Source organism: Phyllobates terribilis, unplaced genomic scaffold (genome assembly GCF_046119375.1).
Source record: "Phyllobates terribilis strain yellow unplaced genomic scaffold, ASM4611937v1 Scaffold_5__5_contigs__length_657084704, whole genome shotgun sequence".
Classification (NCBI taxonomy): Eukaryota; Metazoa; Chordata; class Amphibia; order Anura; family Dendrobatidae; genus Phyllobates; species Phyllobates terribilis.
This window is the reverse complement of record NW_027362765.1, coordinates 153,816,540-153,888,628: the sequence shown is the minus strand read 5'-3', so window position 1 is coordinate 153,888,628 and position 72,089 is coordinate 153,816,540. Positions and strand designations below refer to the sequence as shown.

Here is a 72,089-nt window from a genome sequence, read left to right as displayed (position 1 = left end):
TTAAACGGGCAAACCCTGGGGCCGAGGGCCGACACCAAGGGGTAAATCAACCCGGCCTATCAAGCTGGTACCACCGGTTCATAGGAGGAAGGCCTTTCCTGTCCATCGTGCTGGACGGCATAGCAACACCTGCGTTACTGGACACCGGCTCACAGGTAACCATAGATCCATAGGTGAACTCCACCCGCCAGCCCCGAAACTCTCTGTGTATGCCTCTAACGGCCTTCCTCTTAACCTGGTAGGGGTTAAGGACATGACAGTGAAGGTGGGGAGAGCGGAACTAAAGGACCAAGGACTGATTGTAGTGGAATCTAACCCTGGTGATACAGACTTGTATATGATACTTGGTACAAATATTGTTGGTAACTGGGAGAAGTGTTGTTTTTACTCCAACAGATTGCTGACACTGCCAAACCAGGACAGAGGAAGGTGCTCCAGAGAGAGATTCGAGCCCTCCTGTACCAGCAACAGGTAAAGCTAACAGGTGGTGAGATTGGTAATGTACGGATGACAGACCCGATACCCATTGTGATTCCCCCAATGAGTGAGATGCTGATTTGGTGTAGGGCAGCAATAGGTCTTAAGGGACAGAACTAACAGGCGGTAGTGGAGGCCATAACCTCAGAGCACAGACCTACACTCTTAACTGCTAGAGGGGTAGTTGACGTACGCAATGGGAGGGTGCCCGTACGACTCCTAAATTGTGGGGAGGAGGAAGTTAAATTGCCAAGATACGCCACTGTTGCCAGATTGTATACTGAGAATAATGATGCCATACACACAGTGGAATCCTTGACCCCACCAGACACAGTGGAGGAAAATGACTCCGAAGCTCAGCTGGGGGATTGGTGTCAACAGCTCGATGTTGGAACTGACGCCACTCCTGTCCATCAGAAACACGGTGTTTACAGAGTGGTTCAGGAATATGAACAAGTGTTTAGTAAACACCCACTTGACTTTGTAAGGGTTAAAGGGGTACAACACCACATACCTGTTATGATCTGCAACATAAACTAAGGAAAGAATGGGAAAAGCTGTCACTACAGTAAGACTAAGCTGAATCCCTACGATGTAGCGGGCAGCCTGTTCCTTGTGAACAGACCGCCTTCATCCTCGGCTAGTCTGAACAGAGACCTATAGAATAAAGGGAGGGGTCCCTAAAAGAACTAAGGACTGGGACAAAAATGGGACACCTCCTAACAGAAGATGTTGCAGAGCAAAAAGACAAACTGACAAAAAGTACTAGAGGTCCCAGAGGACCAAGCAAACTAGACAGAGATAGGCACTGAAGCACCTGGCTAGAGAGACAGGTAAAAAACACTGAAGTCCAGCAAAGCCAGAAGGGCGGAGCTGGAATATATAGGCAGCTGGTCACGTGACTGCAAAACACAAGATAGCAAAAACTAACAGGAGGGTTCTAACAGTACCCCCTCTTCTATGAGGATCCTCCGGATCCTCCAGGCCCAGGCCTATCAGGAAACCTCCTGTGGAAAGCTTTAACAAGCCTAGGAGCAGAGACATCATCCGTACTTACCCAGGAGTTGTCTTCGGGACCGAAACCCTTCCAGGAGACAAGATACTGTAATTTCCCTCTATGCCATCTTGAATTCAAAATACGAGAAATTTCATATTCACCGTCTTCCACCACAGGAGGAACTGTGACAGTGGCGTCCCTATTAGAAACGTCAGCCTTTTTCAACAAGGAAACATGAAACACAGGATTAATCTTCCAGGAAGTAGTGACATCCAACCTGACAGCAGATGGGTTAACAACCTGAAGAACTTTAAATGGACCCACAAACTTAGGACCCAGTTTTTTAGAGGGAATCCTCAACCGCAGGTTCTTCGAGGACAACCAAACCATGTCACCCACAGTAAACAAAACCTCTTTACGTTTCCTGTCAAAATACTTCTTGGACTTCTTGTTAGCCTCTTGCAGGTTACAACGTACATTAGTCCAAACTCTCTCCAAATCACCGGAAAAATTCTCCTCCTCCAGCACCGCCAACCCCAATTTGGAGAACGAACCAAAAGACGGATGTCTCCCAGTACAACAAAAAAAAGGAGAAAACCCAGCAGAGGAGGATGTATGATTGTTAAGAGCAAATTCTGCGAGAGGCAGAAACTCCGACCACACCTCTTGATTGTCCGCCACAAAACAACGCAAAAACTGCTCAACATCCTGGTTCTTTCTTTCAGTCTGTCCATTAGACTCAGGATGATAACCAGACGAAAATGACAAATGGACTCCCAACCTGTCACAAAAAGCACGCCAAAAGCGAGCCACAAACTGAGGTCCTCTATCAGAAACAATATCCGTGGGGACACCATGGAGCTTGCAACCTTCTTAACAAACGCCTTAGCGAGTGTCTTGGCGCAGGGCAACTTAATGAATGGAACCAAATGACACATCTTACTAAAACGGTCCACGACCACCCAGATGACAGTAAAACCCTCAGACACAGGAAGATCAGTAATAAAATCCATAGTGAGAGGCGTCCAAGGCGCACTAGGAACCTCCAGAGGGCAAAGCAACCCCGCAGCAGGAGTATGTGAAGCCTTTGACCTAGCATACACAGTACACTGATGCACCCACTTGATGACTTCCTTCTGCCATCCAGGCCACCAAAAACTGCGACTGATAAGTCTCTTAGTTTCCGAAACTCCTGGATGACCTGCCAACAGAGACTCATGACACTCCACAAACAAATCTCTCCTAAAGGCTCTAGGCACGAACAACCTCCCATGGGGAGTGTTAGATGGAGCATCATCTTGAGCATTCAGAATCCTATTCTCCAAATCAGAGTCCAATGCTGCCACCACAACTCCTTTCTGCAAAATGCTCTCCTCCTCCTCAGCACCGACCATAGGAGAGAAGCTGCGAGATAAAGCATAGGCTTTAACATTCTTAGTACCAGGGATATAGGTAACAGAAAAATGAAACCGAGAAAAAAAAAAGTGCCCACCTAGCTTGACGGGCATTCAAGCGCTTGGCAGCATCCAGATAGATCAAATTCTTATGATCTGTGAAAACCTGAATAGGAAATCTAGCGCCTTCCAAAAAATGACGCCAGTGTTCAAACGCAAGTTTAATAGCCAGCAACTCCCGATTTCCAACATCATCTGACCCCTGATTCAAACGTCTAAGTTCTGATTCAGCAGATGAGATTCGATCAGGATCGTCATATAATAGCCCCATAGCAGAAAAAAATTCTTCAACAGAACTTAAACACGGATCATTAGGTTGGAGAGAAAAGGCCCACCCCTGTGGTTCATTGCGCAAAAGTGACATAAAACCAATGCGCTGTGATTCATTCCCAGAGGACCTTGGTCTCAAACGAAAATATAACAAACAAGCGTTTTTAAAGGAAAAAAAATCTTGCTGTTTACCATAAAAAACATCAGGCAGTCCTACCTTCGACAAAATGCGCTCCAGGACAGCTACTCACGTGTTACTGAAGCTTGGCCACCTCCAGAGACAATCCCTGCATGCATTGAGCCAAATCCTGGACGGAAACCATACTGATCCCCGAATTTCTTTCCTTTTAGTTCTCTTGGGCTGGACTTACTGTTACGATCTGCAACATAAACTAAGGAAAGAATGGGAAAAGCTGTCCCTACAGTAAGACTAAGCTGAATCCCTACGATGTAGCGGGCAGCCTGTTCCTTGTGAACAGACCTGCCTTCATCCTCGGCTAGTCTGAACGGAGACCTATAGAATAAAGGGAGGGGTCCCTAAAAGAACTAAGGACTGGGACAAAAATGGGACACCTCCTAACAGAAGATGTTGCAGAGCAAAAAGACAAACTGACAAAAAGTACTAGAGGTCCCAGAGGACCAATCAAACTAGACAGAGATAGGCACCGAAGCACCTGGCTAGAGAGACAGGTAAAAAACACTGAAGTCCAGCAAAGCCAGAAAGGCGGAGCTGGAATATATAGGCAGCTGGTCACGTGACCGCAAAACACAAGATAGAAACAAAAACTAACAGGAGGGTTCTAACAATACCCACCGGTAACCATCCACCCATTTAGGAGCGTTACCGACCCATACCACCAGCACATTATCAGAAAGCCAAGGAAATATTGCGTGACATGAAAAAGGCAGGGGTAGTAAGGGATAGCTGTAGCCCTTGGGCAGCTCCCCTGGTCCTGGTCAGGAAAAAAGACGGTAGCATGAGGATGTGTGTAGATTATAGACAGATTAATCGCATAACACATAAAGATGCATACCCTTTGCCCCGTATAGAGGAATCCCTGGCTGCACTAAAATCTGCCAATTACTTCTCTACACTGGATCTCACTAGCGGGTACTGGCAAGTCTCTGTTGCTGAGGAAGACCGGGAGAAGACGGCCTTCACCACCCCGATGGGACTGTGCGAGTTCAACAGTATGCCGTTTGGACTCTGCAATGCACCCGGAACGTTCCAGAGGCTGATGGAGTGTTGGTTGGGACATCGGAACTTCGAGACAGTGCTGCTGTACCTGGATGACGTTATCGTGTACTCGAGGACGTATGAGGACTATCTGAAGCACCTTGCGGAGGTATTTGAAGCATTGTCCCTTTATGGGATGAAACTAAAGCCTTCTAAATTCCACTTGCTTAAGCAGAAGGTTCAGTACCTGGGGCACGTAGTCAGCTCGGAGGGAGTAGCACCAGACCCGGAGAAGGTCACTGCCATCCAGAAGTGGCCTGAGCCGAGAAGCATCAAAGAAGTACGGCAATTCCTGGGACTGGTCGGGTACTACAGGAGGTTCATAAAGGACTATACCAAAAAGGTAGCTCCTCTACAAGACCTCCTGGTAGGACAGTCCAAAAGAGGAAAGAGTCCCCCATTCCAGTGGGGCAAAGAACAGGCTGAATCCTTTGCAGTAATGAAGGAAATCCTGACTGGTGAAGAAATCCTGCCTTACCCTGACTACAGCCAGCCTTTCCTGCTGTACACCGACGCCAGCAACGAGGGCCTGGGAGCTGTGTTGTCCCAGAAGCAAAATGGAAGAGAGAAGGTAATTGCGTATGCCAGCAAGAAGCTACGCCCTACCGAGAGGAACCCAGAGAACTACAGTTCCTTCAAGCTGGAGTTCCTGGCCTTGGTCTGGGCTATCACTGAAAAGTTCAAGCATTACCTAGCCTCAACTAAGTTTACAGTTTTTACTGACAACAATCCCTTGACACACCTGGAGACAGCCAGGTTGGGAGCCATGGAACAGCGTTGGGTGGCCAGACTGTCAAATTATCAGTTCACCATCAAGTACCGGGCAGGTCACAAGAACACCAATGCTGATGCCCTGTCAAGGATGCATCACCAGTCAGACACCGAGGATGAAGTGGATGATTTAGAGGAAGTTGAATTACCTGCTTTCCACTGAAGCGGAGTGGTCCATGAGCAACAAGTCACCAGAAGACGTCAGGGAAGGACGCTGAATCCTCTACTCCACCACAGTTGGAAGGAGACCCAGGACAATGACCCGGTTGTCAGCCTTATCAAAAGACTGATCACCCAGGAAGGTTCTCACCTGGAGAAGATGCTCCTCCACAAGCCAAGCAACTGTGGAATGAAAGAAGCCGGCTGTTCATCTACAGAGAGAAGCTGTGCAGAAGATATGTGAACCCCAAGATCCATGAAATGGTGTGGCAGATTGTTGTACCCAGGACAGATATCCAGATGGTATTGGAAGCCTACCACGATCAAGCAGGTCACTTTGGCTGGAAGAAGCTGGAAACCCTGCTGAAGGACCGGATCTACTGGGTTGGAATGCGGAGCTCCATAGAGAGGTGGTGCCGGAATTGTGGGCCCTGTAGCCTCAGAAGAAAAGACTACAGCAGCCAGAAAGCACCCTTGCAGTCCATCAAGACAACCCAGCCCCTGGAGATCGTCGCTCTGGATTACGTCAAGCTGTCACCCAGCAGGTCAGGCTACTCCTATGCCCTGACCATGGTGGATCACTATTCCTGGTGGTAGCTTCTGTCAAGGACCTGACAGCAGAGACTGCAGCAAGAACATTCCAAGCATACTTCTGCAGGCCCCATGGATACCCGGACAAAGTGCTGACGGATCAAGGCCCTGCCTTTGAAGCCGAGCTGTTTAAAGAATTCTGCCACATGTACGGATGCAAAAAGATCCGGACTACGCCGTACCACCCTCAGACCAATGGTTTGTGTGAGAAAATGAACAACATCGTCATAAACCTGCTGAAAACCTTACCCTTGGAAGAAAGAAATCAGTGGCCAGACAAACTACCTGACCTGGTAGATCTGTACAATCACATACCTGTGAGTTCTACAAATTGTACCCCAGCGTACCTCAAGAGAGCAAGACTCGGAAAGTTGCCCATGGACCTGGAACTCGGACTGGTAGAACCAGAAGCAGATATGTCCACTGAAGACTGGGATACAAATCGGCATGAGCAGTACAGGAGAGTACAGGCCTGTGTCGAAGACAGTCTGAACAGAGTAAGGGAAAGACAGGAAGAACAGTACAATAAAAATGCACCAGCAGAACCCTTGGCACCTGGAGAAATAGTGCTAAAGCGGAAGAGAAGAAGTCACAAGCTCGATGACCAGTGGGAAAGAGAGCCTTATACAGTGTTGAATTCTAGATTTGACAACAGTAAAACCTGCCGGATTAGCAAAGATGGAGGTAAAACAACTGCAACAGTCTCAAGAGACCATCTGAAAGTGTGCCCAAGTCTACTGAAGACAACGGAAGAAGAAGTACCTCCTATAGCACCGGAAGAACCCAAGGAAGATGTGCTTCACACAGTTCTAGGAGATTTCCCTGCAGACTGGCCTCAACGTGATGGAGCAGTGATTATACCCGTAATACACTTCTATCAGCCACAAGAAGAATCTGTGAGCGCTCTGGAAGAACCTGCTCAGGAACAGGAAGAGTCCCCAGTAAGAGGAGGATTACCCGTTGAGACGGAGCCTGAAGGCCCAGTGGACAGTGTACTTGCCAGTCCCATAGAGAGATTAAGGCATTTCTATAATCTACCAGCACGTACACCTGCTAGATTAACAGAAAGGGTACGCACAGACACTAGTGACACCCCAGTGCTACGAAGGTCCACACGCAGCACACAAGGACAAATCCCTGCCCGGTTTAGGGAATAAGCATGAAGTGCATAAATTGTAAATAGTTACCCAGTTGGGTATTGCCTATTATTTATCGTATAAACTGTCAATAATATGTGTGCATTTAGTTACCCGTCAGGGTACAAAGACTTGTAGGCTGAGGACTGTGAGCAGCCAAAAACTGTTCTTGTATATAATAGGCACCTATCAAAGTGCCCTATAAATGACCACAGAACAAAAACCCGTTTGGCGTGGCCGAAGACGTGGTCCAGCACCTGGATCACTTATGCCCTGTAGCCACGCCCAGGGCCTACGTTGAGGGTTTTCAGGCGGGTCCCTCATGTTACTCTGTTACACTTTCTTCGGTGAAATGGACACCTGGTTACGGGACATACTGTAACTTTATTGTTATTATAATTATTGTTATTGTTGTTAACCTGTTTTTCAAAATGCTTCAGTCCAGGAGTACTGAATTGTACTAGGGGGGAATGTGGCACCCTGATGTTCACAGGTACCACAGGACCCAGGGTGCATGGATGGACTTCTCCACAAGAGGCCCTCATTACATACAAACACCTCCACCCTTCCACCTCATACCACCAGAGGGAGCCCGTTAGGGATATATATATATGGAGGGCGGAGCCAGGCAGTTCAGATCAGTCAGACAGAGTCAGAGAGTCTGAGAGCGTGCTGACGCTGAGAGCAGCGAAGACGCAGCACGTCTGCTGCTGAGTTCTGAGGGCCCAGAGTGTGGCCGACGGCAAGGAGGAGAGGAGAGAGGAGTTGAGGGGGCAGAGGAGCGTCATAGGCTCACCCCAAGCTACAAACCGGACACCGGGTCCGCGCCTACAGGGTCCTTTATACCCAGTAGGGACCACCGGCATTCCAGGAGGACTACAAGTCCCTGGCAGACCTGAAGCTAGACCCATTGCAGGACCAGGAACCACGAAGGCCCCGGCGACCAGGGATAGTGGTTGCCAGCAGAAGGTCCCACTACCGAGCGACAGGTGAAGGAATAGCACCACACATAAGCTAGGCCCAGCTGCAGGCTGGCCAGGAGCATACAGAGAGGCAGACACGGACCAGGAGGCCTTATACCCGCTCACTGGGGAGAAGTCCTGAAGTGCACCCATCCTACTAAGTACCGTGGACTGTACCTGACATCCGCACCAGTAAAGGTATTGAAGCGAATCCCCTGTCTCTGTCAGTTACTCATGCTGTGCCATACCGCCTGCACTACAAGCCCCAGCATCACCACCCACCATCAAACTCCACACTGCCCCAGGGGCCCACTACGCCTGTGGGGAGCAGAATCATCCCAGCTGCCATCCCATCACCCCCCGGAGGTCTGCAGCAGCGCTGGTAATCCTTACCAGGTACCACAGGTGGCGTCACAAACTATTTACTTTATTTTTATTTCTATCCAAGTTCCAATCCCCTTTTTCAAGAGTGACCCCAGGGTACGAGCCCGGGAGCCGACCACCGCGACATCCCCAAACCAGGCAAAGGCCCGGGTACCGAGTCGTCCCCATCCCCTGGGCGTGTCACACACACAAACATATACAAATATATACAAAGCACAACAAGAACAAAAATAACGATCACAGGCCACAATACATATTAATGAAATTAATCTTTATTTATTTAAAAAAAAATAACGGGCAATGAAAGAAAAAGTGCACAGTGCAAATGGCTATGTGAATAAAGGACGCGCAGCCGTGGGGAGATAATTCATGGTAATATCAATATAACAATATATACATATATGTGTTTGTCCCCTCCATCTCATGAAATCATAACCATGCTAATACACAATAATGCAGCACAGGTATACATATCTGCATGTCACCCCTATCAAAAATATAATGGCATTCCCTGCCAGATTAGGGGTAATCCAGAACTGTAGGAGTGAAGGAAGGCAACAGGGTCCAACCTGTATGGCCCATAGTAGAGGTTTGATTGCAGAGAAATCTGTTTTTATAAACTCCGTTCTGCACAGGCTTGACGTCCTGCAGACGCCAAGCAATCCCCGCCTATCTGTTTATTATTCCCTAAATCCAAGCCTATATGCTTAGTTACCATATTCCCCCCTCCCCTGCACGTTACAGGGCCTTGTGACGTGCACTGTGCTCTCTGACTTCTCAGGCATGCGCAAAGCGGCACTCACATAGAGCTCACATAGAGCGTACTTTGCTTCCTCCCGGCCCCAAGTCTCTGTGCACTGCGCCACAGGGTTCTATTGCGCAGGCGCCGGGGGGGGGGGGAGTCACTGTCCTGTCACTTCCCGGTGCCTGCGCAATAGAACCCTCAGGCGCAGTGCACAGAGAGACGAGACAGGGATGAAGCAAAGTACGCTCTATGTGAGTGCCGCTTTGCGCATGCCTTGGAAGTCAGGGAGCACAGTGCACATCACAGGGCCCTGTAACGTGCAGGGGAGGGGGGAATATGGTAACTAAGCATATAGGCGGGGATTTGGGGGAATAATAAACAGGCGGGGATTTCTTGGTGTTCCCCGGACGCCAAGCCTGTGCAAAAGGGAGTTTAAAAAACACTTTTCTCTGCAATCAAACCTCTACTATGGGCCATACAGGTATGTATAGACTTACTTTTCTATAACCTGTATGCCCATAGTAGAGGTCTGATATCGCCCAGGGGGTGACAGATTCCCTTTAATCAAAGAGTTTGTTTAAATACAACTGTTCATTCTAGTTTAGTATATAGTCATACACGGTGGGGTCACTTCACTTTGATATTACTAAGGCAGTCTTTGCGTTAAAGGGCTTTAAAAGGGTTGGATGCATTCCTAGGAGACCTCAGAGTGTTACATTCATCTTTTCAGGAAAATTGGAAGCTTTGGCGCAGTGTCAATTAATAAAAACTTGATTTGGTCCGAATCAAAGTTTCCAGCCAGATCAGCTTAATCAAACATGAAGCAAATTTCAGTAAATTCGCTCATCTGTATTTTGTGACTGGAAAACCTGAATGCCAACCTTTGTAGGAGCTGTAATGATAACTATATGTATATCGATGGGTTGCGTTTATAATAACAATTTAGGAGAAAGATTTTTATTTGGTTTTGAATTTTGGGAGGAAGGAGAATATCATATTAAGAAATATGGATGTCATGGGAGGGAGGTCCCCTGCTTAGAACTTCCTAAGGGGGCAGTCAGATGGACTTCTAACACAGATGATGATCACATCCAATGCTCAGACTGGCCAATAGGGGGACGCTTGTGCCCCTCTGCCACATAAGAAGACACCAGAATTATAAACCACACATGGGATGAGTGGGTCCTGTCACAGACTCGCATTGGGGCTCTGGAGCTTCAAGTTATGTCTCTGATCCATTGTGTTCTGAATTGGGTGGTCTGTAGTCCAGGACCCCACAGAAATCACAGAATAGACATAATGATGGACCCAGTGACTACTCTGTGTATCTTGAGTTTTTTATGCCTTAATCATGCGAGACATAGTGTGAAGTAACACAATCACAGGCTTTGTTTCTACTAAATAAACAGAAATCACGCTTCAGAAAGCTGCGGCCCCCGTGGAACAGCCCACTGTAGACTGGCGTACAGCCATGTGTGGTACTGTGCTATGCTAGTCAGCAATCATTCAGTACATTGCTTCCCTGCAGGAATGTGTTCAGATGTAGTAGAGCTGAGCTTGTTGTATGATCTCAATTTATTGCGATATTGGAATGTGTTATCGGTACTTTTATATGGGACTGCAGGTAAACTTACTATATTGTGATGAAAAAAACTAAGTCCCTGCCTGCTCATTTCTCAGAGCCTCTTTATGGCATTAACATGGCCTCTAAATCTATCGGACCAGATTGTGGACCTGACTTGATCTGTGTGCAGCTCCATGTGTTCATCTGCAACTCAGACAAGCGCAGGAGCCACCTGCTAGTCTCATTGCGACCTGCTACGTACTACAACCACGGCAAGCAAGGGACAAATAACAGGTTCTGACAAGGGATTAGTGAATCCGTGGATGTTCGGGTCCGTCGGGTTCGACCAAACATTTGTCCAAAGTTTGGTTCCAGTACCAGAACTCTACACGAACTTGAACCCGATCACTATAGCGCGCTCTCTCTCTTCCTCTCTCTTTGGCCACGGGCCCCATTATCAGTGTCTGGTCAGTATTTAATCAGTATTTTTTCTCAGGAGTGGGAGCCAAAACCAGGAGTGGGTGATCAATGCAGAATTGGTGGGTTGTTTCTATTATACCTTTTATCTGATTGTTCCTCACCTGGTTTTAGCTCCCACTCCTGAGAAAAAAATACTGACCAAATACTGATAGTGGGGCCGTGGCCTTACCCATACATTTTTTGGAGACACTATTCCAATTTTTACGCAAATTCCTCTGTCTGTCTTCAATTCTTGGGACTTCATTAAAAGCTACCATTCTATGAGGCTTAAAGGGAACCTGTCATGTCAAAAACGCTATAAACCTACAGATATGGGGATTATCTGCAAGTTAATAGTGTTCTGGAGCTGCACGGCCGCTGCACTGAAAGTCAGGCTACTGGGAGGAAATTAAATTTATTCTTCCGGGCAGCCTCTGGCTTTCAGTCACCGTTCAGTACATAGGGAGCAGGGCCTGTAACCACTCCCCAGCACTGACTAATAGCTGGCTCTGTACAGATGCATTGCTCAGCCGGCTGTCAGTCAGTGCCGGGGTATGGTTACAGTCGCTGCTCACTATGTACTGAGTGGTGACTGAAGCCACGACGGCTGCGCCTCTGTGACTGAAAGCCAGATGCTGCCGGGAGGAATAAAGTTCATATCCTCCCGGTATCGAGGCCTTCAATTTAGTAACCGCACAGCTTCAGAACGCTATTAACCTACAGATTAACAACAAATCAGCAAATTAAAGCTTTTTTTGACACGGCAGTTTCCCTTTAAGACATCTATGAATAGCATAGATATCTATCCATTTGAATTGGCGAACTGTAAAGTTCCTCATACACAATATAAAGCTGTTGGACGAATGATGGTTCGGCCGATCGTACGGCCAGCAGCTATTTCTCCAGACTCCTCCATACACAGGAGCACTAGCTCTGCCGAGCCTTTCATTGCTAACAATGACCCTTTTTCTCATTCCGGGGCAGGCAATGTGATGCTATGAGGTCCTGAGAAGATGGATGCAGTTGAAAGTGATCCGGGGCACTTATGGGAACATAGGCACTTGCCGAGTTTGGCTTCCCTTGACGCTGACCCTGAGTATGCGGCCAACTCTCCTTGTCTCTTCCCACTTTGACTACCACACTAACACTAGTCCCTGTAGGTATGCCATAGCTGTCATTGGTTGTAATTATTTCAAATAAATGAGTCAAAGAACAAATTCAGCATTGCTACATCTATGATACAACAATAAAGGGAATGATGTAGAGAGTAATGTAGACCAAGAAGGATATCCTCGAATCCCTTCCTACCATGTGCTCGCATCCTGTCCCGCTGTTACAGCAGGCTCCGGCGGGCGGCCCAGGCTATAATTCTTTGCTCTCTATGTGGAATAGTTCATTTATCTGTCCGCCTCTTTGCTACTCATCCTACGTTTCAAGTGGTGCTTGCACAGTCTTGTGGTTTTATGGTGGTTGAGTTTAGGGTTATTTGCAGTTTTACTGTCACCCCAAGGCACGGCTCCCACTATGTAGGATAAAAGCTTTTCCTCTACAGAAGATTCTTCCTTCCACCCAGCTTTTCCTTTAACCAAAACCATCTGTGCTCAATATGTTTCTCCTACTGGAGTTTACAGTATGAGGACGGGCGGCCCTGCTATCTTCTGCACAGACAGGAAGGAGTCCTCATAAATACTCCTGCTCGGTTGGTCTGCTGGGTTCATAAAGATGATTCCACTAGATGAAGACGTTTTATGAGATGGGAGATGGGAAGGGGGGACTGGAGATGTCAGAGAGCTTTGCCTGAAGGCATAGAGGGCCGCCATGCTGGGACCTGGCCTGGATGGTATGTGAGGCTCTAACTAGACACAGGCATATGTAAAAAAAAAAAAATACAATTATATCCTTGTAATAAACCTGGCAACGGAAATGTATGAGAAATCTGCTTGACAATGCATGTGATATGGCCTACCATGCCATTACCGCTACTGCTGAGATATTAGTACTGCCACAGTGACATGACAGACTGGATAATATGGCTACCATACCGCCCAACCTTCAAATATAAGAAAGAGGGACTCGTAATACTGTGCGAATAGCAACAGGCGGAATTTTAATTTTATACTAAGCCAGCCCCCTAACATGAATGTTGATCCTAAAGAAGTCTCTAGGTGTTCCCACAAGGTATGGTAGCCCTTTCATTGCCCCATCAGTGACCCCTCCACACCTAGCATGATGCCATCAAAACCAAGTATAATGGACCCCACAGCTAACCAAACGCAGTATAATGGCCCACAAAACCCCCACACAAAATGATGCTCCCATAGTCCACCACACAGAATGATGCCACCACAGTGTCCTGTCCCTTATCTCCACTACCTAGTTACGTGACCTATAGGCCATTGCAGAATGGTTCCCTGCTCCATTGCTATATACAACTGCATCTTTGTCCTGAGGACACAGACTCTGCTAGAGTATATACCCCCAACCTCCAGGGACAGCGGGATAACTCCCCAAATTCATGACAGTCCCGCTGGATCCGGGAATGTTGGAAGGTATGTACCCGGCCTAGCAACTGCATCTTTTTATAGACGGTTATCAGACAACAATTCCATAGCAACAAGTAATTCCAAGGCTTAATTGGCTCATTTAAATAACCCATTTCCATATGAACTATTAGGCAATATGGGAAAAGGAAAACATCCTTTTCCCTTTGCCATCACTAGTGGAGGGCCCCACTGTGATGTTTGCTAGGGGCCCACTCTGCTCTTTGTGGTAGAATAATCATGCTTTTGAACAGATTTTTGTAAAAAGTAAATGTACCTATATGTTCTGTATCTGATAGATGTATGATACCGTCCAGAGTCATGAAGGCATACATTGTACAATGATCACACTTTCTCTGTCATTGCCATAGTACTCAGATTTTGTTAAAGTATATATACCCATGTTCTACCATCTATCTATTCCTGGTAGATTTATGACACCACACTGAAAGTCATGAACTCATACATCATATATTTGCTCACATCCCGTCTTTCCCCACATACACGCTCTTATCCCAGGAGCCAGCTCTGCGTTCTGCAGCTTCCTCTCACCCACTCACATCCACTGCTCAGCCTCAAACCCAGGCCAAGCTTCAGATGCCTAAAAATAAGAAATAATTAAAGGGTTTGGTTTTTTTCCTTAAAGTTTAAAGCAGATACACAATCTAAATGTATTTACTATATTACATTAACTCACACAGTGCTGGATCATTCAGAATAGTGCAGAATCCTAGTGAAATCATGGGTTATTATATATGAAGGCTATGCTTTATCTCGTTAATTCCTGAGAGGTAATATATTAGCCAATTCTGCCACATATTGTTTGGTTGGTCAAAGCAGGTTTAGTTATATGCTCCTCAGGTAGGTTGGCAGGGACGAATCCTCAAAATACAGAGGCGATACCATAACCAACTACTCTACTTTATCATCCTGGGGTAAGAGGTCCTGAGGTTTGATGGATCTCCAACTTCTCATATGTTGGAGATTATTATAGTGCATCTGACGCGCCCCCTGGGCCATGTTCAAGGGATACCCGGAGCCGGATCTGTATGGGGGTAGTAGTCCTTGTGGCGGTGACCCGGTCCGTGCCCAGGGTGTCAAACTAAGTGGCAGTCTATGGCAGTAGATGTTAATTTGATCGACTACGCCACCCGTTGAGTGCGGCTTTGAAGCCGCCGCTGCAGAGCAGTCCGCTGAGGCCGGTGGTATATGTGCAGCAGTGATGGTATAACCCCCAACGGGAGAGGTATGGCCTCAGGGCAGCAGGTGTGGATGATGGGTGTAGTTATGTTGTAGAAAGGAGAGTCAGAGACTTGAGGTGCAGTTTCAGGATTTTTACTCACAGGTGTTCTCTCAGTCACTCTGGCCTTGAGTGACCACCCGAGCCGTGCTGCGTCCACCAGGTCCTGGACTCGGCTAACCCCCAGGCAGTTCCGGAGCGTGGTCCTGAGCTTCCCTCTCACTCTCTTTCTCCTGGCCGTCCCCACCAGGGATCCACCTTTGGCCGGCTCCCTCGGGTCTCTTGGTGGTCAAACCTCCTCTGGGTTCCCTGACCCTATACTTGGTGTGCCTTTCTGGTGGATTTGGTGAGGGTCGTGGCAAATCTTGACCACGACCTCCGGTTCCTGGCTGAGGATAAGTGGCCTCCACCAGTTCGGGTTCCGGTACCCGTGTTCGCCAACCCTTCACCCTTTCTGGTCTGTTTCTGGGTTCTTGGGGTTCCCTCTGTCTTTCTCTCTGGGTCCTTCTTACTCCTCTCTCTCTCTCTCTCTGCAGGCCTTGCTCTGGAGCTGGGCCCAGCCGGAGCCACAGCTCCCTGTCAGCCCTCCAGGCTGAGCTCCTCTGCTCTGCTTCTCCTCAGACTGACTGACCCTGTCCTAAGATGGTGCCCACCATATATACTCCCTCTATGTGTGAGCCCAGGTGACTAGCACCCAATGAGCTCCTAGCTTTACCCAGACTACTCCCCCTATCTGCCCCTACACTACTGGGATGTTCAACCCCCCTCCCACTCCAGCCAGGGACAGACGCTGTCGTACCTGCACATATACTGGTGGGAGTACCGTTGTTCTGTCCCCCGGAAATGGGATGTATGTAGTGCATGCAGCCTACTAAGCTCAGTTCCACACTCCATCCTTACCCGGGAGTGGAATACCACACCTCTGGCTTGAGGTGTAATACCCCTGTAGCAGCCGAATCCTCAGGGTGCTACATTCCCCCCTGGTAAATCACAGCACGTCCTCGGGCTGTAAAAGAATAAAATATCCAAAAACATACAATTCTTTTTCAAAACATCATAAACATATAAAACACTATATATATTATCAGCAGCAATAAACTCTTCATATAAAACTTTTCATTATAAACATTCTTGTTCCTCCGGCCACGGTGCAACTTGTGACCGGGTAAAGTGCAACAGTCTCTTCTGGAAAAAACACAGTTCCTTATAAAACCAGTAGGGGGCGCTTTAGAAAGCGCAACTATATACAAGGGGAGGTGGCCGCTCTCAGTCCTCGGCCAGTGGGATGAGGAAAGAATGACCGCTCTCAGTCCTCGGCCAGTGGGATAAAGGGACATACGGGTAACAGTTTAATTTGCTGGTCCCAACGGGGACTATAATGGTAACAGTTCCTGTACCCTGACGGGTAACTATTTTACAGTTCCATTTATCGTACTTTAGTAGCGGCGTCCTCCTAATACTTCCTCCTTGTACCCTTCAGACCCGTCCGGGTCCTCTTGCTCCTCCTGACACCTCAGCTCTTCCTCTGTCAGCCGGTGTACATGAAGGGCATAGGGTCCTTTGGCACATTGGTGCCGGGTAAAGGTGACCTCATCACCCAGGTAAAGGTCACGACCTCTGTGTCCCTCCGGTAGGTGGGACTCGACATCTCTTCTGGTCACGAAGACGTCGCCGGGGGTGTGATGATCTCTGATGAAGCCCCAACCGTGCTGCAGTTGGAATTTAATTACAGTCCCGGTGGCACGGGGACCGTGGGCTGCACGGGGGTTTCTTCGGGTCCGGCTCTTTTGTTCTGCACTCTTTACTTGCAGCCGCTCCTCGCGGACCCGCCTCTCTCGTCGTTCCCGGTCGAAAACCTCTAATTGCTGCCGGCAGCACTCTGCTCGCTGGGCTGCGGCCGCCCGGGTCTCTTGAGTGAACCCGATGAGGTCTCCTCCAGTGGGGTCCCACGCAAACTGAGCTTCCTCCAACGAGAGTGGGGTGATCTTGGCGGGCGCCGGAGCCGGAATCAGGGGCTCATCCAGGGGTCTTTCTTTCCGGAGTCGGGGATGGTAGTACTCCGGTGACCACTCAAAGGGCTGCCCATCCGGGCAAATATGCTGGGCTAACAAGTCTTCACCCAGGTGCAGCACTGTGGAGGTTGAGGGCGCGGTGGTGGTAGCGGCGCCCGGGTTCACCAGGCCTTGCGACCAGGCCTGGGGCACCCTGAAGGTGAAGGGCACCGTGAAGACGGCGGCGCCCGGGTGTACTTGACTTTGCGACCAGGCCGGTGGCTCGGTAGAGGGCGCTGTTGTTACTGCGGCGCCCGGGGGTACTCGGCCCTGCGACCAGGCCGGTGGCGTCTCCTGCTTGGCCGCGCTCAGGGTTGAGGCGCGTGACATCACAGGGGGTGTGGCCGCGGCTTCTGTTTGAGGCCTAGTCTGGAGCGGTGACGGTGCAACGACGGGCACGGCAGGGGAAATTTCGGGCTCTGCGACGGGGAGCTGGGGCAGGCTCACGGCTTCTCGGCTCGGGGTAGTGACGTCCCCTTTACCTGCCTCCGTTTCTTTAGCTCCTTCCTCGGCATCGTCTCCGGCCTTGATTCCTCCTGCGCCATCCTCAGAGGCGGTCTGACTCCTCGTCTCGGGTGGCGTGCTCCGTTGGCGGGTTCCTGCCTGCAGGGCCATCTCTCTGCTCCATGTGGCCAGTACGTCTCGCTGCACTCGGGCCATCCTCTGAGCCAAGCCCTCCAGTGCGGTCCGTGCATGCTCCCGATCTCTGGGGAGCTGCGCCAGGATCTCCACCAGGCCTTCTGGGGTTGTCGCTTGCAACAGGCTCCTGACCGCTGGGTCGGTGCTGCCTGCCTCCCCCTCCATCTCCGGGTACGACTCCTCCAGACTCCTCCAAGCTGCTCCCATCTTCTCTCGTTTGTTCTCTCTCCGCCCCCATTGAGGGCGGTCCTGGGGCAACTTGGTGATTGTCAGTTCCAGGGGCAGACCCCCCACGCTGATGGACATCTCAATCATTGCAGTCTCTGCTGGTGGGGGCGGTCTTCGTTTTTGGCGCCATTCTTGGTCCTGGCCCACGATGGGAGGTGGCCTCTTGCCACCCTCTGGCACGCCCATAATGGCGTCCGCTCTGCCAGGGCGGGAAATCTCAGATGGCGGGAACCGCTTCCCAATGGCGGGAAACTCTGTGGATGGCGGGAAAAGACTGCAGATGGCGGGCAAACGGCGGGAAACGATCCGAGATGGCGTCCGATGGCGGGGACCCTCCGGAATTGGCGGGAGACTTCTTTTTGAGGTAAATGTGAACTTTTCTTCAGGCACGCAGTACCCGGTGGTTGCGGGCACGTTATCCTGCCGACTACGCCAAAGTTGACGCGCCCCCTGGGCCATGTTCAAGGGATACCCGGAGCCGGATCTGTATGGGGGTAGTAGTCCTTGTGGCGGTGACCCGGTCCGTGCCCAGGGTGTCAAACTAAGTGGCAGTCTATGGCAGTAGATGTTAATTTGATCGACTACGCCACCCGTTGAGTGCGGCTTTGAAGCCGCCGCTGCAGAGCAGTCCGCTGAGGCCGGTGGTATATGTGCAGCAGTGATGGTATAACCCCCAACGGGAGAGGTATGGCCTCAGGGCAGCAGGTGTGGATGATGGGTGTAGTTATGTTGTAGAAAGGAGAGTCAGAGACTTGAGGTGCAGTTTCAGGATTTTTACTCACAGGTGTTCTCTCAGTCACTCTGGCCTTGAGTGACCACCCGAGCCGTGCTGCGTCCACCAGGTCCTGGACTCGGCTAACCCCCAGGCAGTTCCGGAGCGTGGTCCTGAGCTTCCCTCTCACTCTCTTTCTCCTGGCCGTCCCCACCAGGGATCCACCTTTGGCCGGCTCCCTCGGGTCTCTTGGTGGTCAAACCTCCTCTGGGTTCCCTGACCCTATACTTGGTGTGCCTTTCTGGTGGATTTGGTGAGGGTCGTGGCAAATCTTGACCACGACCTCCGGTTCCTGGCTGAGGATAAGTGGCCTCCACCAGTTCGGGTTCCGGTACCCGTGTTCGCCAACCCTTCACCCTTTCTGGTCTGTTTCTGGGTTCTTGGGGTTCCCTCTGTCTTTCTCTCTGGGTCCTTCTTACTCCTCTCTCTCTCTCTCTGCAGGCCTTGCTCTGGAGCTGGGCCCAGCCGGAGCCACAGCTCCCTGTCAGCCCTCCAGGCTGAGCTCCTCTGCTCTGCTTCTCCTCAGACTGACTGACCCTGTCCTAAGATGGTGCCCACCATATATACTCCCTCTATGTGTGAGCCCAGGTGACTAGCACCCAATGAGCTCCTAGCTTTACCCAGACTACTCCCCCTATCTGCCCCTACACTACTGGGATGTTCCACCCCCCTCCCACTCCAGCCAGGGACAGACGCTGTCGTACCTGCACATATACTGGTGGGAGTACCGTTGTTCTGTCCCCCGGAAATGGGATGTATGTAGTGCATGCAGCCTACTAAGCTCAGTTCCACACTCCATCCTTACCCGGGAGTGGAATACCACACCTCTGGCTTGAGGTGTAATACCCCTGTAGCAGCCGAATCCTCAGGGTGCTACACATCCATATTAGTATAGTAATCCACCTTACTAGAAGTCATATGCTGAGTCAATTCACCCAAAGAAAAGGTTTATGAGGCCAACATTGGGCCCCTCCACAGATGCAATAGGGACTACCTCTGACTTTAGAAGTTCATGGACCTGCTGGACAATCTACAAATTATTAGAAAAACAGGTCTGCTTTCTTTTAAAACAGCCCCAATAATTTCAACAAAGCTAGCTACAATACCAGACACAACCTGTGTGCAGATGGAGCGCTGTTTTTGGAACAATGAGTTGTCCTAATGTGTCCTAATCTCATTATGGTTCATCATTAAAGGTTCCACAAGACTGGTCAAATTCTTCTGTAACTTGGAATACCCAAAACAATATCTAATTTTAAGAAACTATTTTGATCATGGATCTCCAGAGTTTACAAAACTGATAACCTGTAGGGCCTGCTGGGAGTTGTAGTTTTACAACCACTGAAAAGTCAAAAAGGTTGGAGACCACTGGACAGTGGTACACGGCACACAGTTGGACTCTACAGAAGTATATGACAATCGGTAGATGTTTCCAATGTCAGGTAATTGACAGTGACAATTGCGTCACTTACAGTGGGTACGGAAGGTATTCAGACTCCTTTAAATTTTTTACTCTTTGTTTCATTGCAGCCATTTGGTAAATTCAAAAAAGTTCATTTTTTTCTCATTAAAGTCCACTCTGCACCCCATCTTGACTGAAAAAAAAACAGAAATGTAGAAATGTTTGCAAATTTATTAAAAAAGAAAACTGAAATATCACATGGTCATAAATATTCAGACCCTTTGCTCAGTATTGAGTAGAAGCACCCTTTTGAGCTAGGACAGCCATGAGTCTTCTTGGGAATGATGCAACAAGTTTTTCACACCTGGATTTGGGGATCCTCTGCTATTCTTCCTTGTAGATCCTCTCCAGTTCCGTCGGGTTGGATGGTGAACATTGGTAGACAGCCATTTTCAGGTCTCTCCAGAGATGCTCAATTGGGCTTAGGTCAGGGCTTTGGCATAGCCAGTCAAGAATGGTCACAGAGTTGTTCTGAAGCCACTCCTTTGTTATTTTAGCTGTGTGCTTAGGGTCATTGTCTTGTTGGAAGGTGAACCTTTGGCCAAGTCTGAGGTCCAGAGCACTCTGGAAGAGGTTTTCATCCAGGATATCTCTGTACTTGGCCGCATTCATGTTTCCTTCAACTGCAACCAATCGTCCTGTCTCTGCAGCTGAAAAACACCCCCATAGCATGATGCTGCCACCACCATGTTTCACTGTTGGGATTGTATTGGGCAGGTGATGAGCAGTGCCTGGTTTTCTCCACGCATACTGCTTAGAATTATCACCAAAAAGTTCTATCTTCGTCTCATCAGACCAGAGAATCTTATTTCTCATAGTCTGGGAGTCCTTCATGTGTTTTTGAGCAAACTCTATGCGGGCTTTCATATGTCTTGCACTGAGGAGCAGCTTCTGTCGGGCCACTCTGCCATAAAGGCCCAACTGGTGGAGGGCTGCAGTGATAGTTGACTTTGTGGAACTTTCTCCCATCTCCCTAGTGCATCTCTGGAGCTCAGCCACAGTAATCTTGGGGTTCTTCTTTACCTCTCTCACCAAGGCTCTTCTCCCACAATTGCTCTGTTTGGCTGGACGGCCAGGTCAAGGAAGACTTCTGGTGGTCCCAAACTTCTTCCATTTAAGGATTATGGAGGCCACTGTGCTCTTAGGAACCTTGAGTAATGCAGAAATTCTTTTGTAACCTTGGCCAGATCTGTACCTTGCCACAATTCTCTCTCTGAGCTCCGTGGGCAGTTCATTTGAGCTCATGATTCTCATTTGGTCTGACATGCACTGTGAGCTGTGAGGTCTTATACAGACAGGTGTGTGCCTTTCCAAATCAAGTCCTATCAGTTTAATTAAACACAGCTGGACTCCAATGAAGAAGTAGAACCATCTCAAGGAGGATCACAAGGAAATGGACACCATGTGACTTAAATATGAGTGTCTGAGCAAAGGGTCTGAATACTTATGAACATGTGATATTTTACATTACTGTTTTTTTTCAGTCAAGATGGGGTGAAGAGCGTACATTAATGCGAAAAAAAAATGAACTTTTTAGAATTTACCAAATGGCTGCAATGAAACAAAGAGTGAAAAATTTAAAGGGGTCTGAATACTTTCTGTACCCACTGTATCTCTTCAGTTTTGTATTGCTGAACACAAAAAAGTCCTGTCCTGAGCCATCCAGAAAAAATGGAGATAGGAAAGAATGGAAAATATCTTACAAATGTCTATAAGTATTTAACAGTTTCTACACTTAATTCCTTCAAGATCCCCCTCCAACTCCTGCAAACCACATTGTCAGCCATAAAACAAAGTTGCTACAGACGCTTTTTACATTTTATGGAGAAATGTTTGATGTGTCACCGGAGAGCAAGGAGACATCTTCTCCAGCTCCTGGAACCAGTATAATTAGAAGCAGGGCTGATTTCAGGGTGAATGGTGCCCTGTGCGGTCTCTTCTGTTGTCACATGTCCCCCAATTATAGTTTACCATATAATGCCCATATAATACATTCAGGCCTTTTGCATGCCAGTCTTGATAAACTGAGCGCTTGAGTAAGATGACTCTTAATGAATTTGGCACATCTTTGAGCAACCATGCGCCACTCCAAGAAATTTACTCCAGTCATGGACTAGAGTACATCTTTGTTGTAATTTACGCTACTTTTGTGGTATAGATTAGGTTGAATTTGTTGGCCATGCTTCACCCACTTTTCAAAAAGTTGGTGGACATAGCGTAAAAATGAGTTGCAACACATATTTAGTGACAACTTAGCCAGTTTTATGCCATAATGCTGGAGAAAAGTGCTCGATAAATCAGAACCACAGTGTCCAAATAACATAGTTACATAGTACAGGTGAAAAAAGAAAAATGTTCATCAAGTTCAACCAAGGGATAGGAAATAATAAAGGGAATGGAGAATAGTTACAACCGTAATATATGTTCCAGTCCACCCCAAAAAGCAATTTTTTCTAGAGTGTCGATCGAATGGATCAACATTCAGTACAACATTTTTACACATTTACATAAGCATTTATGTTATGTTCGTCTAACAGAGCATCTAAGCCTTTTTGGAACCATCAAAAGTCCCCCCTACGACCAGCTCCTGAGCTAGACAATAATACATATTGATAGTTCTTGTGGTAAAGAAATCTTGTCTCCTCTGGAGCTTCAATCTTTGTTTCTCCAGAAAGAAGGAGCGCCCACTTGTCTTTTGGGTGGGGTTTTAAATAAAACTGTTTTTGACTATTCTTTTTGTATGGATCATTTATATACTTGTACAAGTTAATCATTTCTCCCTTAGACATTTCTTCACAAGACTAAATAAATGTAATGCTTTTATCTTTTCCTCATAAGTAGGATCCTCCATGTCTCTTATCAGGTTTGTGGCTCTTCGTTGTACCTTTTCTACCTCCTTTCTATGGACTGTTGCCCAGAACTGAACTCCATATTCCAAGTGAGGTCACACTAACGCTTTGTAAAGTGGTAGTATTACATCACTGTCCCCCAGGTCCATGCCTACATTTTCGTGACAGGTCACTGAGTGCTGTATTGAGTGGGCTCAGGAACTGTGCTCTCTCTACACCCTCCCCACTAGATGCTGGATGTGTAACACAGTCGGTATCTTCCTGTAACAGGAGAGCCGTAGGTGCAGGGCCCGCCCACTGCACTTGCAACTCATTAGTATATCATTTCAGCCACGGATTTCTCTAAAGCAACACAATGGATTTCTACAAGAAAGGTAAGGATTTACTCAGCATTAAAGCACATTTTTATACACGTCATTAGTTTGGGGTATAAAATCCTGATGATAGATTCTCTTTAATTCACCACCTATTTCCCAATTCAAAAAAAAAATTAAATAAAAATAAGTGAACATATTTGCCATGGTCGGTCCATAAAAGTCCGATCCTTCAAAGCTAAAATTATTTAAACCATAAGTTAAATGTCAAAATGAAAAAAAAAAGTCCAAATTTCTGTTTTTTGGTTGCCGCACTTCCCGACAAAAGTACAATAAAAAGCGTTCGAAATGTCATATTGACTCCCATAATGGTATCAATAAAAAAGTACAGCTCAGCCCCCCAAAAAAAACAAGCCTCACACAGCTCCATGGATGGAAATATAAAATGGAAATATATATATATATATATATATATATACAGTGCCTACAAGTAGTATTCAACCCCCTGCAGATTTAGCTGGCTTGATAAGATGCAAATAAGTTAGAGCCTTCAAACTGCAAACGAGAGTAGGTTTTATGAACAGAAGCATAAATCTTACAAACCAAAAAGTTATGTTGCTCAGTTGAATTTTATTAAATTTTAAACATAAAAGTGTGGGTCAATTATTATACAACCCCTATGTTTAATATTTTGTGGAATAACCCTTGTTTGCAATTACAGCTAATAATCGTCTTTTATAAGACCTGATCAGGCCGGCACAGGTCTGTGGAGTTATCTTGGCCCACTCCTCCATGCAGATCTTCTCCAAGTTATCTAGGTTCTTTGGGTGTCTCATGTGGACTTTATTCTTGAGCTCCTTCCACAAGTTTTCAATTGGGTTAAGGTCAGGAGACTGACTAGGCCACTCCAACACCTTGACTTTTTCCCTCTTGAACCAGGCCTTGGTTTTCTTGGCTGTGTGCTTTGGGTCGTTGTCTTGTTGGAAGATGAAATTACGACCCATCTTAAGATCCTTGATGGAGGAGCGGAGGATCTTGGCCAAAATCTCCAGGTAGGCCGTGCTATCCATCTTCCCATGGATGCGGACCAGATGGCCAGGCCCCTTGGCTGAGAAACAGCCCCACAGCATGATGCTGCCACCACCATGCTTGACTGTAGGGATGGTATTCTTGGGGTCGTATGCAGTGCCATCCAGTCTCCAAACGTCACGTGTGTGGTTGGCACCAAAGATCTCGATCTTGGTCTCATCAAACCATAGAACCTTGAACCAGTCTGTCTCAGAGTCCTCCAAGTGATCATGAGCAAACTGTAGACGAGCCTTGACATGACGCTTTGAAAGTAAAGGTACCATACAGGCTCGTCTGGAACGGAGACCATTGCGGTGGAGTACGTTACTTATGGTATTGACTGAAACCAATGTCCCCACTGCCATGAGATCTTCCCGGAGCTCCTTCCTTGTTGTCCTTGGGTTAGCCTTGACTCTTCGGACAAGCCTGGCCTCGGCACGGGAGGACACTTGCAAAGGCTGTCCAGGCCGTTGAAGGCTAACAGTAGTTCCATAAGCCTTCCACTTACGGATGATGCTCCCAACAGTGGAGACAGGTAGGCCCAACTCCTTGGAAAGGGTTTTGTACCCCTTGCCAGCCTTGTGACCCTCCACGATCTTGTCTCTGATGGCCTTGGAATGCTCCTCTGTCTTTCCCATGTTGACCATGTCTGAGTGCTGTTCACAAGTTTGGGGAGGGTCTTAAATTGTCAGAAAAGGCTGGCAAAAGAGATCTTTAATCCACACATTATTCTTGGTGCCTGAACTACTTCTTAATACTTTAGGGGGACCAAACAGAATTCTTGTGGTTTGAGGGGTTGAATAATAAATGACACTCTGAATTAACTTTTAACGTTTTAAAAAAAAAAAAAAAAAAATTTGCTGCAGTGCATTTCCCACTTCCAGGCTGATCTACAGTACAAATGTCACAATGCCAAGTTAATTCCGCATGTGTCAACCAGCTAAATCTGCAGGGGGTTGAATACTACTTGTAGGCACTGTGTATATATATATATATATATATATATATATATATATATATATATATATATATATATATATATATATATATATATATATATATATATCGGTCTCAGAACATAGAGACATACATACATCTATATTTTTGTTTTTTTTTCAAGGTTCAGAATTTTTTTGATAAAACACGAATATATATATATATATACTGTGTATATATATATATATATATATATATATATACAGTACAGACCAAACGTTTGGACACACCTTCTCATTTAAAGATTTTTCTGTATTTTCATGACTATGAAAATTGTACATTCACACTGAAGGCATCAAAACTATGAATTAACACATGTGGAATTATATACTTAACAAAAAAGTGCGAAACAACTGAAAATATGTCTTATATTCTAGGTTCTTCAAAGTAGCCACCTTTTGCTGTGATGACTGCTTTGCACACTCATGGCATTCTCTTGTTGAGCTTCAAGAGGTAGTCACCGGAAATGGTCTTCCAACAATCTTGAAGGAGTTCCCAGAGATGCTTAGCACTTGTTGGCCCTTTTGCCTTCACTCTGCGGTCCAGCTCACGCCAAACCATCTTGATTGGATTCAGGTCTGGTGACTGTGGAGGCCAGGTCATCTGGCGTAGCACCCCATTATTCTCCCTCTTGGTCAAATAGCCCTTACACAGCCTGGAGGTGAGTTTGGGGTCATTGTCCTGTTGAAAAATAAATGATGGTCCAACTAAAAGCAAACCGGAAGGAATAGCATGCCGCTGCAAGATGCTGTGGTAGCCATGCTGGTTTAGTATGCCTTCAATTTTGAATAAATCCCCAACAATGTCACCAGCAAAGCACCCCCACACCATCACACCTCCTCTTCCATGCTTCACGGTGGGAACCAGGCATGTAGAGTCCATCTGTTCACCTTTTCTGCGTCGCACAAAGACATGGTGGTTGGAACCAAAGATCTCAAATTTAGACTCATCAGACCAAAGCACAGATTTCCACTGGTCTAATGTCCATTCCTTGTGTTCTTTAGCCAAAACAAGTCTCTTCTGCTTGTTGCCTGTCCTTAGCAGTGGTTTCCTAGCAGCTATTTTACCATGAAGGCCTGCTGCACAAAGTCTCCTCTTAACAGCTGTTGTAGAGATGTGTCTGCTGCTAGAACTCTGTGTGGCATTGGCCTGGTCTCTAATCTGAGCTGCTGTTAACCTGCGATTTCAGAGGCTGGTGACTCGGATAAACTTATCCTCAGAAGCAGAGGTGACTCTTGGTCTTCCTTTCCTGGGGCGGTCCTCATGTGAGCCAGTTTCTTTGTAGCGCTTGATGGTATTTGCAACTGTACTTGGGGACACTTTCAAAGTTTTACCAATTTTTCGGACTGACTGACCTTCATTTCTTAAAGTAGTGATGGCCACTCGTTTTTCTTTACTTAGCTGCTTTTTTCTTGCCATAATACAAATTCTAACAGTCTATTCAGTAGGACTATCAGCTGTGTATCCACCTGACTTCTGCACAACACAACTGATGGTCCCAACCCCATTTATATGGTCCCAACCCCATTTATACGGCAAGAAATCCCACTTATTAAACCTGACAGGGCACACCTGTGAAGTGAAAACCATTTCCGGTGACTACCTCTTGAAACTCATCAAGAGAATGCCAAGAGTGTGCAAAGCAGTCATCAAAGCAAAAGGTGGCTACTTTGAAGAACCTAGAATATAAGACATATTTTCAGTTGTTTCACACTTTTTTGTTAAGTATATAATTCCACATGTGTTAATTCATAGTTTTGATGCCTTCAGTGTGAATGTACAATTTTCATAGTCATGAAAATACAGAAAAATCTTTAAATGAGAAGGTGTGTCCAAACTTTTGGTCTGTACTGTATATATATATATATATATATATATATATATATATATATATATATATATATAGCGTATATATATACATATACAGGTGCATCTCACTAAATTAGAATATCGTCAAAAAGTTAATTTATTTCAGTTCTTCAATGCAAAAAGTGAAACTCATATATTACATAGAGTCATTACAATCAGAGTGATCTATTTCAAGTGTTTATTTCTGTTAATGTTGATGATTATGGCTTACAGCCAATGAAAACACAAAAGTCATTATCTCAGTAAATTAGAATACTTTATAACAACAGCTTGAAAAATGTTTTTAAAATCCGAAATGTTGGCCTACCGAAATGTATGTTCAGTAAATGCACTCAATACTTGGTCGGGGCTCCTTTTGCATCAATTACTGCATCAGTGTGGCGTGGCATGGAGGTGATCAGCCTGTGGCACTGCTGAGGTGTTATGGAAGCCCAGGTTGCTTTGATAGCAGCCTTCAGCTCGTCTGCATTGTTGGGTCTGGTGTCTCTCATCTTCCTCTTGACAATACCCCATAGATTCTCTATGGGGTTAAGGTCAGATGAGTTTACTGGCCAATCAAGCACAATGATACTGTTGTTTTTAAACCAGGTATTGGTACTTTTGGCAGTGTGGACAGGTGCCAAGTCCTGCTGGAGAATGACATCTCCAACTCCTAAAAGCTTGTCGGCAGAGGGAAGCATGAAGTGCTCTAAAATTTCCTGGTAGGCGGCTTCGCTGACTTTGGTCTTGATAAAACACAGTGGACCTACACCATCAGATGACATGGCTCCCCAAACCATCACTGATTGTGGAAACTTCACACCAGACCTCAAGCAGCTTGGATTGTGGCCTCTCCACTCTTCCTCCAGACTCTGGGACCTTGATTTCCAAATGAAAATTGGAACTCTAGGACCTTGTGGAGTGTGTCAATGATTGCCTTCTGGACATCTGTCAAGTCAGCAGTCTTCCCTATGATTGTGGAGCCTATTGAAACAGACTAAGGGACCTTTTTAAACGCTTAGGAAGCCTTTGCAGGTGTTTTTTGATAATTATTCTAATTTATTGACATAATGACTTTTGTTTTCTCATTGGCTGTAAGCCATAATCATCAACATTAACAGAAATAAACACGTGAAATAGATCACTCTGTTTGTAATGACTCTATATAATATAGGAGTTTCACTTTTTGTATTGAAGAACTGAAATAAACTAACTTTTTGATGATATTCTAATTTAGTGAAACGCACCTGTACCTTATAAAGAATGGTATGGCCATAATCGTACTGACCTAGAGGAATATAAGGTCAGGTCATTTTTACCGCACAGTGAAGAACGTAAAAACAAATCACAAAAGACAATAGTAGAATTGTTGTTTTTCTTCACTATTTCACCCACTTGGATTTTTCCTGGCTTTTTAGTACATTATATGGTAAACTGAAAGGTATCATTCAAATCTACAACTTGTTTCACAAAAATCAAGCACTCATATTGCTCTTGGAAGAAGGGGAGGAAAATCGAAAGGGCAAAAACGAAAAATGTCCAGGTTAATAAAGGGTTGAAGACCCGTGATAGTTGGGGGTGCTGTTTGAGATTTTACATTGGGGCCCGCATGCTACAAGTTACGCCAATGCTCTATTGTATGAAAATTATATTACATGGAGCAATCTGCAGACATTGTCCCATACTTGGTAAGCCACTGTCAGTGTTTTCTAGTATTTTGTGCAAAAATTCTGTAGCAAAATTGTTTAGGTATTTTTTATTTGCCATGAAAATGGGCATGACTAAGAAAATTCACAATTTGCAACAAATGTATTTCTGGCACTATCAGGTTTTTTTCCACTACTAAGCTAATTAAGACCTGGAGTCATTATGAGAAGCTGTGTGATTTGTAGCTAGGTACGCCGTACCTATCAAAGATAGTGCACCTTTCGGAGAAATTTGGTGCATCTATGGGCTGCTTATGTTTAAGAAAACTATTGGACAGTGTTATAACGTATGTCATCATCTCTGTCATATATGGTGGAAAATTAATGATCTTCGTGGCCCAGAAGCTTCACGTCTCATCTTCAGATATGAATAATCACTACATAGAGGACGATGCTAAAACACAGAATGTGTGTGGCTGAGTAGTCGCAGAGCTTTTATGGCAGGGAGACTTCAATCATACAAGTATGGAGGGAACACTCGCCCTCACCCAAAAGGCATGTAGAGGTTTACTGCCATCTAGTGGCAATGCACCATATTGACTCCTTTCGATCTCCAATACATTGTCACCCCTCTTAGTGTTACTGTCCAAATCACCCATATCGTCTACTTCATATGTATTCAATATGCGAGTGGTGCCATATTTCCCCTGTAGCTCACAAATGGTGCCCACTGAACCAAAAGACTGTACAATAACTGGTTGGGCTGAATTCTCCATGATGAGAGGGACTCTTTCCTGTGGTTCTTCACTCAAAATAATGTAGGACACCCCCCCCCCCACCCCGTGACATCCAAACACATAGAGCATATTGGCAAGTGATGGCAGGAGTTTAGGCCATTGTCTAGCTACAATGGCAGCGTTTTGCAGGAGACTTCACAGGTTCTCCATTAAAGGGCTGGTATTGATCTAATGTCTGCAACTACAGCGGGATGTGAGGGGACCAAACAAAGGAAAGGAGAAAAGAGTGCTTTTTTTCCTCCTGGCCCCATTTTTACCTGCAGTGCTGTAGTGCGCAGGATGACAGATTCCCTTTATAAAAAAAAAAAAAAGGCACCATTTTCCGAGACCCATAGCATCTCCATTTTTCGGGATCTGGGGCCAGGTGAGGGCTTATATTTTGTGCACCGAGGTGACATTTTTAATGATACCATTTTGGGGTAGATACCATGTTTTGATCGCCTCTTATTACATTTTATTGCAATGTGGCGGCGACCCAAAAAACGTAAATCTGTTGTTTTTAACTTTTTTTTTTTCATTGCACCGTTTACCGATCAGATAATTTTTTTTTATATTGATAGATCGGGTGATTCTGAACGTGGCGATACAAAATATGTGTATGTGATTCTTTTTTTATTGTTTTATTTTGAATGGGGCGAAAGGGGGGTGATTTAAACTTTTATCTTTCATATATATACAGTACAGACCAAAAGTTTGGACACACCTTCTCATTAAAAGATTTTTCTGTATTTTCATGACTTTGAAAATTGTACATTCACACTGAAGGAATCAAAACTATGAATTAACACATGTGGAATTATATACTTAACAAAAAGTGTGAAACAACTGAAAATATGTCTTATATTCTAGGTTCTTCAAAGTAGCCACCTTTTGCTTTGATGACTGCTTTGCACACTCTTGGCATTCTCTTGATGAGCTTCAAGAGGTAGTCACCGGAAATGGTTTTCACTTCACAGGTGTGCCCTGTCAGGTTTAATAAGTGGGATTTCTTGCCTTATAAATGGGGTTGGGACCATCACTTGTGTTGTGCAGAAGTCAGGTGGATACACAGCTGATAGTCCTACTGAATAGACTGTTAGAATTTGTATTATGGCAAGAAAAAAGCAGCTAAGTAAAGAAAAATGAGTGGCCATCATTACTTTAAGAAATGAAGGTCAGTCAGTCCGAAAAATTGGGCATATTTTGAAAGTGTCCCCAAGTGCAGTTGCAAAAACCATCAAGCGCTATAAAGAAACTGGCTCACATGAGGACCGCCCTAGGAAAGGAAGACCAAGAGTCACCTCTGCTTCTGAGGATAAGTTTATCCGAGTCACCAGCCTCAGAAATCGCAGGTTAACAGCAGCTCAGATTAGAGACCAGGTCAATGCGACACAGAGTTGTAGCAGCAGACACATCTCTTCAACAACTGTTAAGAGGAGACTTTGTGCAGCAGGCCTTCATGGTAAAATAGCTGCTAGGAAACCACTGCTAAGGACAGGCAACAAGCAGAAGAGACTTGTTTGGGCTAAAGAACACAAGGAATGGACATTAGACCAGTGGAAATCTGTGCTTTGGTCTGAGGAGTCCAAATTTGAGATCTTTGGTTCCAACCACCGTGTCTTTGTGCAACGCAGAAAAGGTGAACGGATGGACTCTACATGCCTGGTTCCCACCGTGAAGCATGGAGGAGGAGGTGTGATGGTGTGGGGGTGCTTTGCTGGTGACACTGTTGGGGATTTATTCAAAATTGAAGGCATATTGAACCAGCATGGCTACCACAGCATCTTGCAGCTGCATACTTTTCCAGCGGGTTTGCGTTTAGTTGGACCATCATTTATTTTTCAACAGGACAATGACCCCAAACACACCTCCAGGCTGTGTAAGGGCTATTTGACCAAGAGGGAGAGTGATGGGGTGCTATGCCAGATGACCTGGCCTCCACAGTCACCAGACCTCAACCCAATCGAGATGGTTTGGGGTGAGCTGGACCGCAGAGTGAAGGCAAAAGGGCCAACAAGTGCTAAGCATCTCTGGGAACTCCAGCAAGATTGTTGGAAGACCATTTCTGGTGACTACCTCTTGAAGCTCATCAAGAGAATGCCAAGAGTGTGCAAAGCAGTCATCAAAGCAAAAGGTGGCTACTTTGAAGAACCTAGAATATGAGACATATTTTCAGTTGTTTCATAGTCATGAAAATACAGAAAAATCTTTAAATGAGAAGGTGTGTCCAAACTTTTGGTCTGTACTGTATATTTAAATTTATATATCTCAGCACCGGAGCCCGCACCAAACAGGGGGATCTGACGTGTGTCATACTATTACAGCACACGTAGGAAAGGGGTTAAAAGGAGGCAGCTACATATAAAAGGAGTTGTAATTCCTAAACTCTTACTCCAATTAGGATATGAATACCCTCAAATTCAATCTGAGAGTCTGCTATAAAGCTGAGAGTCTGCACTTTAAGACCATATTGATTATATAACTGTATCTTGAATATGTTTTGATAAACAGCTAAAATATCAAAACTTGTGTCACTGTCCAATTATGTCTGGACTTAACTGTAAATAGAAACAACCATTAAATGTTTAGTTACTCTGTTAAGGTGTCTTGTGGACTCCAGGAAAATTTCTGCAGTCACTCTATGCGAGTGCAGATTGCCAAATCATGATAGTGCGCAATGCACAGACTGTTATAATTCCCCTGTATGCCAAGCGGTGAGCGGTCACCTGACCATAAGTTTGCGATTTGCATAGTTGTGTTCACATGGGGAATAGATTCTCACCTGCTTCTTTAAATTATCTATTGAGAGCAGGGACTACAGGAGAATCGTGACTGTGCGCCCATTACACACTGTTACCCATCCACAATCAGAAATGTCTAGAGACTGGAAAACATCTGTGAACCAACTTGCGCCCACATTTTTATTATCTAGCACCTAATTTTTGACTCTTCACTATTTTATGTTTGATGTTTTTATGATTGATGAATTTTATTGGTGTAATTAACACAGTTACTACACGAGTTCCATATTTTTTTCCCGCTGGGTGCCTGGAGAGCCCGGTCACTTTACTATGACAGTTCTTTAGAGTGCGTTTTGTCATTGATTATGGTAAAAATGCAGTGGTTTTTTGTTTTTGTTTTTTTTTTACAAAGCAAATACTCTGCTCTTTAGTTGTAATTTCAGTAATATTGTAGGAAAAACTATGCAGGCTTTCACTGCAATTTCAAATATTACAGCATAAATATTGCATTTTTTGCCGCAACTTTAGAAAATACCAAGAACAAAATGCTAGAATTGGAAGGAAATTGTGAGGCAATGGCAATACGTACAGTACATCACCTATGCAATACTAAGGAAATCCTGAAACATGGCCTGTTGGGGGTACATGAAGACCGTAGGTGTGAGACACTACTTTAGGCCACTGTTACTTATACAAGCCCGGGCCAGACTGCAGGTCTAAGGTCAAAAACAGATCGCTTCATAGACATGGTTGGCCATGTTTTTTTGCTCAAACAGCAACAATGACCCATAGAGTGTCATAGATCCATAGACAAATCTGCTTTAAAAGTGGATCCGTGTTTTTATAGTTCATGAACTCTAGAATGTTCTATTCTTACCCATTTTGCAGATCAGCAATTAAAGTCTATCCTTTGCAAACATTGCATTGAGTGACAGACTGTATTGTCCCCAAGGACAACAAAGTAGTGTCTGAAAAAGTGAGTGAGCGAGCTTGTGAGTGTTTTGTTTAGCGTGTGGTTTGTCTTAAAATGGAACTGTATTTCCAACAAACTTTTCATGAATCAATAGTGCGAACAATAAGAAACATTACAAAATTTTGCTATAGATCAGAGAAATTAAGCTTCATTCCCCTCTTTCCCGACACTTCTTACCCCACCCTCCTGAACTGATCATCCACAGTGAAAAAGCAGCTCAAGTCTGTCTTGGTCAGAGGAGATGGACTGTGGGTGTCATGTGACAATGCCCATTATCCTCTATGGAGAGCAGGGTAGTGAGTAGCAGGAAAGGGAACAGACAGAAAGACATTGTGCACAGCTCTATAACAAGTGTTTTACATCACATCAGAGGTTGATTCAGATTAACACAGCTCAACTCCGCTATATAATGTAGAGCTGGTCTCTGTAAGCGAATGAAGAGCAGGGATAGCAAAGATCACAGCAGATTGTATCCTCCCCCAAAAAAACAGTCGACTGCAAGTTACAGATGCAGAGGGGAAGAGTGGTGAGAATACATGATCGAAGTCACGCATTGGCCAGAAATAGTGTTATTCATGTGACGCGCCCCCTGGGCCATATTCAGGGGATACCCGGAGCCGGACCTGGATAGGGGTAGTAGTCCTTGTGGCGGTGACCCGGTCCGTGCCCAGGGTGTCAAACTAAGTGGCAGTCTATGGCAGTAGATGTTAACTTGGATGTCGACTACGCCACCCGTTGAGTGCGGCTTTGCAGCCGCCGCTGCAGAACAGTCCGCTGAGGCCGGTGGTATGGGTGCAGCGATGATGTTATAACCCCCAACGGGAGGGGTATGGCCTCAGGGCAGCAGGGATAGATGATGGGGGTGATGGTGGTACACGAGCGCAACAAAGACAACTCGGAGTCTTGGTGGTGCAGTTCAGGGTCTTTACTCACGGTTACTCGGTTACTGCTCCAGGCCACCGCTGCAGAGGTGGCCGCCTGCGTCGCGCTGTGCTCACCAGGTGAGGGGCTCGGTTAACTCCCAGGTCTTTCTGGAGTGCTTTGCAGGACCCCCTTTATGTCCCCTGTCTCTGGTCTTCAACCCCACTAGTGACCACGCTTATGTCCAGCTGCCTCTGACCTTCTTGGTGGGCAAACGTTGGCCTGCGTTTCCCAGGTCCTATGTGGAGCCTTTCTAGCGGGTGTGGTGAGGGTCTGCTCCACATGTAATGTCGCAGCCTCCGGTTCTTAGTTGAGGGTAGTTTCTCTCCTCCACTAATTTGGGATCCGGTTCCCATCTTCTTGACCTGACCCCCCCTACTCAGGTAGCGGCGGGCGTGTGGTGGCTACCAGCCAGTCCACACCCCTGGGGTCCCCTCTGTCCTTCCTGGAGCCCAGTCTGCTCCTCTTCCTCCTTCTTCCCTCCTCCAGGCTCAGGCCTCCTGACAGGGCCTGCCTGTGGAGCAGAGCCCATAAAGCAGCTCTGCTCCCTGTCTTCTCCTCTCTCAACTCACTCCCTTTCCAAGATGGTGCCTCCCTTTATACTCCTGTACAGAGTGCACCCAGGATCTACTTCCCCCACGCACATGACGCGCCCCCTGGGCCATATTCTTTAGGGGAATACCCGGAGCCGGATCAGATGGGGGTTGTAGTCTCCGAGTGGCTGTGACCCGGTCCGTGCCCAGGGTGTCAAGCTCAGAGTATGTGGCAGTCCTACAGATGTTACAAAGTTCGTTATGTCGACTACGCCACCCGTTGGATTGCGGTCACTACGGCCGCCGCTGCAGCAGGGTCCGCTGAGGCTGATGGTGTTGGTGCAGCTTTAGATAGTATAACCCCCAACGGGAGGGGTATGGCCTCAGGGGGTCAGGTGCAGAGGATGGGGGTTGTGGTGGTGCAGCGTAGATGATAATTAAAGACAGAGTCGGGTTGTGCAGTTCAGGGTGTTTACTTACTGCAGATATTCCGGTCACTCCGGCCTTGAGTGACCACCCGAGCCGTGCTGCGTCCACCAGGTCCTGGATTCAGCCAACCCCCAAGCAAGTCCGGAGCGTGTCCCTGAGCCCTCCTTCTTGTCCTTTCTTCTGGCCGTCCCCACCAGGGATCCACCTAGGTCCAGCTCCCTCGGGCCTTCTGTTGGGAGACCCTTGGCCTTGGGTTCCCTGACCCTACACGTGGTTTGCCTTCAGGGTGGATGTGGTGGGTGGCCGTGGCAGATCCTGCCCACGGCCTCCGGTCTCTGGCTGAGGTATGCTTTAGCCCCCACCAGTTTGGGATCCGGTACCCTGTTGCCAACTCTTCACCCTAGGGTTGTACTTGGGTTCTCAGAGTTCCTTCTGTCTCCCCCTCTGGGTCTTTCTTTCTCTCCTCTCTCACTCTTGCTCTGGGGCTGCTCTGCTCTTCTGCTTTCTTCCTCTGACTCTGCAAAAGACTGACTGACTTCTCACAGACTGACCCTGTTCTTAGATGGTGCCCACCTTAAATACTCCCTCTATGTGTGAGCTCAGGTGACCAGCACCCAATGAGCTCCTAACTTTACCCAGACTGCTCCCCCTATCTGCCCCTACACTACTGGGATGGTCCACCCCCCTCCCACTCCAGCCAGGAACAGACTCTGTCGTACCTGCACATTTCTAAGTGGGAGTACCGTTGGTCTGTTCCTCGGAAATGGGATGTGTGTAGTGCATGCAGCTTTCTGAGCTCAGTTCCACACTCCATCCTTACCCGGGAGTGGAATATCACACCTCTGGGTTGAGGTGCAATACCCCTGTAGCAGCCGAATCCTCAGGGTGCTACATTCCCCCCTGGTAAATCACAGCACGTCCTCGGGCTGTAAGATATAAAAACACCAAAACATACAATTTTTGCATAAACAACATAATAAAAACATATAAAACATATATATCAGCAATAAAACTTTTTTTTCATAAATAACATTCTCGTAGACTTCTCTTGCTTCTAGCTCCTCCTCCGGACACTGTGCAACGTGTGCCCGGGAAAAGTGCAACAGTTTCTCTAGAAAAATGGTCTTCCTATAAAACCGGTAGGGGGCGCTTTAGGAAGCGCAACTATATACAAGGGGATATGGCCGCTCTCAGTCCTCGGCCAGGTATTTAGGAAAGGGATGACCGCTCTCAGTCCTCGGTCAGAGGGGTTAAGGGAAATACGGGTAACAGTTCAATTCTCTGGTCCCAACGGGGACTATAATAGCAGCAACGGTTCACTGTGCCCCGACGGGCAACTATATACAGCTTCTACTCTGCTGTACTCAACGACGACGTCCTCCTGCTCTTTCTTTGTGATTAACTTTAGCTTCAGACCCGTCCGGGTCCTCTTGCTCCTCCTCACACCGCAGCTCCTCCTCCGTCAGGCGATGCACATGGAGGGCGTAGGGTCCTTTGGCACACTTGTGCCGGGTGAAGGTGACCTCGTCCCCTATATACAGGTCACGACCTCTGATCAGGGGTTCGTCTAGGGGTCTCTCTTTCCGGAGTCGGGGATGGTGAAACTCCGGTGGCCATATAAAGGGCTGCCCATCCGGGCACGTATGTTGGGCGAACAGATCTTCTCCCAGATGCGGCACTCTTGGTTTTACGGGCGCTGTGATGGTAGCGGCGCCCGGGTTGCCCAAGCCTTGCGACCAGGCTTGGGGCACTTTGAAAGTAAAGGGCACCGTAAGGACGGCGGCGCCCTGTGTTACTTGGCCCTGCGACCAGGCCGGTGGCTCCGCGGAGGTAGGGGGCGCTGTTGGTATTGCGGCGCCCGGGGGTACTAGGCCTTGCGACCAGGCCGATGGTACTTCCTGCTTGGTCACGCTCGGGGTCGAGGCGTATGACGTCACAGGGGTCGCGGCTGCGGCTTCCGGTTGAGGCCTAGTCTGTGGCGGTGACGTTGCAGCGACGGGCACGGCAGGGGATACTTCGGGCTCTGCGACGGGGAGCTGGGGCAGGTACGCGGTTTCCCGGCTTGGGGTAGAGACGTCCCCTTTACCTGCCTCCTTTCGTTCGGCTCCCTTCTCGGCGCCGTCTCCGGCCTTCAGTCCTCCTGCGCCATCCTCAGAGGCGGTCTGTCTCCTCGTCTCGGGTGGCGTGCTCCGCTGACTGGTTCTTGTCTGCTGGGCCATCTCACGGCTCCACTCCGCCAACGTCTCTCGTTGCACCCGGGCCATCCTCCGTGCGAGGCCCTCCAGCGCAGTCTGTGCACACTCCCGATCTCGGGGGAGCTGTGCCAGGACCTCCACTAAGCCTAGTGGGGTCGTTGCTTCTAGCAGGCTCCTGACCAACGGGTCGGTGCTGCTCTGCTCTCCTCTCGTTGTCTCCAGCAGGCCTTCTGGAGTGGCGACCGGCAACAGGCTCCTGACCACTGGGTCGGTGCTGCCTGGAGTGGCGGCCCGCATCAGGCTCCTGACCACTGGGTCGGTGCTGCCTGGCTCTCCCTCCATCTCCGGGTAGGCTCTTTCTGGACTCTGCTCCAGGCTTCTTGTCTCCGGGTGCGCTCTCTCCAGACTGCTCCAGGCGACACCCATCTTTGTTCTCTTCTTCTCAGTCCTCCCACTTCGAGGGCGGTCCCGGGGCCACTTGGTGATTGTCAGCTCCAGGGGCAGTTCTTTCACGCTGACAGACACCTCTAGCATCACAGTCTCTGTTGGTGGGGGCGGTTTCCACTTTTGGCGCCATTTTCGGTCCTGGCCCACGATGGGAGGCGGCCTCTTGCCATCCTCTGGCACGCCCATAATGGCGTCCGCTCTGACAAGGCGGGAAACCTTTGGAAATGGCGGGAATCGTCTCCCAGTGGCGGGAAACTCTGCAGATGGCGGGAAAAAGCTGTTAATGGCGGACAACCGGCGGGAATCGACCTGTGATGGAGTCCGATGGCGGGGACCCTCCGGAACCGGCAGGAGACTTCTTTTTGAGGTAAACTTGTTCTTTTCTTCAGGCACGCAGTACCCGGGTGTTGCGGGCACGTAATCCTGCCGACTACGCCAAAGTTGACGCGCCCCCTGGGCCATATTCTTTAGGGGAATACCCGGAGCCGGATCAGATGGGGGTTGTAGTCTCCGAGTGGCTGTGACCCGGTCCGTGCCCAGGGTGTCAAGCTCAGAGTATGTGGCAGTCCTACAGATGTTACAAAGTTCGTTATGTCGACTACGCCACCCGTTGGATTGCGGTCACTACGGCCGCCGCTGCAGCAGGGTCCGCTGAGGCTGATGGTGTTGGTGCAGCTTTAGATAGTATAACCCCCAACGGGAGGGGTATGGCCTCAGGGGGTCAGGTGCAGAGGATGGGGGTTGTGGTGGTGCAGCGTAGATGATAATTAAAGACAGAGTCGGGTTGTGCAGTTCAGGGTGTTTACTTACTGCAGATATTCCGGTCACTCCGGCCTTGAGTGACCACCCGAGCCGTGCTGCGTCCACCAGGTCCTGGATTCAGCCAACCCCCAAGCAAGTCCAGAGCGTGTCCCTGAGCCCTCCTTCTTGTCCTTTCTTCTGGCCGTCCCCACCAGGGATCCACCTAGGTCCAGCTCCCTCGGGCCTTCTGTTGGGAGACCTTTGGCCTTGGGTTCCCTGACCCTACACGTGGTTTGCCTTCAGGGTGGATGTGGTGGGTGGCCGTGGCAGATCCTGCCCACGGCCTCCGGTCTCTGGCTGAGGTATGCTTTAGCCCCCACCAGTTTGGGATCCGGTACCCTGTTGCCAACTCTTCACCCTAGGGTTGTACTTGGGTTCTCAGAGTTCCTTCTGTCTCCCCCTCTGGGTCTTTCTTTCTCTCCTCTCTCACTCTTGCTCTGGGGCTGCTCTGCTCTTCTGCTTTCTTCCTCTGACTCTGCAAAAGACTGACTGACTTCTCACAGACTGACCCTGTTCTTAGATGGTGCCCACCTTAAATACTCCCTCTATGTGTGAGCTCAGGTGACCAGCACCCAATGAGCTCCTAACTTTACCCAGACTGCTCCCCCTATCTGCCCCTACACTACTGGGATGGTCCACCCCCCTCCCACTCCAGCCAGGAACAGACTCTGTCGTACCTGCACATTTCTAGGTGGGAGTACCGTTGGTCTGTTCCTCGGAAATGGGATGTGTGTAGTGCATGCAGCTTTCTGAGCTCAGTTCCACACTCCATCCTTACCCGGGAGTGGAATATCACACCTCTGGGTTGAGGTGCAATACCCCTGTAGCAGCCGAATCCTCAGGGTGCTACACACACACTACCGGGTTCCCTTCTCTAGGTGTTCCCTCCCCCCACTCCAGCCAGGGACATGCTCACTCGTGCCTGCATAACTAATGGGAGCACCGTCGAGCTGTCCCCCGGAAATGTGGTGTAGTGCATGTGGGTGTTAGGGTCCTGAGCCACACTCCATCCTTACCTGGAAGTGAGATATCGCACATCTGGGTGAGATGCAATACCTCTGTAGCAACCGAACCCTCGGGGTGCTACACATGTACACACCGGACAGCTTAGTCTGAATAGTTACTGAAAGCCCAGTTACCCTTTAACTGTGTGACTTGAGATTCAGTGAGCTTAGAAGAAAGAAGCTATTAATTCATTTTTTGTATTTTTTTTTATACTCTTTAGTAAAATAAGCTCCACTACTGTCCTCCTGTTTTTGATGATGCATATTTGTCTGCTCCAAAAAAAAAGAAAAAAAAAAGTCTTACAGTTCAAGGAAAGTGGATGGGATTTACAGGAATCACATGTCCACTGTGCTAGTTTTTTTTATTTATTTAAAAAGGTTGTCCAGTACTTTTAAAAATATGTCAATATGTTTTAATGATAAATAGAAGTTTCTTTCTAATTACCTTCTGGTGCTGTTTCTGCCTGTGAGCGGCGCTATCGGTGGCTGATCCCCCCGCTGACGTCAAGTCAAGTGAGGCGTGACTCAGCGCTGAGGTCCCCGCGGTGGCAGCTGGGTTGTGGGCGGGGTTATTCCCAGCATCACACCCAGCATCCACCGCGCGTTTTCCCAATGAATGGGGACAGGGAGAGTGCGCGGTGGATGCCGGGTGTGACCCGCCCACAGCCCCGCAGCCACCGGTGGAACGCGGAAGAGGGATCCTCGGCTGCAGCCTGGACTTGTCGTGACTAGTGTTGAGCGAGTATGTTCTATTAACCCTTTCGCTGAGTATGCTCGGGCCGAGCTCCGAGTATTTATAGCTGCTCGGTGATAAGGATAAATCGCTCCCGTGTGCATGATTTGCGACTGTTTGACAGCTTTAATACATGTGAGGAATGTCTATTTCTTACACATTCCTCACATGTAATAAAGCTGTCAAACAGTTGCAAATCATGCACACAGGAGCGATTTAACCTTATCACCGAGCAGCTGTAAATACTCGGAGCTCGGCCCGAGCATACTCGGACAGAACATACTCGCTCAACCCTAGTCGTGACGTCAGCGGATGTCAGAGACGGCTGCAGCCGGGGGTCACGTGCTGCCTGTGAGCGGCCACCGATAGCGCCGTTCACAGGCAGAAACAGCACCAGGAGGTAATTAGAAAGAAGCTTCTATTTATCATTAAAACACATTAGCATATTTTAAAAAGTACTGGACAACCCCTTTAATACTGCATAAACGGACCTTTTTGAAATCCACATGTTAATCTCTCTTGTGAGTACATTAAGTTTTATATGCAGATTTTCCCATTGGAATTGCATCAGATGCAGTAAATCCGGAGGTAAAAAACACGCATGTAATCCACACATAACTATCAATAAAATTTTGTCAAAGCCAAATACCAGGAAGTATCAAAAACAAAGCAGATTTAAAACATGACGTAAAAAGGCAAAAACTAGTTTTATGGTTGAAAGAAGACCCAAGTCTATGATCTGTGAAACATGACTGAAAAATAGTTGTCATCCATTTTCCACTGACCCATTGTTAAGAGTCAATGGATAAATGAGTCCAGATGGTGAATCTTCTTCAGTTTTTAGAAACTGATGAGGGGGGGGGGATACAACCCAACACTGATGAAGCACTGATGCAAAACAGGGGCAATACAGATGACATGGGAGGGAAAAAAGTCAGTTTTAGATGGATATAAAAATAGACACGACTGGGAGAATGTAGGCTTAGGGTGAAGAGCTTCGGGGAAAAACAAAACAAAAACAATGGGGAACTTATTTCTATAGAAAATTGTACCCCAAATTTAATCCAAACAAAAAAAATACAACTCCTGCAAAGAACTCATACAACTACACTGCTCAAATAAAGGGAACACTTAAACAACAGAATATAACTCCAAGTACATCAAACTTCTGTGAAATCAAACTGTCCACTTAGGAAGCAACACTGATTGACAATCAATTTCACATGCTGTTGTGCAAATGGAATAGACGATAGATAGAAATTATTGGCAATTATCAAGACACCCTCAATAAAGGAGTGGTTCAGCAGGTGGTGACCACAGACCACATCTCAGTACCAATGCTTTCTGGCTGATGTTTTGGTCACTTTTGAATGTTGGTTGTGCTTTCACACTCGTGGTAGCATGAGACGGACTCTGCAACCCACAGAAGTTACTCAGGTAGTGCAGATCATCCAGGATGGCACATCAATGCGAGCTGTGGCAAGAAGGTTTGCTGTGTCTGTCAGCGTAGTGTCCAGAGGTTGGAGGTGCTTCCAGGAGACAGGAGAGTACACCAGGAGACATGGAGGGGGCCATAGGAGGGCAACAACCCAGCAGCAAGACCGCTACCTCCGCCTTTGTGCAAGGTGGAACAAGAGCACTGCCAGAGCCCTGCAAAATGACCTCCAGCAGGCCACAAATGTGCATGTGACTGTACAAACGGTTATAAACCGACTCCATGAGGGTGGTATGAGGGCCTGACGTCCACAGATGGGGGTTGTGCTCACAGCCCAACACCGTGCAGGATGCTTGCCATTTGCCACAGAACACCAGGATTGGCAAAGTTGACACTGGTGCCCTGTGCTCTTCACAGATGACAGCAGGTTCACACTGAGCACATGTGACAGGCGTGACAGAGTCTGGAGACGCCATGGAGAGCGATCTGCTGCCTGCAACATCGTTCAGCATGACCGGTTTGGCAGTGGGTCAGTAATGGTGTGGGGTGGCATTTCTTTGGAGGGCCGCACAGCCCTCCATGTGCTCGCCAGAGGTAGCCTGACTGCTATTAGGTACCGAGATGAGATCCTCAGACCCCATGTGAGCCCATATGCTGGTGTGGTTGGCCCTGGGTTCCTCCTAATGCAGGACAATGCCAGACCTCATGTGGCTGGAGTGTGTCAGCAGTTCCTGCAAGATGAAGGCATTGAAGCTATGGACTGGCCCGGCCATTACCCAGACCTGAATCCGATTGAGCACATCTGGGACATCATGTCTTGCTCCATCCACCAACGTCACGTTGCACCACAGACTGTCCAGGAGTTGGCGGATGCTTTAGTCTAGGTCTGGGAGGAGATCCCACAGGAGACCATTCGCAACCTCATCAGGAGCATGCCCAGGCATTGTAGGGAGGTCATACAGGCACGTGGAGGCCACACACAATACTGAGCCTCATTTTGACTTGTTTTAAGGACATTACATCAAAGTTGGATCAGCCTGTAGTGTGTTTTCCACTTTCATTTTGGGGGTGACTCCAAATCCAGGCCTCCATTGGTTAATAAATTTGATTTCCATTGATGATTTTTGTGTGATTTTGTTGTCAGCACATTCAACTTTGTACAGAACAAAGTATTCAATGAGAATATTTCATTCATTCAGATCTAGGATGTGTTGAGTGTTCCCTTTATTTTTTTGAACAATGTACTTTAATGGCAAAAAGTTGTCTATCGTAACATGTAATTTAAAATAAATAAATGCTTGTGTGGACTGGATCCTCAGAGGTTAAATAAAGACTGGCAACAGGAGACTGTCAGCAAGAAGAGTGCATGCTTTATTGAGTAGGCGATATACCGCTATCATATTAACAGAGAAGATTTCACGTAACGGCCTACAGCAGAGAACATAAATAAAGTCTATTATCCAGTGCAAGTAATCGGCAAAGCTGCACATAGAGGGTCTTTGCTAGAGAAGTAACAGGATCTCTACCTGTTCTGGCAGACAGAGGGGCAGGACTGCAGTCTCCTGGTCATATATCACTAGAAGGACAGTATAGTACATAGCATCGTATGCGGTATGGAGGCACCAGTGTAATAAGCAACAGTGGGCACTGAGCATTAGTGTGAATATGTCCCGATGAGTATTTGGGAGGACTGAATAGCCTATAACAGAATAAGGCTGGTGAAATGCTCTAGAACCCATAGAGCAAAGGACAGAAAGTCTATGAGCAGCATCAAGGTGCTAAAGAGGTTAACAAATATCAAAGTGCTGACATATTCCCACTTCTTACAAGATTGGAAATAAACAGCGCCACTCTTGTTCATGGACTAGTATCGCAGCTACAATGCCAGACAGCCCATACACAAGAATGGCACCAAGCACGAGACATGTAGAGAAAGCAGCACACAAATGGCAACAAGTATGTGAACCCAGTCTGTAGGCAGCATGTTATAAAGCATAGACCTACTCGGAGATTGACAGTCTTTCCTTTACACACAGATGTCATCATTAGAGTGGACTCCTAAGCATCGAAAGAGAGCAGTGTAAATAAATAAAATACAAGTTATACTTAATCCTATCAATGGTCTCAGCGCCTCCGGCTCTAGAACATGCCGCGTGCAGATTAGCATTCCTATTACAAGTGAGGTGTTTCCCTTTAAGCCCTCTTACCGCCAGAGATTGGATCGGAGGATATGGTGAGGGGATAGGATGGCACCATAAAAGTTCTAAATAAATGTTCTGGCCGCTAGACTGGGAGCGCTGCTGCTTAGGTGTCATTTCTTAGAGGTAAATGGGAACTTGTCAGGGTAGTAATGTAATCTAATCATATTTGTGGGGAAAAAATGAATAGAAAAGTAGTAATTCATTAAACCCTCTGCTTATTCTGGGTTCAATAATCCAGTAGTCAGTCCTAATCCAGGTCTAACAAATATATCTGTATGCATTTATAAAAAGAAAAGGTTATCATTCACGCCATAGACCCGCCTACTGGACTCAAACCCAAAATAAGCAGAGATTTAAATACTAGTTTATCTTGAATCTTCAGCTTAAAGGGAATCTGTCAGCAGGTTTTTGAAATGTAATCTGAAGACAGCAGGAGATAGAGGCTGAAACACCGAATTCAGTAATGTGTCACTTCTCAAAGTGCACGCTGTTCATTGCTAATTGTGAAGGGTTCATCACTAACAGATTAACATTGCCGGACTAGTCCTACTCCACCCCCTCCTGTGATAAGCAGCTCACTGTCTATAGACATTGTACACAGAGAGCATGGTGGGGGCGGGGTTAGCTTTCTCAGCTCTGCTTCATTCTAAATCTAAAAGCTCCGATTGTGGCAGAACTGCTGCACCCAGTAAACTAAGTGATACATCGTTGGTTTCAGCTTTTCTTTGCCTACATCAGGCTGCTCTGAGAGTAGGTAGCAAAAACCTGCTGACAGATTCCTTTTAATGAGCTCTTTCACATGCTGCCCTGGATTTTCCACATGACGAATTCTCTTTAAAAGTGGTAATGCCGCTAAAGAGTTAATTCTATCAAACTGTACTGTCAGGATATATTAAGGTCTCTCAAAACAAGGCACACACAAAATAGTAAAATCTGATACTCGAGATTTCCATCTTTCGGAATCTTATATACAGCCCATGACAAAGAAAATCCAATACTTCACTAATCGGCTCCTATTCAGTGGGCATCCTGGTAACAACATGGTGGCTCAGTCCAGCCATATCCATGTTAGCTGTACTCTACCAGGACAGGAACACTAACATTGCGTAAGTGTTCAGACACACACACGCACACACACACACAGCTCATCACACTGGCAAACAAAAACTAAATTCCAACAAGTTGAATTCTTGCTTTTCACAACAGGAAATATCAGCTGTCAAGGAGGACATGTCATGCCGATATCTGCTGGTGGCACAATGGAGCATTCATCTGTAAAACCACTCAGTTTATCTCAGAGCGTACCAGGCTGATGCCCGAGTAGGAAAAATAGTACAACGCTCCTACAAGGAGGACACCATGGGGAAAAAAAATAGGGGAAAAGCAAACAATTTCCCCTGGTTTCATACATGTGGCTGCGTTATGTTTCACATTGACATTTCAATTAAGCGGTCAAAGATTAGAGCATAAAAAAATTCCTTCCAAGAAACAGTGCCACTCTAGTCTGCGCCATTTAGGATTTCACACCTTGCCTCAGATCAAGCAAAATGTGGTGAGACAGTACCAGAAACAGCCTGAAAAAGCAAGAGTGGCACACTTTCTCGGGAAAAAAAAATAAATAGAAAGCATACAGCAAGCACGTCACAACCATGGTTGTCCTGGACCTTACCGATCACTTGCAAAATAATTTGTATAAATTAATAATATACACTGCCCCTGCTGTATGCTTGCTCCTGAAATTGTCCCTACAGTATGTTTCTGTGCCTCCTATATGGGTGACCATTGGCTATGTATAGCTAAAGTCCTTCTCAAGTGGCTCTTTTGGCAAAAAAAATTACCAACTGCAACCTATGGGAATGATTTAATGGTTCAGACAATCCCCATTTAAAATAAAAAAAAAAAAAAAAAAACAGGATGGACAAATGTGATTCGGTCGCCGCAGACTTTGTGCAATTTAAGGTTAAAATTTCAAAAATATTTTTCCATCAATATATTCTAAAAAAATAAATGACTTTTTGGCACGTAAAACCCTGTTACAGAAGTGTAAATCACCTGCAACAAGTTTCACACGTCACAATTTATCGTCAAGTCTTTCTGCACTTACAGCCTCAGTCACGGTGCGGTAAAGTGAATTTTGGTTCTCCTCACCCAAGTAGTCTGATTTCTCCTCCTCTTGTCACTGTACTATGAGGAACTAGAAGACCTATTCCTGCTAACTCTCCTTCAATAATTGTCTTTGGCAGCATTCACACATCCACTGTACATTGGGTGCGGTTTTTTTTTTTTCTTCAGATAGCACACTGGATCAATTAACTTATGTGGTTAAAACACACATCAGTTTAAAAAAAAAATGCAACATGGAGGCAAACCGTGAGACTAGAGAAAAACCGTTTTAGGCCAGGTGCACACCACCGTATTTCCATCCAAGTGCGATCTGACAAAACATTAGATCACACTCGAACCAACGTTAGTCTATGGGGCTGTGCATGTCTGATTTTTTGCTTGAACCGAGCTGGTCCAAGGAAAAAAATAAAATATCACAGCAGGTCAGAGTTTGATCCAATTATCTGATTACACTCGGACATGTAAGTCAACGAGTGCATGGAAACCTCCGGAGTATAGTACGATTTCTGTGCATTGACACAATGAAGAAATTTTTTTCTCCTCTCCTTATCCGAGAGAATCAGATCTCACTATGCTGACATTCACGTGTCATTGCATAATTGGCCCAATTCACTCCGATGAGAGACTCTACGGCTGTAAAAAAAAAATAGACCCGGATTCAACAGGTCCATGCAGAGAAGTGCAAGGCAGGCTTGTGTCTTGTAGTTCAAGTCTGGGGGGGAGGGGAGGTGGTGTCAATCAGATTTGTGGAGAACCCCTTAATACACGTGATATATACAGGACTGTGAAAAAGCTTAAGGCAGGTGTGAAAACAAATGCTGCAAAGTAAAAGTGTTTCCAAAAATAGAGGTGTTAATAGTTTATTTTTATCAATTAAAAAAGTGAACAAACAAAACAAATGTAATTTAAATCAATATTTGGTGTGATCAGCCTTTGCCTTCATCAATACTCCTAGGTACACATTCAGTGTTTTGAAGAAACTCAGCAGGAGGTTGTTCCAAACATCTTAGAGAACTAACCACAGATCTCCTGTGGATGTAGGCATGCAGATGCTTATCAATCATGCAAGGCCATCAAGGAGGTGTCCGATTGGCTCCAAGTTTATTCTGCAGCTGGAAAACAACCTCAAACATACAGCCAATGAGATTAAGAACCATCTTCAGTGTAAAGAACAAAGAGTCCTGGAAGTGATGACATGGCCCCCACACAGCCCGGATCTCAGCATCATCGAGTCTGTCTGGGATTACATGAAGAAACAGAAGGATATCCACAAGCCTAAATCCACAGAAGATCTGTGGTTAGTTCTCCAAGATGTTTGGAACAACTTCCCTTCTGAGTTCCGCCAACAACTGCATGCAAGTGTACCTAAAAGGTTTGATGCGGATTTGACAGTGGTCACAACAAAATTGATTCAATTTATATTTCTCTTTTGTTCATTCACTTTACATTTTGTTTATTTTTTATCAATTAACAAACACTTTGAAAGCATCCTTAAAGCTTTTTTCACACCTACCTAAAACTTATTTAGTGTGGTTTATGTGAGAGATATATGTATTTGAGATGAGACAGTCTGTACGATGCTCCCACCATAAGCTGCTCAGAAGATAGCCCCTGTTGTCAGCTGCAAATGTGAGGGAATCCAGTCAACTGTTTAGAACATGGACAGGCCATTGATTTGAGTGAGAACTGTGGGGTAATAAAAGACAAAAAAAAAAAAAGTGTGTGTGTGGTGGGTGGGTGGGTGGACCTACTGGGTCCTCCAAATAGAAAGATGCATTTTGTTTCAGATACCTGCTGTTGGCAATAGATGTGGATCCGTTACATCTATACGTATGCAGTGGATTTGGAGCTCTGTCCAATAGTTAAAAACAGAGTTACTGCAAGTACAGCTTCTGATTTGAAGGATTTGACCCTGTTGTGTATTCTGTGGTCATTGATTGCCCAGATGGGACTTTGATGTGAATTATAATAAAATGTGATGCCAATTAATGCGGACAGAATTTCAGGAACCAAAAATATGGGGCATGTGCTTGGCACAAACACCTGTCAGCCATCCCTGCACTAGGGCTCTTTAGTTATGAATAGCAACGTTTATGGAGCTTCTACTGTGCTGGTATACGGCGTATACACTAACCAGCTCGGAATTCCTTACACAGACATCGCTAACATCTCAGCCTCTTCTTTTCCCTTACTCTCATTAAATTTATGCAGACGTTAAAATGAAACCTGGCGGCTCCAAGTTGGCATTAGGAGGACACTTATCGTAAGTGGAAATGAACACAAATCTTGGATGATCTTGCTAATCCCATCATACAACCACAAGCAGAATGCAGACACTGGTCTGCCAAGGGGACCTCAGGGGTGGAGTGTGGTTTACCATAAGAACAAGAGTTTGGTGGAAGAAACCAGTTGTTTGTCATTTTATATTAAAAAAATACAGAAAGATGACAGAGGAGACTGCAGACTGTGGGGCTGGAATATTAAAAAAGTGTTCATGTTCCTTTGGGGGGCGTCCATTTCAGGCACGTCGGGTCCATTGCCTTATTGCTGTTGCTTCTCTTGGATTCTTTTGCTGCCCATTCATCAATCAAATCCTTTGTAGAAAAAGAATGAATTGAGAGTTACATTCAAGAACCGAAAGGAGTATTCCCATCAACCTCTGGGGCCCTCACAATTCCCAAGAATGCAGGGGCCACAGCACTGGTCTAGTGTTGCATCCCCTTATTTCTGCACATTTGCCCTCATGGCCACTCAGTTACTCTTATGGGGCCATGCTATAATAGTCAACACAGGTCTGCTGGCCATTCATTTTTAGGAATTAGTAATCTATCACTAAAATAGGGGAGAAAAAAGTGTAGTAAACACATGTCAAGACACCCTCTGCTCTGTTGTCAGGGATTGGTCATATTAGCGTGTCTGGGTGACAACCAACATGGCGACTTTTACAGCACCCACAGTGGTCACACTGCTTTCCTATACCATTGGAAGTGGCCTGCTTGATAGGTCAGTAAATGTGGCAGAGGGATACTGTACGCCTGGGAAATTTTCTCATTAAAGGTGCTTGCAATGTTATAAAGTAGTAATGGTGGCCATATGGGACACTGGTCGGCTTTTCATGTATCCTAATACTGGCAAATTCATTTATATTATCCCCCCCCCCCACATGCTATTATTTCCAGAACTTCCATAACCTGTTCTGTAACCAAGGAGCCCAAATAACAATAGACAAGACATTATCAGGAGGCTAGTGTGACAGCAGCTGCTCCTCAATGCTCACCCCTCCTCCGCCTGGGACGTTACAGCAGTGTGCAGCTCCTTGCTATCACTATCAGCCAGTCTCCTGGTAATCGCTGTTGCTCTGCACAGAACAGGGGCTGGAGCCATGCCCCCTTTTCTCAGGCAGGCTGTCATTCACAGGGGGAAGCTGAACACTGCTGAGTGATGTAATGTCCCAGACGGCAGGGGGAGCACTGAGGAGCAGCTGCTATCACGGAATTCCAAGTGTTCTAAAGATAATAGAAGTGAACTGGGCATCTCATCCATATTGTCTGAGGGCAGGGACAGTACAAAAATGTTTTATCTCCCTGGAGTAGCCCTTTAAAAACTTAGTCATTGTCAGGCAGCCCCTATATACATCACTAGAGGTCATATCAACCCTGAACAGTATATGTTCACCTGACTATTTTTTCAGGCAGCCAAAAAGGTCTGATTTGCAAGTGGAAGACGCTTCAGGAAACTCCCTTTTCTATGACATCTTGTAAACCTGAAGCAAACTTATTTAGCATTTTTTGACAATTTCCCGATTGCTTTTTCGTTTTTGACCATCAGTGGTTTTTGGAGTTTTTCAGCAGTTTGTTTTTTTAAACTTCATTCAACAATGAAGAAACGGCTATTGGTTTTTGAAGCAAACACTCAAAAGATAAGCAGGCATCTGTGTGCTTTCCCATTGACTTGTATTGTAAAGTGCACGGCTGCCTGAAGATTTGTCAGGTCAAGCAACTGCTTGGCATCTTTAGAAACCTGACGCAGATAAAAGAAGTTCCAAAAGATGAATGCATGAACAGCAAGTCGTTTTCTACATAAAAACAAAAATGTTCAGGACTTTTGAGCTTTTTGCAGAGTTTACAGGAGCTTTCGGAGCAGACCTGCTCTAAACCACCTGAAAGAGTCATGTGAACATACCCCATGAGGTTCAGCAAAATGGGCTGAGCTCAAAGACATCAACATGAATGATATTAACAGATCATCATTCTGTCCAGGTGGGCTGGAGTAACAGGTTCATGTTACCTGTCTCTTCAGTACAAGATGCTTCCCCTTCCAGTATTTCAACATCTGTAAGGCCTGCAGGGTGCTCACAATATCGACAGGATTTACAGCAGTTTCTTGGCTGATTTCTAAAAAAAAAAAAAATTATGAAGCAGATTGACAAGGATTCCCCAATAAGTATGATTTGTGTTTATTGTACCAGAATAGGACTAGAAAGCATAGCATCTCATAAATGCAAATGTGCTCTATAGGCAGGACCACAGGCATTAAGTATACTGCTTCTAAAATGCACGGTAATGAACCCTTCCAAGGTTCATTGTAAGACACAATCCTACCTTTAATAGAGATCTCCTTGCCCTGGAAGGTGTGGAGGTATCGTAGCAGAACCTCCTTCCAGTAACTACGGTAGCTTATCAGGCCAAGGTCAGAGAGAGGCCGCTCCGGAGATCCCACCTTCTCCTCCACCTTGGATAGTAAGTAACCTGAAAGATGGCAGACACTGTTAGTTCTCATCCTCCATGCTGAAGGCCAGGAGTGGTATATGCAGCCCAGACACTTACTGAAATCTATGAGCATCTTCCCGTAGCCCTGTCTCATGTACTGCGGCATCGTCAGGATACATGACACGTTATAGTTGAGGAAAGAGTTCTTCTCCTGCAAACAAATGGAAAATAAGAGATGACCGGCCACATCAGACACATTTAGGCTTTGAATCAGTAAGTCTTATGGCCAATAATGGAGACCTGTAAAAACACAATTATAATGCTATGGTGGTTGCAGCAAGGGGACACAGACAGGCCTGAATGCCATACACACATTGCATACATACACCGCGTGCAGAATTATTAGGCAAATGAGTATTTTGATCACATGATACTTTTTATACATGTTGTCCTACTCCAAGCTGCATAGGCTTGAGAGCCAACTACCAATTAAGTAAATCTGGTGATGTGGATCTCTGTAATGAGGAGGGGTGTTGACTAATGACATCAACACCCTATATAAGGTGTGCTTAATTATTAGGCAACTTCCTTTCCTTTGGCAAAATGGGTCAGAAGAGAGATTTGACGGGCTCTGAAAAGTCCAAAATTGTGAGATGTCTTGCAGAGGGATGCAGCAGTCTTGAAATTTCCAAACTTTTGAAGCGTGATCACCGAACAATCAAGCGTTTCATGGCAAATAGCCAACAGGGTCGCAAGAAGCGTGCTGGCCAAAAAAGGCGCAAAATAACTGTCCATGAATTGAGGAAAATCAAGCGTGAAGCTGCCAAGATGCCATTCACCACCAGTTTTGCCAAATTTCAGAGCTGCAACGTTACTGGAGTATCAAAAAGCACAAGGTGTGCAATACTCAGGGACATGGCCAAGGTAAGGAAGGCTGAAAAACCACCACCTTTGAACAAGAAACATAAGATAAAACATCAAGAATGGGCCAAGAAATATCTTAAGACTGATTTTTCAAAGGTTTTATGGACTGATGAAATGAGAGTGACTCTTGATGGGCCAGATGGATGGGCCAGAGGCTGGATCAGTAAAGGGCAGAGAGCTCCACTCCGACGCCAGCAAGGTGGAGGTGGGGTACTGGTATGGGCTGGTATCAAAGATGAACTTGTGGGACATTTTTGGGTTGAGGATGGAGTGAAGCTCAACTCCCAGACCTACTGCCAGTTTCTGGAAGACAACTTCTTCAAGCAGTGGTACAGGAAGAAGTCGGCATCATTCAAGAAAAACATGATTTTCATGCAGGACAATGCTCCATCACATGCATCCAACTACTCCACAGCGTGGCTGGCCAGTAAAGGTCTAAAAGTAGAAAAAATAATGGCATGGCCCCCTTGTTCACCTGATCTGAACCCCATAGAGAACCTGTGGTCCATCATAAAATGTGAGATCTACAGGGAGGGAAAACAGTACACCTCTCGGAACAGTGTCTGGGAGGCTGTGGTGGCTGCTGCACGCAATGTTGATCGAAAACAGATTAAGCAACTGACAGAATCTACGGATGGAAGGCTTTTGAGTGTCATCATAAAGAAAGGTGGCTATATTCATCATCACTAATATTTTGGGTTTTTGTTTTTGCATGTCAGAAATGTTTTTCTAAATTTTGTGCACTGATATTGGTTTACCTGGTGAAAATAAACAAGTGAGATGGGATTATATTTTGGTTTTTATTAAGTTGCCTAATAATTCTGCACAGTAATAGTTACCTGCACAAACAGATATCCTCCTAAGATAGCCATATCTAAAAAACCCCACTCTAACTTCCAAAAATATTAAGCTTGGATATTTAGGAGTCTTTTCGGTTGATGGAGAACATAGTTGTTGATCAATAATAAAAGTAATCCTCTAAAATACAACTTGCCTAATAATTCTGCACAGTGTATATTTGCAGACTAAACTCATCCTTGGCACGGTCACGACAATCGTGGATTTTTCCCATCCACTCACACTCACTGAGGGCATGGTTTGTGTGGTCACGTGATAGACTTACAGCAATGTATAGTCTCGGGAACAGACAACCTTCAAAAGAAACATCTGGGAGATCCTACCTTTGAGAAATAGCCTATGAGATGGCAGCCGGTGTTGTCCGCTTCAGTCATGACATAAAACAGAAAAGGCTCGACGTCATAATAAAGGGTTTTATGGTCTAGGAAAAGTTTGGCAAGGAGGCACAGGTTCTGGCAGTAAATCTGAAAGCAGAATGGTTACAGCCACATCATTAATCACCCGGCAATAATGAGATTTGCCTAGTGCAGTTCATTAGTAGCAACCAGTGTTTAATGCAAGGGTTACACAACAGAAAGCCATTAAAGCTCTAATGCCAACCTTGTTTTTCTTGCCGTCTACTTCAAAAACGGAGATGGAACCCTTACGGTAGATCTCATCTCCAGGTGGATGCTTCCACACGCATTTCGCCTGCACAGAAAAGAAAGAGCTGGCCAGGAGATGGCAGACAAGACTAGAAAACCCTGACTGATAGGGCAGGAGGTTTCCTCATGAAGTAAGTTTATACAAACACGCGGGTGACTTCACACATTGCAAACTTATTTTTAAAGTTCTCCTATTTGGGAGTATGGACCCTCTGGATCGTCTTCTACTTAGGGCACCCATGTCTGATGGATCTCACCCACCAGTGCATTCAGGGTTCACTCTAAGCGCTGTTCACAAGAAATGATTGAGCTCCCAGAAATAACAAGAGGTGTGTGGGGGAGGAAGAGGTGGAGAGATGTTAAAAAAAGGGGTTGTCCAGGTTTGGGATGGAAATCTGCAGTCACTATCGCACACTGTCAGAATTCCCAAAAATGGGTAGTCACGTGGCAGCAAATTTGCAATTTGCACTAGACGTGCGCGGCCTCGCTCAACACAAGTGAATTGAGCGAGGCAGAGCACTCCTAGTCGGCAAGTGACAGCATGTATGCACAGCACATACTTTTGGCCACATGACCACCCGCTCTGACTGCTGACACCATAGAATCCTGACAGCATGTGGGGATTCAGAGTGACTGTAGACTTTCATCCCCAACTTGGATAACCCCTTTAAAAAGATGAGATGACTCCATTAAGGAGAGTTTGTTACTAAGTTTAAGCCATAGATCTATAGGTCGTTGACAGTCTGCCCTTAGCTTACTGTGGCTCCTGGAAGCTACATACATTCATTATTTTACAGTTTACATCCATTACTGGGAAAGATGAACATGATTAGTCAGAGCCCTGACAAACTCCATCACAGATAGCCAAGTGCTCCTACACATTAGATGGTCGGCCAGTCTGGTCAAAGTAAATGTGTATGGGGGATAATAGCAACTCTCCCCAGATGGAAGATGATGTGGGGAGAGAGTGGGATTTGCGTTGGGAATGTTGGATTGGAACGACTGATCCCTGCTCCTCAAAGGTGTCATTCAGCAGCTTATGCCACAATCCTGCTCTTCAAAACTAATGTACGCTGGGGTCATGTTTAATATGCACGCGTACGGGGCGTTGGGAGGAAAAGCCACCAGCCGAACGCTATTACAGTATGTCATTAGCCGATTAGGAGCCAAGTAGTTATACACAAGGGAAGAATGGGGCATGTGATGCTGGATCACCACTCACCATGTGCCTGCGCAGGATAGTTTGACTCTTCATATACTTGAGACAAAACTCGCACATGTACAGCCGCCCTAGCCGGGCATACTCTTCGGGGTACGGCGAGTGGTACCAGGTGTCCAGCTCATATCTGCCAAACACAATCGTCTTTATCATGTTGCTTCCTTCTGTGATCTGACCCTGCAACCGAAGTTTCTCCTACAAAGACAATAGTGGTTCCATTAAACTATGGGTACCATTTACATCCATGCCCAAAATAGAATGTTAAACAAAATTTTACAATTTTTTTTTTTTTTTTTTCCTTATAAAACACACATACACACCTAAAACATAAAAGGAAACCTCTGATGGGCACATCGAAAGAACTTTCGAGTGTCAGCTCATAACTGTGACTAGTCAGAGCAGCGGTAGACAAATCATTTCATGAGACCGGCCGGCATTAGACCAAATTCTCACATCTATATTATATTGATAGTGCTTGGATTGCAATAGCCGGCCCGGCCGCTGGTCTCCTGACCACTACCAAGTCTCACGTAAGTCTGTTTGGCTGTCAGTTTTGCTGCAATTTTCCTAACTTGCAAAACGCCAAAAGTGCCTTCAAATATTACAATAAATTCTATAGCCACATACACACAACACAGCATAGAAAGCATTTTGTTTTGTAGTATTTGTGTTCTTATTAACCCCTTTACCGCCGAAGGCTGTTTGCACGTTAATGACCGGGCCAATTTTTACAATTCTGACCACTGTCACTTTATGAGGTAATAACTCTGGAACGTGTCACGGATCCCCCTGGTTCGGAGATTGTTTTTTCGTGACATATTGTACTTCATGATTGTGGTAAAATTTGTTCGATATGACTTGCGTTTATTTGTGACAAAAATGGGAAATTTGGCGAAAATTTTGCAATTTTCAAACTTTGAATTCTTATGCCCTGAAATCAGAGATTTGTCACACAAATTAGTTAATAAATAACATTTCCCACATGTCTACTTGACATCAGCACAATTTTGGAACCAAATTTTTTGTTAGGAAGTTATAAGGGTTAAAAGTTGACCAGCGATTTCTCATGTTTCCAACAAAATTTACAAAACCATTTTTTTAGGGACCACATCACATTTGAAGTCACTTTGAGAGGTCTTTATGACAGAAAATACCCAAAAGTGACACCATTCTAAAAACTGCACCCCTCAAGGTGCTCAAAACCACATTCAAGAGGTTTTATTAACCCTTCACATGCTACACAGGAATTTTTGGAATGTGGGGGGGGGGGTGGACATTTAACTTTTTTTCACAAAAATTCTACTTTAGATACAATTTTTTTATTATTCTTGCAAGGGTAATAGGAAAAAATGGACCCCAAAATTTGTTGTGCAATTTCTACTTAGCACGCTGATACCCCATATGTGGGGTAAAACAACTGTTTGGGCACACGGCAGGGAAGGAGCGCTATTTGACTCTTTGAATATAAAATTTGCTGGAATAATTGGCAGACATCATGCTGCGTTTGGAGAGCCACAAGTGACACCATTTTGGAAACTAGACCACCCCCCTCAAGGAACTTATTTAAATGTGTGGTGAGCACATTGAACCCCAGGAGGCGTGAAAATAATAAGAAACAAAAATTCAGCACATTTTTAACGCAAAAATGTTATTTTAGCTCCAATTTTTTTATTTTCACAAGAGCAACATGAGAAATTTCACCATACAATTTGTTGTGCAATTGCTTGAGTAAGAAGATACCCCATAAGCGGGGGAAAACTACTTTTGAGGCACAGCGCAAAGCTCAGAAGGGAAGGAGCTCCTTATAGTGCAGATTTTACTGTTATGGTTTGCGGCTGCCATGACCCACTGGGAAAGTCCCTGAGGTGCCAGAAAATCAGAACCCCCCCAATTTTACAAACTACTCCTCTCAACTAGGGGTGCAGTGATCATATTGACACCACGGGTGTGTCACAAAATGTTATACCATTGGTAAGTGAAGAAAAAAAAAAAAATTACATTTTTACCACCAAAATTTTGTTTTAGCCCCACATTTTACATTTTCGCAGAAGTGGGTAAAAATGGCACCAATATTTGTCCCACGTTCTGCTGAACGTGGCAATACCCCATATGTGACTGTACAGTACTGCTTAGCCATACAGCGAGACTCGAGAGGAAGGGAGCGCTATTTGCCTCCTGGAGCACAGATTTTCCTAGAATAGTTTGCAGACTCCATATACTAAGAGCTAGAAGAGCAAAATCCCCCCTCAAGTGAGCCCATTTTGGAAATGATACCCCTTTGGGAATTTGCCTACAGCCGTAGTGACGATTTTGACTTCATGGGTGTTTTCTAGAAGCAAGCAGCAGTGGATGTTGCGGAGTGAAAATTGCAAACTGCCGCTGTAGTGACCAGTGCGTTGTAGTGACCAGTGCGTTGTAGTGACCAGTGCGTTGTAGTGACCAGTGCGTTGTAGTGACCAGTGCGTTAGGCCTAGCTCATGCTTCTGGAGACATGCACCCGTACATTTGGCAGGCTCTCATCGCTACAGAAATGCCAAACAAGTGGACGCTATATGTGTTTAAGGCACACTGGGGCTCAGAAGGGAGAGACATTTGGATTTGGGAGCACAGAATTTGCTGAATTTCTTTTGGAGTGTGAGGAGCCATTTCACTTTTCCGGAGCCTTTGTGCCACCAGTACCGTATCGTGGAAGCCCCCTATATTTCCGATAACAGATGACGGACCTGAGTGGGGGGCTTTTTTTGTGAATGGAGCTGAAGCTTTTATTGGGAACATTATACATAACATTTGGGATCACATTTATCCTGCGCTCTACACTAAGCACTTATATTGGGGTTTCCATTAAAATCTCAGAGTGACGTGATTCAGATGAAACCCCTGAGGGGTTCCATTCACTATAATGAGGCAGCAGGGTTACTCTGGACTCCTTCTGGCCTCTGTTCAGCGATGTCCTTTTCAGAGGTGCACAAAACTGTCGCCGATGGCACTTTTATGCACGCCTAAGATGACGAGCACTGCCTGATCATAGGCGGCCAGACTGCGTCCACAGTGCCTCCATCTGCTTTATTATAGGGAATCTTCCGCCGGGGGTTCCGTATGAATCACGTATTTCAGAGTTTTACCTGGAAATCCCGGTGTAAGCGCGCAGCGTAGAGTAAATATGCGCCGAGCCTTACTGCGATCTTTGGGAGACAGAATGAACAAAGAAAACAGCAGGTGAAGAATTGGTTTTATGTTTTTACGCCGTTCCTCGTGCGGTATAAGTGATTTGACAACTTTGTTCTTCAGGTCGGTGCGATTACAGTAATACCAGATTTATAGCTTTTTTTATGTTTGGCAGCTGTCACACACACTAAAAGAAGCTTTTTTCTTTTGCAAAAACTAGTTTTTGCATCGCCATATTTTGGGAGCTATAGTTTTTCCATATTTTGTCAGACAGTCATGTGACGGCTTGTTTTTTGCGGGACAAGTTGACGTTTTTATTGGTACCATTTTCGGGCACATGACATTTTTTGATCGCTTTCTATTCTGATTTTTGGGAGGCAAAATTAACAAAAAAAACACATGACATTGGGTCACCATGGCAACAATCGGGACCCCACGACGTCATCCGATCCAAGGTAAGAGGGGCTTTCTTTCCTTGGCCTGCTCTTGAAATGCTGCGATCAACTTCGATCACAGCATTTCGGGGGTTTATGTCAGAATCAGCAGACACCCGGCGGCGATCGCCGAGATGTATCTATATGTACCTGGTGCCAAAGGCACAGGGATGTATAGATACTAGTGATGAGCGAGAATGTTATGTTAACCCCTTCTGCTTGGGTGCTCGCCGAGAATTTGTAGCTTGCTCGAATGTTATGTTTGAGTCACTGTGTGTGCATGATTTGCGACTGTTTGACAGCTTTAATACATGTGAAAAATGCCTAACAGGCATTCCTCACATGTATTAAAGCTGTCAAATAGTCGCCAAAGATACTAGAAAACAACCTGAGCATGCTCGTAAATTTCGAGTAATGAGCATGCTCGCTCATCACTAATAGATAAGTCTGGCGTCAGAGAGGGGTTAAAAGTATTAAAAAAAAAAAAAAAAAAAAAAGTGCTAGTAAATGCATAATTTATTTTTAAGTAAGCACCAAAAAAACGAAGAAAAAGAAAACAAGTGTGTGAAGGAGGCCTTATGGTTTGGGAACATGGCGTTTTAATAGATGCCAGTGTGGCTGCACAGTTTTTGAAACTTTGCTTCAAGAAACCACCAGCAGTTTTTTTTTTTTTTTTTTTTGCATCTTCTTTGTAGTTTTGTCCGTTTTAGTTTTTTTGAACATACAAAAAGCAGCCTGAAGAATAGAGAGGTCACTTTAGATGCTTTATGACTTTTGAGGTGGTTAAGAGATGTTAAAAAAGATGGACCATATGCAAAGCAAGTCGTTTTATCATTTTTAAAATTTGAGTTCTTTCAGGCAGAAGCCACCTGAAAAATACACAGCATGCACACGTTTAGTATTTGGTGAGTTTTTTTTAGCTCCGTATCTGTAAGCCAAAACCAGGAGTGGGTGATAAATACAGAAATGGTGACGTGTCTCTATTATACTTTTCCTCTGATTGTTCCTCTCCTGGTTTTGGCTTACAAATACTGAGGTGAAAAAAACTCATATACTCAATGTGTGCACTTGGCCTTAAGGTTACAGCCATGTTGCCTCAATTCCTTACCAAATCCTCAGAGGCTCTGGCCTGAGCCCTTCGGAAAAGCTCAAGGTCATACTCGCTGGTAAGGTTCTCCAACAGCGGCTCCCTGGTGTTGCCATATGTCTGCCTATGTTCCTGTGAGTACAGAGGCACTTGTTTAGACTAGATTGCGGGTTTTTATATACCCATGGCACACGTTTACAGTTCTCTAGCATTACCATATATTTCTCCTTCTGTTCTTTGGTTAAGCCAGAATTGCGTTTCTTCCTCATTTCGGAGACTTTCTCTTTATAACGAAGCTGACGTTCAGTGGGAGCCTGTAAGGACAGATAAGTATCAGCCAAGGACAGATAAGCATCGTCGAACAGTCTAGAACTGTGTAAGGACGGATTCTAGAATGACTTTAAAGCTTTTCCATTGTGCTTTAAGAGGAGATGCAGTTATACATCCCTCAATGTGGCAAGGACCCTTAGGTTGGCACTTAGGATATTGATAATAACTTAGGCATATTGCCTTGACTATTTCTAACAGCATCAGTATAAAAGCTCGGTATTACTGTGCCAAGAGATTATTCTATAAAATTAAAAAAAATCAGTCCTACCTGGTGCCGTGTGGCATGCCTGTTGTTCTCATCCTGCCTGTGGGACAGCATTCTGTCTTCCACCTGTTTGTCACGACTCTGTCCTCTTACCTGAAATTCATCACAAGTCTGTGAATGTAAGCAATCATGGATGGGTCAGGTCAGCGTTCTTCAGGAATACACACACACACACACACACAGAAAAGACACTAACCCCTTCACGTTGCACTCAGTGCTGTGAGCAATGGGGTGCTGAACAAAATAGAGGGCTACCTTGCACTCGTCCGCTGAGAGGTTGTGGTACAACGGGCAACCGGAGATTGAAAAGTGCCTCTCGTGTTTTCCAGTGAGGTGTCCTAAAATACAAAGTCAGATAGGAGATACACAATGTATAAGCCTCGAGTGCAACCAGTTTACAGCCCCACAGACATTACTGTAGCCAAAGGCCCCATTACACATTGGATGAAAATCAGGAAACCCACTGACTTTAAAGGGACTGGGTGACCATCTGATGTGTTTGGGGCCTCCCGAATTGGAGAGAAGGATCAAGAAGTTAAAATATAAGACGCTCGATCCTTTTTTTTCTCCCCTTTGGGGGAAGATAGCCACTGCCAGACAAATCTGGTATCTGGTTTTCTCCTCTCTCCCCATTGAAGACACATGAATTCTTGGTCAAGTCAGGCCGGGAAAGACCATGCGTTCAGCAGACAACTCTCCTGTATGGCAGGCTTTAGGGAAGCTATAGGTCTGTACAGAGTTTTAGTCTTATATTTAACTGAAATACATGCAGTTTAACTGCAAATAGAGATCTTAGAATTAATACATGTTGCCTCAGCTTTCATAACAATAGACTGGCAACAGATAGCTGTAATATGGAATAAAAACTGCAGCCACAATACACAGGCTTCCATGGTGAGTCCATATTATGGCCACCTGAAGCTGGTCTGATCAACTGCATTACCTTTTAGGCTCTTTTCAGACAAAAAAAAAACGAAAAAAAAAAAAAAAAACGAAAAAAAAAAAAACACCACTTACACATACTACTTAGTATTTTTTTCTACATGTCATAATATAGAATGGTGCTATGCCATTTAAAACAAAACTGGCAAGGCCGTGGATGCATTTAACATGTGCTTCACTGTAAATGGAAAAATATGGCACCTTACCTAGTGAGTTGCAGCCAGGGGTCGGACACTTCATATTGAAGTTGTAGCTTTCGTGAAACCGTCTTCGCTTGGGTCTGTGCGAGAGGTCACTGCCGGAGTCCTTCATGGACAAGTCTTTTGCAATGCTCTCATCGTGAGACACGTTGGGGCTTGAAATGTCTATATCAGATTCTGATGAGGGTGCATTTCCAGTAGGTGTGCGAGGTGGGGATTCGTCATGATCCCCCGTGTTTTTAGCATCTGTGGCAGACGGAATAAATGGTTTAGCACCCCCAAACTAAGCAATTTGGCAGAAAGCACACAAAGAGGAGTCTACTCTACAGGGTCACAGCTAAACAGACAGCCAGCGTGCATCTACTATGACATAAGAGAGCGCGTCCGTCAGTAGTGGAAGCTCGGCTGCACCCCCGTACCTCTGTCACAAAAGTCCACCGCCTGCTCTGTTTCCGATCCCGATGAGCGGGTCTGTCGGAGCGGGTATTTTTTCGGAGTCACGGGGGTGGGCTGCTGCTGGCTGCGGGTCACCCTCCGAGTGGAGTAGGCCGGCTCCTCTGCACCAAACGATTGCAGATTGCCAACCGGACTGGAATCTGGTTTAATACAAACCACAATTTCACTACCCGACACGGTCAACAGTTACGTGACCTGCCCTGTGATTACAGCTTCCTAACCATGAATACATGGCAAAAGGAAACAAAACAATCTGCACCCCTGAGTAAAACAATTCCATAACAATGATGGTAGAAATCGATCTGGCATGAAAAATAATAAGTGTGTTGACTACTACTCGGACAACCCCTTCTAAATTTCCATGTTTCTCCTTTGTAAAATAACACCTATACCCATCACTGGTACCGTTCCAGGGTTGTCAGCACTGAACCTCCCGGGGATTGCGTGACATTGCCTGCAGGCATGACATAATCAGCACTTCACGCTCCCCTTCTTTGGGCAAATCGCATACATCAGGAGGATGCGAGATCAGCAGCTCAAGAAAGCCGATGTCGACACCAGTAATGGAGGCTAGTATAAGTGTTATGTTACAAGGGGGAAACGGCGATTGTCCAAGTAGTGGACAGCCCCTTTAAGAGACTCAAACAATGTAGTGTCATGGCAAGTCACACACAGTGAGCACATGTAGCTGCCCCCAATTGCCAATTTCTATGGTTATGTGTAGACCAGAGTGCTGGCATATTAGGATGCCATAAATGTCTAATGTATTGGGTGGGGTAGATGGAAACACTCTCCTCTTAATCATTCCAAAAGGAGCAAGTTGTGCCCATGCACTTTCATACTGCACAATTAACTGGTGGTTTTTCAAGGGTTTGTCCCGTGAACAGCATTTATCACTTAGCCACAGGTGGATGATCAATGTGCAATTAGGGGTCCGACTGCTGGGAACCCCACCAACCCCGAGGACTGGCGATCCAAAGTCCAGTGTGTGAATAAAGCAGTAGTGAGCTTATGTGACCACTACTGATCACATAGGCTTATTGCAGCTCCATTCACATGGGAGACTCAGTATTGTACATTTATCCTGTGAATCTAGAAGTGGTTTCGGGGGGCAAATCCTATAATAAATACAGCCAGGGTTCGGTTTCCATGATCATACACCATTTCGATATCACAAGACAAAGCAGGGAAGTGTACAAACTCTCCGCACATTTAGTAGCGTCACCTTCGATATACAGATGTAATATTCACCGATTCACTGGCTGATTCTGATCTGTACATCTAATACACAGCTCCCCTACCTGACCTCAGTATACAGGCCTGCACCATGTTAGAGTAACAGCTGGAAGTAAGAAGAGCAGCAAGCAGAGATTGTGACAGAGTGAGAGGTTGTAAATTCACCAGTGTAATGTGACGGGATGTCAGATGTGTTACCATCCTCGCAGACTGATTCGACAGACCAATACAAGGACCATATCACCACAGCAACAATACTTGTCATATACAATGCAAGGATTCCAACGGGTAAAGAATGGCTCCGGGCATAGAGAGCATTGATCAGAAAATGTCCATCTTAACATCTACATGCATTAACGGGTCCATCTGTCCCTGGTACATATGAGGCAGCACAGTTGTCTGTGCCTGCATATTTTATCTGAAAGTCTGAATCAAGCTGTCACCCAATCTTAGTATTCTTATAGACCATAAACACAGGCACTGTTCCTCTAAGGCCTCATTCCCATGTTAGATTTTTCCACGTACTAAAAAAAAAAAAAAAAACAACCAGACCAATGGAGTCTCAGACTCTAATCAGTATATATGGAAAAATTGGGACCTGTGAGTTGTCAATAGGATGCGGCTTTCATTTTCCAAAGTGGATCTGAAAAATTAAGGTGGGACCCTATCGATTTCTGTTGCCTACTCTTCCATTTATAGCATCAACAAACAACTCATTTTTCAAAGCTGGTCACTAACAAGAGGTCCTGCAGTGTGTCTGACCTAGACCGTTATGATATATGCCACCTCTTCCATAAAGACCATGCCACCAGTGTTCCCCCACACAAAATTCTGTTTCTGACAAATGCTCCCTGCATTCAGATGTAGTGTCCATTTCAGAGTTTACACCATCTATAACAACCCGACAGGGGGGCCGCCATTAGCCTGGTGGCATTCACCAAAGAGAGAATCTCAATACAAAAACAATCTGAAACATTTGGATTCAGACCCATACTGCAACATCAAAGAATATAGTACCCTAACCCTATATTGTGCCAGGCTGCACAGTTATCCTGGCTGGATTCAATCTAACCTGCACTAGCTCAATCACATACAGGTAAAGAAAAGACATGGTCACAGGCTGTCTGTAACTGGGAGGGTGGGGGGCGCAGAAAGGAGGAGCACACACCAGACCAGGGGTATTTGGGGAGCAGTTATGGGTGCGGCTGTTTGGTTTGCATGGCACAACAGTACCTTTCATGTGTGTATACAATACATCCAAATGACTAGGAAAGAATTGCAATGTTGCTTGAAGCCAGGATAAAGCCTGTGAATGGCCAAGTTGTGCCCCAGTTGATGCCTTAGTTTTCCTGGCTAATTTACAGAGTATTTAACAGGATCATCAAGCTTTATATAAATAATAATTATTCATTGTGTTCAGGAACATTCTGCAATTTTCTAACGTTATTTGGGTTTCAATTTCTAAAAAATTTTCAATATCTCTGTTTTTTTTTTGTCAAGAAAAAGAAGCAGCTGCTGTTTACATCTAGAATGCAAAAAAAATGAATAAAATCATCCTGATCACATGCCACTGACACGGGACAAGAGCGAGGCCCGACACACCGATCAGTTATCAGCTCCTTCCCACGGAGCCATTTATTCCTTGAGTGATCCAATAATACATGTTTATGGGGAGATTGCTATCTGCTAAACAAGCAACTACAATCATTCCTGTGTTTGCTGGGCATCATCAGATCAGCTTTTATGGGTGTAAGGTAAAATTGGTTTGTGCGTGAATGGATCTTGGTCAGAAATACAGATTATCATATTGATCTATTATACCAGAACATCCCTTTAATCAGGAGACCCATCAGCATTTTTTTTGCGCTTCCTTGCCCCAAGCAAAACTAAGCAATACCAGAATTTAGCAGAAGTGAGGCTGATAAGATGAAAAGATGGTGAAAGAGCAGAATCAGAGCTACTAAATGCACTTTTATAGCTTAGCATCCTCATTTAAGAGGGAACTAATTAAAATCAATGGAGCAGCTATAACTGCTGGCGCTCAGCAAAACTACTAATAACGGTGGTAATACCCTGGATGCACTTATATTCAGCTACAATTCCTATCTGCTCATGTGTACGGCTAGGATCTAATACAATCTATTCTGCAGGGTCAGGATCAGAGGCACAAATCATGACATCCCCTCCAAGCTAACTCATTAGTTGGACTGTAAGCAGCCATGCACCTCTGCTCTGTAACCAAGATTAAAAAAAAAAATAAATAAAAAGGTTAGAAATCAGAACATAAAATGTGATCAAACATCGGGTCAGAACAGAGGAGTGACAGTACAGAAAACCTTCCTGATCAGTTACCAGCTCAATGAGCTCCTTTAATTCAGCACCAATTGGGTCTCATTGTTGACAGACTAAAGGAATTTCCTTCTACTGGATCGTTGTCTCACATAGTCAGAACACCCAGAATTCGGCTGACGTACCTTGTGAGCTCTGGCTGAGCCTTGCCGTGGAACGGGTGATGCGTGCAGGCCCTCGGGAGTTGGCGTCGCTTTCGGAACTGTCTGTGTGCTCCATGTCTGTAGAGAAATCGGAATCTTCTGTCCCATCCGAACTGCTTCCAGCATTCCTCTATGGAACAGGCTGTGATTAGGATTGCTAGTCATACTGCTCATAGTGATGTGAGCAGCCCATACAAGGTACATACAGCAGCGAGACTAATCTCTCCTTCCCAATGGCCAGCGACACAGAGGTGAGAAAATGGAGAGGAGTGGTGTGCGCAGATTTATGTCACTGAATAAAAAGCAGACACCATCGCTGAGAAACCCACTACTCAAGGGTACAATAATCACCAAGACTAACGCACTGTGCTACTTACAGAACCGATAGACTTTATAGGGAACCTGTCAGTCTTTGCATGCTGGGGCCAGCTGAGGAGGCTGACAGCATCCCTTTAATTAGAGTTGGTGTGACTTTATTTGCATGTCCCATTCCACCGGCTATGACAGGGGTCTGTGGCTCCTGGACTGGAGACATACTGCCTCTTACCTTCTTTTGATTAGCCAGCCTGGCACGACATCACATTTGTGTCACAACGCAGAGATGACCTGCTAAGTCGATTCACACCAACTCTACCTTAAGGACGCAGACAATTTTCATTGTCTCTTGTGAAAGATCTAAGTGAAACATAGACCCCCGACTCAAAGTTATTGTGCCAAAATTCTGGCATAAATTACTTTGAAAAGTCTCAAAAACTTGGCAAAACGTGGAGTTGCACAAAAGTTTCGCAACTTTCCGCATGTTGCCCAGCTTCACCAAAATGGGAGGATCTGGAGTGGTGTTGGCTCCATGCTCCTACTGCGCAGACGAGTCACTAGTACTTGTGCTCCCAGCGTTCTCCGGCACACAGAAACTCTGGGAGAGGAAGTATCAGTGACTCACCTGCGCAGTAGGAACGTGAAGCCAATGCCCAGAGAAGGGCAGAAGAGGAACGATGACACTGGGACTGCACAGGATGAAAGCCTGATGTCACAGGCACACGGTGACGCTGTGGGAAGAGAGGATAATGAAGTACGGAGGCAGAGTTGTCTTCCACGCACAGCCTGGAAGAGGACATTTATATAAAGTGATAAAAGATGATTTCTCAACAACACATCTGATATGAGACATACAGGGATCACTCTCTTCAGCCGTCTATAACCTGTATGCCCATACTAACAGGTTACATAGCTGAAACGTGGTGACAGATTCCCTTTAAGAGGCATGCACCTCTTAATGAGTCAGGAGTGTGGCTCCAACATTCCCCCTCATCAAGGCTGGCGTAGAAGATCGGCACCATACATATTATTTCTCAAATGGTATAGCCATATAAGGGATTATTCTTGTCGTGAGAGGTAACAGTCACAAGCTCTCGGTGTACGTCTATGAGAGCCTCATAGACTTACACTGAGTTGTGACTTCAGGCTCGCCCCAGCAAACACCGGAGATCTGGCAGGTCACAACCTGCAGGTGACGACCGGAGTGGCGCAGATAACAGATGAAGACAACGGCTGGTAAGTAGAAGACTAGGGGCAGGGAACTTGGATTAGTAGCACCACTCCAACAAAAAGCTGCCGTGGTGGTGCTTTAAAAGGGGTTGTCTTGTGTGGCTTACATGCTAGAACACCCCACAATCAGTATCACATACCTATTACTGCTCCAGCACCTCCTCTCTGGGCTTTTACAGGTCAGAAACCCCAATGGTCAGGCCGAGATTGTCAGCACAAGTGATCAGCAGCAGCCCTATCAACAAAGCTGAGAGCAGGCGCTGGAGGAGGAGTAATAGTGATTGTGGTAGAGGCCAACAGATCAAGCCTTCGGGCCATGTTACTGTGCACCCGGACAATCCATTTGAATGGAGGAGCAGGGGCACATCCGGGAGACCCCTAGGCAGCAAGGCCCTCTAAAATCACAGGGGAAGGCTGCCCCCTGCAGACAAGGACCATGGCAAAGTGATCTAACCCGAAAGAAAAACGGAGCTACAGCATGTGACGAGCTGAACACGGTTTGTTATGACCACGCCCACAACACAAGCTACTGGCTAAAGAATCATAGATGCGGCTACGGACCAATCAGGACACAGCAGGGCGCGCCAAACAGTTGACAGACAACACAACCAGCCAACGATAGCATGAGACCAAACACAACGGCCAATCAGGAGACAGAAGCGACGGGATTTCATGTGATTGGCGCCATAGCGTATCAATGAGCTCAAAACCACACGCGAGGCGCCAGCCATGACTGACAAGGTCGGCAACCAATGTGGAGCCGAGACATTAGACTGTCTCCCAATCAGAGTGCGTCTTCACAGCCTAACACCCAATTAGCACAGAACATGAGAACCCGACACAGGCCTTGTTTTGACTGTATTTCTCACACTGGGGCCCTCACGTCTATGCCGAGGCTGCAGTCTTACTGTAGCGGCCCAGAGTTCGGGTGTTTTCTCACAGCTCTGAGCCGGCCGGCCATAGGGAGTGCTGCCCTTCTCGCATCTTCTATGCTGACGCCTACAGCCAAGCCCTTGTCTTACGTCACCTATCCCTTACCTTCCTCCGGGGCATAGCTCGTCCCTCCCTTTCGCTGTGTCGCTGGGCTCCCGTTGTAAGCGGTTACCTCAGCACAAGAATCCGTTCGGCGCCGTCTCCGGGTAACGGGAGAGTGGCGCGCATGCGCGTTCACGCCCACCTATTCGCACATAACCCCGCCCACAGGATTAGTGTGTAGAGAGCGGCAACTGCGACTCCGCCCTGAGCCGCAAAGAGCGATGGCCCCCTAGTGGCGGCTTGGGCACAATGCCAGGAACGACGAAAGCTCAGTTATACGCTAGTGGCAGAGTAACCCTTTCAGGACTCGCTTCGGGCCTAATTCCCAAAGCAAAATATGGGCGTTGAAATTATTTACCATTTTAGCCGATGACTTTTTACTCTGTGTTATTCAGAGGAGAAATGAGCAGAAATAAGTAAAACATAAAGGTTCTCAATTCTTTTTTCCTTCATGGTCTATTTTAAAGGGATTTTCCGGGGACATAGGTGGGATTAGCTAATAGTGATAATATATTGTGTGTATAGATAATGCCAGAAGCCACTCTAACAGGCGCAGGACTATACAGCACTGGGCGTAACATGCCGGGTACCAGAGACTGGACAGTATATAATATATATGCAAATTGCCTCTTTAGAGAGGAAGAGGACTGGAACTCTATAGCGCCACCTGTTGGAAGCAAAGATCCTACAAGTCACCATTGACCCTTTAACGCAGGGATGTCAAACTATAAACACGCAGAGGGCCGAAATGAAAAACTTGGACAAAGTCACGGGCCAACCAGTATACAGTATCATGGGCCCCACATAGTCCTCCATACAGAATAATGGGCCCCACATAGTCCTCCATATAAAATAATGGGCCCCACATAGTCCTCCATACAGAATAATGAGCCCCACATAGTCCTCCATACAGAATAATGGGCCTCACATAGTCCTCCATATAGAATAATGGCCCCACATAGTCCTCCATACAGAATAATGGGCCCCACATAATCCTCCATACAGTATAATGGGTCCCACATAGTCCTCCATACAGAATAATGGCCCCACATAATCCTCCATACAGAATAATGGGCCACACATTGTCCTCCATACAGAATAATGGTCCTCCATACAGTATAATGGGCCCCACATAGTCCTCCATACAGTATAATGGGCCCCACATAGTCCTCCATACAGAATAATGGGCCCCACATTGTCCTCCATACAGAATAATGGGCCCACATGGTCCTCCATACAGTATAATGGGCCCCACATAGTCCGCCATACAGTATAATGGCCCCACATAGTCCTCCATACAGAATAATGGCCCCACAGAGTCCTGCATACAGAATAATGGCCTCACATAGTCCTCCAGACAGAATGATGGACCCTACATTGTCCTCCATACAGTATAATGGGCCCCACATAGTCCGCCATACAGAATAAACGCCCCCACATAGTCCTCCATACAGGATAATGGGCCCCACATAGTCCTCCATACAGAATAAGGGGCCCCACATAGTCCTCCATACAGAATAAACGCCCCATATAGTCCTCCATACAGGATAATGGGCCCCACATAGTCCTCCATACAGAATAATGGGCCCCACATAGTCCTCCATACAGAATAAACGCCCCACATAGTCCTCCATACAGAATAATGGGCCCCACATGGTCCTCCATACAGTATAATGGCCCCACATAGTCCTCCATACAGAATAAACGCCCCACATAGGTGTGGCGGTTCTGGTGTCGCGAGACAAATATAATCACCCTGAGGGCCAGATTTGGCCCACGGGCCAGAGTTTGACATGTGTGCCTTAACAAGTCTTGCAATATGACTTAGGATAATAGCCAAATCAGATCTATAGTATATACTCTCTCTCTAGAATGCCATATGTAACCTTGCATGTAACCTTGCCCCACTATCAGCGGCATTATGATTACAACTTCTGGCAAAAATTATGGAATCACCGGGCTCGGAGGATGTTCATTCAGTTGTTTAATGTTGTTGAAAAAAAGCAGATCACAGACATGGCACAAAACTAAAGTCATTTCAAATGGCAACTTTATGGCTTTAAGAAACACTAAAAGAAATCAAGATAAAAAATGTGGTACTCAGTAAGGGTAATTTTTTTCAGACCAAGCAGAGGGAAAAAATTATGGAATCACTCAATTCTGAGGAAAAAATTATGAAGTCACCCTGTAAATTTTCATTTCCAAAACTAACACCTGCATCAAATTAGATCTGCTCATTAGTCTGCATCTAAAAAGGAGTGATCACACCTTGGAGAGCTGTTGCAGCAAGTGGACTGACTTGAATCATGGCTCCAACATGAGAGATGTCAAGTGAAACAAAGGAGAGGATTATCAAACTCTTAAAAGAAGGTAAATCATCACGCAATGTTGCAAAAGAAGTTGGTTGTTCACAGTCAGCGGTGTCTAAAATTTGGACCAAATAAAAACAACGTGGGAAGATTGTTAAAGGCAAACATACTGGTAGACCAAGGAAGACATCAAAGCGTCAAGACCGGAAACTTAAAGCAATATGTCTCCAAAACAGGAAATGCACAACAAAACAAATGAGGAACGAATGGGAGGAAACTGGAGTCAATGTCTGTGACCGAACTGTAAGAAACCGCCTAAAGGAAATGGGATTTACATACAGAAAAGCTAAACATAAGCCATCATTAACCACTTCGCGCCAGAGCCTGTTTTTGCCTTCGTGACCAGGCCAATTTTTTCAATTCTGACCACTGCCAGTTTATGAAGTAATTACCCTGGAACGCTTCAACGTATTCCCCTGATTCTGAGATTGTTTTTTCGTGACATATTGTACTTCATGATAGTGGTAAAATTTCTTCGATATCACTTGCGTTTATTTGTGAAAAAATCGGAAATTTGGCGAAAGTTTTGAAAATTTTGCAATTTTCAAACTTTGAATTTTCATGCCCTTAAATCAGAGCGATATGTCACACAAAATAGTTAATAAATAACATTTCCCACATGTCTACTTTACATCAGCACAATTTTGGAACCCAAATTTTTTTTTGTTAGGGAGCTATAAGGGTTAAAAGTTGACCAGCGATTTCTCATTTTTCCAACAAAATTTACAAAAACATTTTTTTAGGGACCGCATCATATTTGAAGTCACTTTGAGGGGTCTTTATGACAGAAAATACCCAAAAGTGACACCATTCTAAAAACTGCACCCCTCAAGGTGCTCAAAACCACATTCAAGAACTTTATTAACCCTTCAGGTGCTTCACAGGAATTTTTGGAATGTGGAAGAAAAAAATTAACATTTAACTTTTTTCACAAAAATGTTACTTTAGACCCAATTTTTTTATTTTCACAGGGGTAACATGAAAAAATGGACCCCAAATTTTTTTGTGCAATTTCTCTTGAGCGTGCTAATACCCCATATGTGAGGGATAACCACTGTTTGGGCGCACGGCAGGGTTCGGAAGGGAAGGAGCGCCATTAGACTTTTTGAATGTAAAATTTGTCTGAATAATTAGCGGACGCCATGTTGCGTTTGGAGAGCTCCTGATGTGCCTAAACAGTGGAAACCCCCCACAAGTGACACCATTTTGGAAACTAGACCCCTTAGGGAACTTATCTAGATGTGTGGTGAGCACCTTGAACCCCAAGGTGCTTCACAGAAGTTTATAATATTGAGCTGTAAAAATAAAATTTTCACATTTTTCCCACAAAACTGTTTTTGATCCCTTAATTTTGCATTATCATAAGGGTAATAGGATAAATTGCACCATGAAATTTGTTATGCAATTTCTCCTGAACACGCTGATACCCCATATGTGGAGGCAAATTACTGTTTGGGCACATGGCAGGGTTTGAAAGGGAAGGAGCGCCATTTGACTTTTTGAATGTAAAATTTGTTTGAATAATTAGCGGACGCCATGTCACATTTGGGGAGCCCCTAATGTGCCTAAACAGTGGAAACCCCCCACAAGTGCCACCATTTTGGAAACTAGACCCCTTAGGGAACTTATCTAGATGTGTGGTGAGCACCTTGCACCCCCAGCTGCTTCACAGAAGTTTATAATATTGAGCCGTAAAAATAAAATTTTCACATTTTTCCCTCAAAAAATGTTTTTCATTCCCTAATTTTGTATTATCATAAGGGTAACAGGATAAATTGCACCATGAAATTTGTTGTGCAATTTCTCCTGAACACGCCGATACCCCATATGTGGAGGCAAATTACTGTTTGGGCACATGGCAGGGTTTGAAAGGGAAGGAGCGCCATTTGACTTTTTGAATGTAAAATTTGTTTGAATAATTAGCGGACGCCATGTCACATTTGGGGAGCCCCTAATGTGCCTAAACAGTGGAAACCCCCCACAAGTGCCACCATTTTGGAAACTATA

At 45.7% G+C, this 72,089-nt stretch overlaps 1 protein-coding gene across 7 annotated transcripts; it reads right to left on the bottom strand.

Moving 5' to 3' along the window:
• Positions 1-43,192: 43,192 nt before the first annotated feature.
• Positions 43,193-67,879, bottom strand: KAT7 (lysine acetyltransferase 7). Of its 7 annotated transcripts, none has more exons than XM_073683228.1 (15): positions 67,717-67,879; positions 65,116-65,263; positions 61,369-61,545; positions 60,956-61,195; positions 60,063-60,145; positions 59,811-59,918; positions 59,428-59,526; positions 59,234-59,344; positions 54,530-54,721; positions 53,264-53,353; positions 52,987-53,127; positions 50,999-51,092; positions 50,774-50,920; positions 50,460-50,566; positions 43,193-48,766 (listed from the first exon to the last, which is right to left on the bottom strand). In XM_073683228.1, exons 1-15 carry the CDS (start codon positions 67,729-67,731, stop codon positions 48,665-48,667), a joined length of 1,854 nt encoding a protein of 617 aa, XP_073539329.1. In that variant the 5' UTR covers positions 67,732-67,879; the 3' UTR covers positions 43,193-48,664. The 7 variants fall into 7 exon arrangements, with proteins under 7 accessions (XP_073539329.1, XP_073539330.1, XP_073539331.1 ...); XM_073683229.1 differs by having other exon boundaries at positions 59,811-59,900; XM_073683230.1 differs by having other exon boundaries at positions 65,116-65,275; positions 67,717-67,864.
• Positions 67,880-72,089: the final 4,210 nt, after the last annotated feature.

What these genes read in the sequence shown, in the direction of transcription:
- KAT7 (XM_073683228.1), bottom strand. An exon ending in GGCATGCCACACGGCACCAG is followed by an intron (nt 59,527 to 59,810) that starts GTAGGACTGATT and finishes CTGTCCTTACAG; the next exon opens with GCTCCCACTGAACGTCAGCT. An exon ending in CAAGGAGATCTCTATTAAAG is followed by an intron (nt 50,567 to 50,773) that starts GTAGGATTGTGT and finishes TTTTTTTTTTAG; the next exon opens with AAATCAGCCAAGAAACTGCT.